This window comes from Puma concolor, chromosome B1 (genome assembly GCF_028749965.1).
Source record: "Puma concolor isolate L17-30 chromosome B1, mPumCon1.1.hap2, whole genome shotgun sequence".
Lineage (NCBI taxonomy): Eukaryota > Metazoa > Chordata > Mammalia > Carnivora > Felidae > Puma > Puma concolor.
This window is the reverse complement of record NC_141670.1, coordinates 82,273,324-82,345,412: the sequence shown is the minus strand read 5'-3', so window position 1 is coordinate 82,345,412 and position 72,089 is coordinate 82,273,324. Positions and strand designations below refer to the sequence as shown.

Here is a 72,089-nt window from a genome sequence, read left to right as displayed (position 1 = left end):
GCATGTTGCATTAGCACTTAGCCCCTGTTGAAACCCAGGATGGCAGGTTGTATATGGCTTGCCGTCCCCTCTATTACAGCTTCCTGTTTTGCTTTTTGCCCATTGCTGGCTTTGCAGTCTGGCATGATTAATAACCACCTCTTTATTTTCCTGTGTTTTTTTTGTGTGCTTAGGGTTTTTATGAAATTTGTTCAAGCTTCAGGGAATGTTTGATTGGTTTTAAATGTTTTCCTCTTAACTGTGAACAAAATTAACCTGATTAACATTCAGATGATTGGCACACAAACTATTTATAGCATTTATTTGTATTCAGACACTGAGGAGTTTTGTCAAATTGTGCAGGCTGAGATGTTGATCTCTATTTGGGGAAAGGCTCCTTTAAGAAGGTGCATCCTCACTGTGGGCTTCTGCCTGTTGTGGCATCCATATTAATCAATTCAGCAAGCAGTTCATACCCTCCTGCTGCCTGTCCACTGTGTTTGGGGAGGGAATGTGGACTGTATAAGTCAGTTTCTGACTTGAAGGAGCAGTCTTATTAGTAAGAGACTACAAAAATAAGAAAGTTAAATAACAAGTCATCATTGTTAGTGTTGTGTATTTTTAATTTGAAAGTATTTCTCTTACAATTGGGATAACCTTTCAAAATCAAGAGATTGAGAAAGAAAGCTGAAGACGCAGTTGATAGAGCTCTTGCATCCTGCCCTTCAGTAGTTTTTGTGTCTGTATTTATACTTCATAGGGTATGCCCTACACAGTTGATAAAATTGGAGTCGGTGGTCATAAATGTTAGGCTTGCACTAAAAATCTTGTAACTTTGAGGAAAAGTACAAGCCAGCTTGTCTAGTCTAGCTTTTGTTTTAATAGCTTTTATTACAGTTCTCTATTAACTCTTTAGACTGAGTTACTTGGAGGTACACAGGCAGTGTCTTTATGATCTTTGTGTTAGCACAATTGTTCTCACCTTGTCTGCACATCAGAATCACTTCAGCAACCACCACAGAAATGCATGGACCTGCCTCTAGGGGATTCTATTCAAGGGTTATGGCGGGGAGTTTTTATAAAAGTGTTACAGGTAAGTTTAATGTACACCAGCATTAAGAACTATTGGCCTGACACACAGTAGGTACTTGATGAATTTTTTCATTTTGATGTAAGTTCATTGTGGGTATGAACTAAGTCTTTTATACCCAGCAGCACTTGACCCTGGGTGATACCTGTTGTAATCGCTCAAGACATACCAGTTAATTCTGAGGAATGGTTGTTTTGTTCCTGCTTTTCTTGTTTGAGGAGAAAAAGAGGAAGAAAGAATGTGTATGTTTAACTTCTTTCTCTTTTCCCTTCTTGAAAAGATCAGCAATTCCTTGTGTCCTAGTGTCTAGAAGTAGAGTCATATAAAAAACTGTTGAAGCCCGAGGCACTTAGATAACAAGGAGGAAAGGAGAGAAAAGCATAGCTGAGTACAGCAGTGGTTCCTCTGCCAGGAGCTGGAGAAATTTTGGGTTGTCACAACTGGGGGAGGCAGGGCATGAGTGATTCAACAGCATCAAGTGGGTAGAGGGCAGGGATGCTGCTTAATGTCCCATAATGCTAAGAAACCCTGCAGTAGAGCATGAAAAGGCAGGGATTAGGAGGCACGTAAGAATTGAAGTGTTAGTGCCACCAGCCGATGTTTCTGCCATACCAGAGACACGGTTTGCTTTATCTTCCCGTCTGCTGCTCCTTCCTTCCCCCACACCCGCCAGAGCGTAGGGTAGTATTTTTTGCCAATATCTATAGATAGCATTGTGATTGTCAGCTGTGTGCTAGCCATTAAGATGAATATTTTAATATTTTACCTATACTTAAATTTTCTCCATCTCTACATTTGCTTGAATGGAAAAGTATTACCTTTAAAAAAATGAGCCAGTAGTTTTGATTTGTTTTGTTTTCCATGAAGGACTCTTAAGAATAACCAATGGAAATGTAAAGAAAATGCATTTCGTAAAAGGAGTTTAATTTTAATGTTCCACAGACTTACCATAAGAAAAGAATATTAAAGGGGCACCTGGGTGGCTCAGTTGGTTGAGTGTCCAACTTTGGCTCAGGTCATGATCTCACAGCTCGTGAATTCAAGCCCTACATCGGGCTGTGTGCTGATAGCTCAGAGCCTGGAGCCTGCTTCGGATTTTGTGTTTCCCTCTCTCTCTGCCCCTAACCCACTCGCATTCTGTCTCTGTCTCTCTCAAAAATAAACAAACATTTAAAAAAATAATAAAAAAAAAAAGAATATTAAGAGTTGAACACATATATGGTCTGTTGGTGTGAGGCCCTCGTGCAGGTTCCTTATGTCTTGTTGAGTTACAGCTTATGATTTCTTATGCCTATTTTGGACTCTTTAGATTAAAATGAACTTCATTTTGTCATTGCTGCCCTGATAAAACTCTTGGTTTTTCCTGTGTTCTAGGAAAATGTATCAAGTATCAAGAAGGAAAGAACAATGAAAACAAATAAGTTGGGAAGGGAAGGAATTAGAGAGACTAAAATAAAACCATAAGCAAATCCTTGATTACCAGGCTTCTGCTTTATGCATGAGACACAGGAGGAGGTTATTTAAGAGGAGCAGGTTGCCTTGGCAAGCTCCTGAACATTTCTGTACCTGTTTCATCATCTCTAAAATAGTCCTTATAGGATTCCTGTAAGGATTACGGGAGTTAATAGGTATAAAGTGTCCAAACAGTGCTTGGTGCTTCATTGTGGGGTGGTAGTGGTGGTGGTGATAAGAGGATAATTTTTGATTCTTTTTGAATACTTGAGCCGTGCTGAAAATTGATGGAGACTATGGATGCACTCTTGTATAATGTCACCCCTCGAACCATGTGCATGACCGCTCCCTCCCTTTGCAGTTGGTAGTGATGGTAATGAGAGTTTGTTGAATCTTCAAATTGGTGTGTTTCAGATGTTCTGTTAAGGCTGTTTCTTGCCTACAGTCAGAACTTCAAGAGGAGGGTGGGGAGATTTATATGATAAAATATGTTTTGCCTTGGTAAATTTTATAATATAGATATATATTTCATATATAATTTATAATATATAATATAGAATAAAACCATTCTGGTTAACTGTGTCATCCACTTAGAGATTTTCCACAGCAATATTTGAGTCTTGCACAAGCCTTTCTTTAGAATTTACTGTGTTCTAAAGGGTACTTGGGTGGCTCAGTTGGCTAAGCGTCCGACTGGCTCAGGTCATGATCTCACGGCTTGTGGGTTCAGGCCCCACGTCGGGGTCTGTGCTGACGGTTGAGAGCCTGGAACCTGCTTCAGATTCTGTGTCTCCCTCTCTCTACCCCTCCCCCACTCATGCTCTATTTCTCTCTCAAAAATAAATAAATGTAAAAAAAATTATTTTTAGAATTTACTGTATTCTCAGGGTATATATAATAGCTTTATTATTAGTGTAAACAACATGTGGAAAGGAGTTAAAACCTTTCTTGATAAAGCATAATACATTCCAAAAACTGGTTAATTTTTTTTTTAATTCATTGAGGTGTAATTGATATACAGTATATTATTTTCAGGTGTATAACATAGTGATTGGACATTTATTTACATTGTGAAATGGTCACCACAATAAGTCTAGATATCATCTGTCACCTTACAATGTTAGTACAATATTATTGACTGTATCTCTCATGCTGTATATTACATCCTCATGGTTTATTTATTTTTTAAGTGGAAGTTTGTACTTCTTACTCTCTTCCACATATTTTGCCCCTCTCTCCCAACTTTTCTCACCTTTGGCAACTACCAGTCTGTTCTCTGTGTTGTGAGTCTGGGTTTTTTGTGGTTTTGTTTTGTTTGTTTGTTGTTTAGATTATGCATATAAGTCACATCTTGTAGTATTTGTCTTTCTCCATCTGGCTTATTTCACTTAGGATAATACTGTCAAGGTCCATCCATGTTGTCACACATGGCAAGATTTCATTCTTTTCTTATGGCTGAATAGTATCTGTGTGTGTGTGTGTGTATGTGTGTGTGTGTGTGTGTGTGTGTGTGTGTGTGTGTGTGTGTGTGTGTATCACATCCTTCTTATCCATTCATCCATAGTTGGACACAGGTTGCTTCCTTATCTTGGGTATTGTAAATTACAATGTAAATAATGAACATAGGGATGCATATATCTTTTTGAATTAGCATTTTCATTTTCTTCAGGTAGATACTCAGTAGTAGAATTGCTGGATCATATGGAATTTTTTTTTAGGTGCCTCCATACTGTTTTCCACAGTGGCTGCACCAATTAACATTCTCACCAACAATGCACAAGGGTTTCTCTTTCTCCATATCCTTACCAACACTTGTTATTTCTTGTCTTTTTGACAATTTTTTGATAAAAACCATTCTAACTGGTGTTAGGTGACATCTCATTGTGGTTTGACTTGCATTTCCCTGATGCTTAGTGATGTTGAGCATCTTTTTATGTGCCTGTTGACTATCTGTACGTCTTCTTTGGAAAAATGCCTACAATGGTTAATATTTATTTATTTATTTATTTATTTATTTATTTATTTATTTAGAGAGCACACGTGTGCTGGGGAGAGGGCAGAGAGAGAGGGAGAGAGAGAATCCCAAAGCAGGCTCCGTTTTGTCAGCATAGAGCCCAATGCGAGTTTCAATCCCATGAAAGGTGAGATCGTGATGTGATCCGAAATCAGGAGTTGGATGTGTAACCGACTGAGCCACCCAGGCGCCCCTACAATGGTTACTTTTTATTAAGGCTGCTTTGGATTATCCATTTATTGTTCATACTGATGTGACTGGTTGACAGTCAGTTGAACTCAATTTGTATTTTTATTGCATGGTAAGTAACAAAGCCCAGGATGCATGTAACATGTAGTTGTGGCAAGAAAACAGCATAGATTGTTGGTTGTTCACCCTGTGTTCTCCTTAGATAAACAGCCTGAACATATTGTGTGGCTCTGACCACCGTCATCATTCTCCCATCTCTCACTGACACACTTCATAACTCTAAGCTTGGTCGTGGTGGGAACTGTATCATGCCCATGTTCTTTCTACTGTACTTTTATGTTGGTGGTAAGGGATTAAGGAATTTGTTCAGTTAAGTTGTGAATTAATGAAGACTAACATTCTCTTAGTAGTTGGATGTATAAAGGAGCAGATTTTGGGTTCTGAAACCTTCTGAGAACTCTACTAGGTGTTTGCATTCTGACTGGTAAGTAAGTCACTGTGGAAAAGTTAATAGATAGGACTGGACTGAACAAGTCCGGACTTAAAGTACATCACCTAATTTTGTAGGTTATGCTTGCCTTTATCCAAAGCATTTTTTCCATGACCTAGTGAGAGATATTGCATTTGTTTCTTTTAGCTGTTAACTGGAGGGAGCTGTTACTGTTCTGGAAGGGGGCTGCTCTTGTTTTATTCAGTTTCTTCTCTGAGGTAGCCAGGCAAACATGTAAGTCCAGTCCTGTTTTTGGCAGATGGATAACAGGCTGCTGTCATTGATTGTCATGTGGAAGAGAGTCAGTGTTTCAGGGATTGTGTAAACTTTGATTTTTAGAAATCATTTCATTCTCCCAAGTAACAGATTTATATGCTGGAAAAGTGACAGGACCAAATTGCTTTTGAAGATACTTGAGTAATACAGAACTTTTTTTGGTAAGAAATTTATGCGTTGAAAGGTTTGAAGGATATTTGAATTGCTAATGGAAAGAGGATTCAAGGACTAGAATGAGAAGGTAAATAATTTTTTTTATAATACGTGTTTTGTAAAATTGAACTTTTTGATCATGTGGCTGAATTGCTTAATAAAAAAATCATATTCCCACCAGAGGTAAGTCATCTATTCCAACACTGTACACAGGAATAGATTTCTCTTGAAATCCCACATCAGTGATATTTCCACTCCTTGCAGAAACACTTTTTTTTTTTTTTTTAACATTCATTCATTTTTGAGAGACAGAGAGAGACAGAGCATAAGCGGGGAAGGGGCAGAGAGAGGGAGACACAGAATCTGAAACAGGCTCCAGGCTCTGAGCTGTCAGCACAGAGCCCGACGCGGGGCTTGAACTCACAAACTGCGAGATCCTGACCTGAGCCGAAGTCGGATGCTCAACCGACTGAGCCACCCAGGCACCCCTGTGCAGAAACACTTTCAGTTATTTTTTTCTTTATAAAAAGATAAATCTTGCCACCTCTTGTTCATGATACTGTCTTATAGAGCCATGTGGAATAAATGTTACCCTCTTCAGTTTTTACTTATCTTTATTATTGGGGTTTTAAAATTGAAAACAGTAGTTGGTTATAAGTAAAAATGTTCTGAACTCCTCTCCTTCCAGCTCACTCCTAGAGGGAACCACTTGTTCTGTTTTGTTTCTTCCTTCCAGGCCTTTAAAAATGCACATATGTTGTACCTGTACAGTTTTTGTTTTTATTTGTGTTTTTAAAATGGAACCATACTGTGTATATTGTTCTGCAACTTTTTTCAAACTGAACGGTTACAGTATGGCTTTATTCCCCTGTTAGACATGAAAGTCTGTCTTTTTTTTTTTTCTTTTTTAACAGTTACATCATTGTCGGATGTACCATAATTTATTTAATCATTCCATTATTGTTAGACATCTGGGTTATTTAGAACATGAATGTCTTTGTGTATGTTCATCTGAGGATGTTGCTTCCTTTGTAACGGTCTCAAGGCGTGGCTGTTTTCTCTCATAACCCTCATATCGCAGTGCCTGGAAGTGGGTGCCCTGTTCATTGCCGTCAGACCATTCTTCCACCATCCTCCATAGAGACACCCAGCTTTGACTATCATGTCAGATTATACCTCTCCCTTCCCTTCCTTGTTAGCGATTTACTCCCAGTCCCCATCATTCCCCCTAATTCCGAAAAGAGTTCAGCTTCTAGTCGTTATTCCCTCCCTACTGCTTCTGTGATCATTCCTGGACTACTTCTCCAGTAACCTTGGACTCCACCTCAGAGACTCAGTCTCATAGTTCTATAATGTGGGATTTTGCATGTCTAAAAATTAAACTGATTTCTCCAACCTTAAGGTTATTTCCTTTACTTTAGCAATAAAACGTGTTTGTTCATGGCCATACCTTTAGAATATATCCAGGATCTGACTCTTCCGCTACACTGATCCAAACCTTTGTCCCTCTCAAAACCACAACAATTGCTATGGTGTCCCAATCTGTCTCCTAAGTTCTTACTGCTGCCACTACCACTATGTCGCTGCTCCTGCTTCCTACTTCCATTCTTTCAGTGGGCCAGCCCATGGTGATCCTTTCAAACTCTGGTCACATCCGTCCCTCCCCCCTCCCCTCCCCCGACCTCAGGCTTCCTGGCTCAGTTCAGAGTGAAGGCTATGAAGTCCCTATGGATTGGCTCCCTTACCTGTCCCATCTTCTCTCTCACTGCTGTCCCTTACCTGGTGGCCTTTGCACTTGCTCTTTCCTGTACTTGCAGTGTGCTTCCCCACTTACCCACAGGGCTCAGCCTCCCACCTTTTTAGGCTTCTGTTCAAATATCATGGGGTGCCTTGGCGGCTCAGTCAGTTGAACATCCAGCTCTTAGATTCAGCTCAGGTTGTGATCTCCTGGTTCCTCAGTTCGAGCCCTGTGTCGGGCTCTGCACTGATGGCACAGAGCCTGCTTGGGATTCTCTATCTGTCTCTCCCTGCCCCTCCCACATGCTCTAAATAAATAAATAAATAAATAAATAAACAAACAAACAAACAAACAAACTTAAAAAAATAAATATTACCTTCTCAGGGAGGCCTTACCTGACCACTGAAATGCAGGTCTCATAAAGGCATGAGTTTTTAAAAAATCTATTTTTTGTCTCGTTCAGTGCTGTGTTCTGAGTGCAGTTATATAGCCTTCTCTCTCTTTCTTTATCCCCCTTTCTCTCTCTCTCTTTACACAGTTAGAACTTCATAGAACTGACACAGCTAGGACAGAAACTCTTTTTTTGTATATACAAGGTGTTAAATTAGGTTCCTTGTTTGTGAAACTTGTGTTAATAAAATATATTACATTTTTCAGCATGTTGTGATTTTCAGAGCAGTTTTATGTATTCATACTTAACCCAGCGGGATAGGTGGTAGAATCAAAGTTTTGTGGAAAAGCAAATGGAAGCTCAGAGAGGTGTTTTGTTCAGAGGGCACCTCCTGAGTGGGTGCTACCATTCAAGCCTAGCTCTTTTCTTTCCAAGTGAAGGGCTCTTGTTTTCTCATTTAGAAGCAGCTTAAGACGACAGAAAAATTGTAGAGGCTTTATTTGAAAGTGTGGGATATGTGCCCTGATTTCTTATTTTGGATTTGGTCTGCCTTTTGTTTCTATTTTAAAAGTACACAGAATAAATAGTTAACTTTAAAATTCCTGACAATGACAGATCAACAAGTTTTATTTCTCTCACCTGTGGAGGAAGTGGCCTCCACCCAGTTTTACTGAATTAGGGGGGAAGTGATTTTTTCAAGTGATAAAAAGAAATAAAATTCCATGCTCTTCCCAGAGGAGGAGTTCAACAATTGAGAGAATGGCGTGAGACCATATGTTGGTTTGTAAAAGGATATAACTTGTAAAGATGTTTCCTTTGATGCCTGTGATGAATATGGATATGTTTCCCTTTTAGAGGGTCCTGATTAAATTATTCAATTAAGAGCTGAGCAGAAGGTTCTAAATATAGGGAAGAGGGTTCAGGCTGTCCTGCCTTGTGTGTGTCAGCTCACCCCTACAGATGTGTGTTTGTTGTCATAAACCGCACCTGTGAGATCAGTGGGGAAGGAGAAATATGTTCCAAAAAAATGAAATACAGCAGGATTTTTTTTTTTTTAATAAAAGGGCAGTGTTTTTCCTCCTCTGGCCTATTCCATTTTCATCTGAATTTGACTTGTGAATTACTTTTTTTTTTTTAAACCCGATTAATGGACTTTAACACACCTATTCTGTTTTAGTTATCTGCTTAAAATGTAGATCTACCACTTATTAGAATATGAGAAAGTTACTTGACCTCTGATTCTTGGGTTTCTTAGTAAAATTGAGATACTGATACATACCTTGAAGAATTGCTGCAGGAATCAATAAGAATGTTTGTAAACACAACCAATACAATGCTTGCATAAGGTAATAATGCAGTTAGAATAATTTTGTTCATTTGTTGGTGGTGAATCATTCATAACTGACCACTTGTGGGAATTTACCACGATTGGCATTTTTTGCAATCCGTGAAACTGCTCTTCTCTGTTAACGGTGACTCAGAATATTTTTTTTTCTAAGAGACAACTGTGTAGAGTTTTTCTTCTTGTCAATGAAATGAAAGTTTAAAATGCCTCCAGTCTTCAGTCTCCTGTGTTCAAGGAGTGAGCACTTGCAGGCCAGATGACTCTGGTTTTTGAGTTGAGGTGAATACAGATGAAATTTATCAGTGTGAGGTCATTAAGACCTGGATGTCTTGAAAAGTTACTATGAACCGAAGGACAGTTTTCCATTACAAGCACAAATTGGAGAACAGGGATTCAGTGGGATTAAAGAAAGCGGTACAACTTCTGGAGGAAGTGGCAAGGAGATGTACAAATAAGACAGATTTGTTTGTGGAAGTTGAGGCTGGTAAGAAAACTCCTAAGTGCCTTCAGTCTACTTAACAAGTAATCATCTAATGAAACAAAACAGAGCTGACACTTGCTATTCTCTAGGGAGTGTCTGTGACTAAGAATAATTGACCGCTTGTCTTATAAGCAGCCTAGGTTTGTCAGGATGGAAGGACTTGTGCATGCAGAGCAGAACCAGAAAGCGTTCTTGTCTTAAAGAATTTTCCAACACAGTGGAGATGTATCGGACAGTGTATTTGGCACACCTAAATATGTAAACCAGAGTGCTGTCCTCTTTAGAGTCTCATGTAATTGTGACATCTATAAATTCCTTGCTTCACTTTCATCCAAGGGATGCTACTTTTGAAATTATCTGGCCGCGGTGTCACAGCTTGCAATGAACTTACGAGTGGTTAAGTGGTAAGCTGCTCTTCAGTCTGTGTGTTACTCCTGTCCTTTTAGATTCCAGAGTTTCCCACTCGGTTAACACTGGTGACAGACCACATGGCAGCTCTTGCTTGCATGTCTCCTAAGTCGCACCTGAGAGACTGGGCTGTTAGCATCTGTGTTTTAAGGTAGTCGTAATTGCATTACTACTAAAAATAGGTTTTTGAGAGCTCATCCTCCCTCCCACTGTCACACACCGGTTGCCCGGATTTGGAAAATTAATCTCTGAAAAAAGATTTTTAATGAAAAAATGGCAGCCGTAACTATTCAGAGTCATTAATTAACATGCTTAGAAAGTTGCGAAGTGTTTGGAAGTAACCAAAACAAGGCTTAATAATAAGAGGCTCACTAAGGTGAAATTTGACTTCTGGATGTTTGTAATGGCAGGACTTTGATGCTTTGATCTAAGACCAGCAGAATTCTTCTGTGGTCTCCAGTGGATCTTCATGTCACTTTCTTGTGTAGGAATTTGTTTAAATACGTTTTCTGAGGATTCAGTTGAAGTAGAGTTCCTGGCAGCAGAGTAGGTAGTTTAAAAAGTGTTTTCAAACCTGCAAAAGTTGGAGAGAGATTTTGTTCATCCTCACTTTCTTTTTGTTCTAGGATTATTTTGGTTAGTGTGAGTTTTATTTAGCTACATTTGACCCATTTGAAACTGAACATCGAGGGCTAACTGCTATTTTAAAACAGGAAAAATAAATCCAGGGGCACCTCACCTGTTTTTTTCTACAGGTCTAATATCTCAAAACGAAGTTAGTTCCTAATGAAGTAGCTGGGGAAAAGAAATCTTTGTTTGGAACCAGATCACAGAGCTTTATAACTTTGAGGTATTTGTCTGAGACCAAAATAGATGGAGAAAACCCATCTCTGTTTTTATATTCATTGTAATGACATTATACTTGTATAGCAAATTTTAACTTGTTTTTTTCCTGGTCTGCCTTAACAGTGGATAAGGATGTATCATTTTCCTTAATGAGCAGTATAATAGTCTTTGTGCTTTTGTTAGGCACTGTTTAGAGTTGATGTTGCTTATGGTTGTATTTTACTTGTTCCAGAGCACTGTCTCTACCTGCGTTCATAACTTTTTCACAGGTACTGTTCATAGGATTGTTTTTCCACCTGGAAATGTGAGTGTATGTCCTTCTTCTCCTTCAGTGCTAAGCCAGTATGCAGATTGTCTGCTGTTCTACTTTCTTGGGTAACAGGTAGTTTAGTTTTACCAAAAGTTAGAAGTTCTCTATTCCTCAGGACTTTTGACTCTGTAGCCTAATTTTACTTAGGTCTGATGAATATGGTTGTGATCCCCTTCTATTCACCGCACCACCCCCCCCCCCCGCCCTTGTGCCATTTTGTGAATTTTCTGTCTTACTCTTCCATCAACAAAGCTCATTGCAATTCTTGGCTTAATGATGAATTGCTCTTTATGGTTTAAAATATTTACTGGCATTGAATCTCTGGAGTATTTTTCTTTGCAGCCTTCATGTTTTTTAAGTATTTTTAACCGTAATCTGTTGTGTCTACTCTTCTGTGATTCTGTGGTTTCTTTGAGTGTCAGGAATTTTTAGGGTATCTGTTTTATCCTTCTTGAGAGTCATGATCTGTTTTGCCAATACTGCCTTTGGTAGGAGTATGCAGTTGACTTGGGTACCCAAATGAAATCAGGTAGACTAGAAAAAAATGGAGTAGTGAAAGTTACATTACAGATCCTCTGGCATGTTCACTTTTTAGCCCTTTATGATGTCTTAATTTAGTCAAGCACCTCAGAGGAGGCAAGAATTCTTACTAGGCCTTAAATCCTATTTAAAGTTGGATGCAAGGATAGATGACACGTACCTTTCCATAGTACTTGTACAACACATCTCTGAGGTATTTTACATCTCCATGGCATTCTAATGAGGTATATAGTGAAACATCTTAGGTATAAAAACTAGTGCACTACAAAAATCATACAGTTGGCTTATGATTTCTCTGAAGCCCCATTGTGGCTCTTCTTTGGGAGCTCAAGTCTTAACTTTTTCTGCGTATTCACAAGATCATCTGCTTAAGAAGAAAGCTTAGTGGTGTAAGTCAGGAAATAATGCACACAGTTTGTTACTTGGAAATATTGGTTTCCTAAAAAAATGGTTCAAGCATTTTTATAGAAAGGTAATTTTTGTAAAGTTGTCTTTTTTTCCTAAATAACTTACCCAACTGTTAAACAGTTTCAAAGTGAAGTTAATCAATACCCTGTGCTTTTAGTTCCTTAATTCCTTTGATCTTTATGCCATGCTGTTTTACCATTAGAGTTAAGACAAAGTAATGAACCAGAGAATGAGAAGTGAAAAAAAAAAGTTGCTTGCTTCATTGACAATAGACCATTTATCTTTCTTTAGTTCCTTTTTTTTTTTTTTAAGGTACTAGGATAGGAGTCTTTGTTTTTTTTCCCCAGTCACTTTTTGCAGCCTATATTTTATATTTATTTTATTGTATAATTTAATTATCCCCTCAATATTTAATGGGGCCATTTATTTTGTCTACTTCATTGAATTCCATGCAAGTGCAAGAATTATAAACCACACTAGTCTGAAGCTACAGAGGGATTTAATTTGGTCATGATCTGTCTCCTCCCTCCTCCATCCTTTTATAAAGGTACTTGTTTTGTACCACTTGGCAGCTACTCTCCCTCTTCCCTTTTTTAATTGTATTTTCAGATACAAATTAGAATAATTATTTTAAGACTTTGTGTGGGAATCTGGGATCTGAAAGGTATTGTATGGTAGATAATGTATTTTGTTTATATTCACACAGTTGGATAATTACATGCTTCTTTACTAGATGAGGCCAAGATAAAGAAAATGTCCATTGTGCAATTGGCTAATTAGGTTTCCTTTAAATAGAAAGCAAGTTACACAGCAGTTAAAGGTGTTTTAATTTTTTTTGCTTTTTTCCTTTTAACATTAAGGAATAGTACATGGGTTGCAAAATTAAATAGCCAAGTCAAAAGGAGTATGAGAAGAGTATTTTTCTCTTTTGACTTCTGGCAGTGCTAATAGAAATCCTTCTCATGGGCAACACTCCATAGGGAAAAAATCTGAATTTAGAACCCTGTTTCAAACAGGGTTTAAAAAAACGTATTTTTATTATTTCCAAAATCAGATCATAGTCTAAGTCCAGCCTGGCTTTAAAAGCAGTTTGTATGTGGCTTGACCTCATAAAATTGATTTTTTTTTTGTAATTTGCAAATATTTGCATATGGAGGCTTTTTTTTTAATTCAGAAGTTAAAGTTTTTCATTAAATGTTTGAAAAGTTTAGAAAAGTAGGAGAGACATATTACTAACCTTCCAAATCCAGCCACTGTTAATATTTTGATGTATTTACATAGTTGTTCATGCTACATAACCCATTTTATTTTGTGCTTAAGGTTTTTTCCAAGTTATTACATAGCTTTTATGAACATAATTTTTAAGGGCTATGTAATATTCTGTTGAGTGGATTGTACCATAGCTTACTTACCTGTTTTCTAGTTATTAGCTTTTCTCTTTTTCCTCTAAAAAAGATAATGCTTTGATGAAAATCTTTGTGCAAAAACATTTTACCTTTCTAGTTCAGAATATTTCCTTAGAGTAAGTTTCGAAAAGTGAAGTTGCTGGAACAAAAGATAGTATTTTTAAGACTTTTAGAGGTTCTTTACTAAGTGAGTGAATGATTTTTTTTTTTTTTTTTTTTTTTTGGTCAGTGTGAAATGTTTGTATTTGGAGAAGAGGGAAGGAAATCTCTGTTTGCTGACTCATGTTTTTATTTTGCACTTTAAACTGATAAGGCCACTTAGCTTTTGACATAAACTAAAGCAGGAAGTACAAAAACGGGCAGAAAAAAAATGAGCTGTCTTGCCAAGGCCACAGTATCATGGACTCATTGGTAGGTGACTTGTTTGACTTGTATATTAAAAAAATACTTAACTCAAGTAGACAGATATTAGTCATCGGCTGGCATTTTGTTTCATCTACGCACATTTATATGTAAAGGTTTGTGATCTTGCCACTTTTAATTTTTGTGAAGTGGCATTGGGACAGTCCCTCCAGTTGGCTCCTGCAGTGTTTAGAGGTAGCGGTTTGTTTTTTGTTCTCTGTATGGAGAAGTCTTCCTGTATTAAGGCTATCACCTTGGCTGTCTCTGTGAAACACAGATTAGATCTGTAGGTCTAATCCCAGCATTGCTGTGATAGAAAACCTTCCACTTGTCTACGGGATAAGATGTATCACAGGCCCTTCATAGTCTTGCCCCTGCCCTTCTTATCAGCCCTGTGTCATCACCAGCCACCTTGAGCCCTGCATTTCTATTTTGTGTCTGTTAGAACTAGCAGTTTCTTTGTTTTATTTTTTTAATATAATTTATTGTCAAATTGGCTTCCATGCAACACCTAGTGCTCATCCCAACAAGTGCCCACCTCAGTGCCCATCACCCACTTTCCCCTCTCCTGCAACCCCCATCAACACTCAGTTTGTTCTCTGTATTTAAGAGTCTCTTATGGGTTGCCTCCCTCTCTCTCTATTTGTAACTTTTTTTTTTTCTCCCCTCAAACCAGCAGTTTAGACAAGTGGCTAAAATATTGAGGCTCTAAAGAGCACAGATTCAGACCCTGGCTCTGGCATACAGCTGTGTCTGTAAACTTTGGGCAACTTATTTCACTTTTCTGTATTTCACTTCCCTTACCTGTAAAAAGAGGGAAACGATAGTGTTCACTCAGAGGGTTTGTTGTAAAGGTTACACTAGTTAGTAGATCCAAACTGTCGGAACAGTGTCTGTCAGGTAGCGATAGCTCAAAATGTTAGCTCTGTTGTTTCATAAAATTCTACTCATCCTTTAAGACCTCTTTGGGAAAACTTCCTGAAATCCTTGGAATTAATTGTTTTCTTCTCTTATATATTATTGTTTACACTCATTTTAGAGCTTTTCTCGGACAGTGTTCTAGTTAGTTCCTGGTGGGCAAATGCACAGTACATGGGCCTCCGCTTCTACTCCTGTGCTCATGTTCTACCTTGGTATATAGTCACAGTGTGATCCTTCTGGATGACTCCCAGGAGATGGCCTAACACTTCTCAACCCAATCCTTTAGCGTTAGCATGGACACCAACTTGCCGCAGAGAGCGTTGTTGACTTCCTGGCTCTTTTCTCAACTTGTGAGCCCCTTTAGGATGCAGACATTTTTGCCCCTGTCCCTGTATATCTATAGCACAGTGCCAAACACTTAGCAGGTACTCAGTATAGCTTTGTTGAATGAGTGTCAGTTTGAATAGTTAAAACAAAGGTCTTAAATGGTGGTTCTTAATCTCACCCCTCAACATACTTGCCTTGTATAACCCATCACTGACAGTGTTTGAAATAGCCCTGGGGCGCCTGGGTGGCTCAGTCGATTAAGCATCCGACTTCAGCTCAGGTCACGATCTCGCAGTCCGTGAGTTCGAGCCCTGCGTCGGGCTCTGGGCTGATGGCTTGGAGCCTGGAGCCTGCTTCCGATTCTGTGTCTCCCTCTCTCTCTGCCCCTCCCCCGTTCATGCTCTGTCTCTCTCTGTCCCAAAAATAAATAAACGTTAAAAAAAAAAAATTTGAAATAGCCCCTGGTGATTTTGATATAAACTCACCCCGTTCTATTTGAAAATCATTGGCTAAAATATAAAAAAGCGGTTATTGGAGTAGAAGGAAAGGCAATATAAAATAAGAAGAAATACATTCCCTTCGTAATTTGTTATGAGAAGACTAGAAAGAAGTTGTCCTTGTTCTTTTGCAAAGCTAATCTAAAAGTAAATGATTATTTCAGTAGGTACACTCTGACCAAGTGTGACTTTTGATAGCAGCATGGCTTTGTTTTCTCTTTCCTTTTCTGTTAAATGAAATTAATACCAACTTCAATAGAACTGGCAAATTTGGGTAAAACTCTTTACTTTGAAAAAGGAAATAACTGATTCTCTACAGCCCATTGAGTAATATTTTTATTTAGTAATATTTACTCATAGTTTATTGAGTAAAGTTGGAGTTCCACGCTTGGCCTTCTGATTTGTTCAGGGAGCTAAATTATTTATTAAACATTTATTGAGAATCTGCTGGGTGCCAGGTACAGTGCTGGGCTCTGAAGATAGGAAGATACTAAGATTGAATTCCTCAGTCACTTTGCTGTAGTGAGGAACGCATGTAGACTCCCACAAAGTAGCTCTAGATGTGCAGATTGCTGTGACAGCAATTAGTAATCCGTATCCTTTTAACTTCCGAGGATCAGTAATGATTTCCCCTTTTATTCCTATTGTTACTAATTTGTGCCTTCACTTTTACTGACCAGTTTTGCTAGAGGTTTGTCCAATTTTATTAGTATTTCTGGAGAAGCAACTTTGATTTTGTAAGTTTTCTGTTATGCTTTTTTTTTTCCAATTTCTTATCATTTCTACTTTCTTTGAGTTTAATTTACTGTTCCTTTCCTTTTTCTTGTGGTAGATACATAGACCATTAGTTTTCATCTTTTTTTTTCTAATATATGCATTTCAGACTATAAATTTTCCTTTAAGCATGGCTTGAGCCACATCCTGCAAGTTTTGATATGTCATATTTTTATAATCATTAAGTTAAATATGTTTTTCAGTTTTCACTGTAGTTTCTTCTTTGACCCATGAGTTATTTAAGTGTAATTATTTTAGAGAACGATATTTTTGTTACTGATTTCTTATACTGTGCTCAAAGGCATATTGTTTGGTTTTGATATGTGTAGAGATTTGCTTTATAGCTCTTTATATGGTCAATTTGGGTAAGTATTCTATGTATATTTGAAAGTATATTCTACAGTCATTGGGTACAGTGATCTATGTACATGAATTGGATCAAGTTTTTTTACAAATGTTCTTAATCTTCAATGTCTGTTGATTCTTGTTGACTTGTTATATCAGTTATCATTTTAATCTTCCACTAAGATTATGGGTTTGTCTGTTTGTCATTTTAATTCTGTCAGCTTATGCTTAATGTATTTTGACACTTTTTACATGAAAATTTGAGGTTATGCTATATTCATGGTAGATCAACTCTTTTTTATTTCTTTTTTAATGTTTATTCATTTTTGGGAGACAGATAGTACAGGTGGGGGTGGGACAGAGAGAGAGGGAGACACAGAATCAGAAGCAGGCTCCAGGCTCTGAGCTGTCAGCACAGAGCCTGACGTGGGGCTTGAACTCACAAACTGTGATATCATGACCTGAGCTGAAGTTGGAGGCTTAACCACCTGAGCCACCCAGGTACCCCTAGATCAACTCTTTTAATGTTATGAAATATCCCTTTTTTAAATATCTGGTGATGCTTCTTATTTTTGAAGTCTGTTCTTTCTTATTGGATAGTTACAGCAGCTTTTTTGGTTAAAATATGCATAGTATATCTTTTTCCATCCTTTTTCTTTCAACCTTTCTCTGTCCTTTATATTTAATGTGTGCCTCTTGTAAGTACATAGTAGAGTTAGGTATGATCCCCATCCATCCCTACCCATCTTTTACTTGCATATTTAGTCTGTTGATATTTAAATAATTAATGATACTTTTGGAATTAGATCTAAACCTATTGTTTTCTGTTTGTCCCACATATTTGCTCTGTTTTTTTCTCTTAAATTCTTTGCACTAATATTTTTTTTAAAATCCGTATTTTTTAACTTCTCTGGATGAATCATATTTTTAAAAAGAATTCTATATTGTATAAGTTCTCTATTACCTTTTTATAGTTTTTTAAATTATCCTATCATTAGTTTTTTAAATTATTATTATGACAAGACTTATCAATAATAATTCAGTGCTTTATCACAGCCTGGGTAATACAGGGACCATAGAACACTAACTTCATTTACTCCTTTCTATTTTGTTTTGTTTTTTCCATGCATTTTAATTCTATTTTTTAAATACCACAAGAGATTCCTATTATTGTTTTGTAAAGTTAGTACTCATTTAGACTTACCTTTATTTATCCTTCTGGAGCTCTTCATTCTTTCCTCCATTCCTTGCTTCTTTCTGGGATCTTTTTCCTTCTGTTTCACAAATTCCTGTCAGAAGTCAGTTCTCTCAGATTTTGTATGTTGTAAAACACATTTATTTTACAATCACTATTGCATGATTTTTCCACTAAGTATAGAATTCTAAGTTACTAGTTGTTTGTTTACATTTGCACGCTAATGATTGCCTTCTTGTTTCCATTGTTTCTGTTGGAATGTCAGCTGTCAGCCTTATTGTACTTACTGTAGAATAATAAGGTGTCTTTTTAAAGTTTTTTTGTTACAGGTTTTCAGCAATTTTACTGTGATATGATCCATCAAAACTTGTGGATTTCTTTATATTTATCCTTGTTGGGATTTGTAGGGCTTCATGGATCTGTGTCTAGATGTCTGTTGTCAGTTTTGGAAAATCCTTGGCCAGTATCTACAAATATTGCCTCTGCAACAGTTTTCTCTCCTCTATTCCCACCAATTAAGATGATTAAAAAAAAAAAAAAAAAAGATGAATTCAGGCCATGTTTCAGTATAAAAACTGGTCCATTTCATTTTTTGCCCTTACACTAGAGCATGCCCCTTTGGGGTCTCCCCCTATGAGGCCACTGAAATCTCTGCTTCATTCTTGAGCCCCCTTCAGCTTCAGGCTACCAGGCCTCTTGCTACTTACAGTGCAGGCATTGGTAAGGGCCCTGAGAAGAGGAGCAGAAGAGAATGTTCTGCTCACTTCATTGCTTTTCTGTTCTAAGCATCTTGGCCCTCTAGTCCTGAGGACCTTGGTTGCTCTTTGATGTATTTAAAATTAAAGTGGGGCGTTTTTGTTTGTTTATATTTTATTAGCTTTTAGAGTGATTCTTGGGGGGAGGTTGGTGTGATACATGCTCTACTATATCTTAGCTGGAATTTGTGCAAAGTTTCCCTCTTTAAGCTTTCTCACCTTTTCTGTTTTTGTCTGGTGAGGAGTAACTGGAAGGCTTGATTGAGACAGCTGGACTAAAGAATTTGGTACAGTATGTGTTCATGTGCTCCATTCCTTTCCTATCAATAAAAACCAAATTTCCTACTTTACTTGCCCTATGGCCCATAGGCACAGGCTTGTTTACTGAATAAATACCCTAAAATCTTATAATGTTTACATAGTAGAAATAGAACTACTTTTTCTTTTAGCATAAAGATACTTGAAGAATAAACCAAAAACAGATGTTAAGACCACTGTATGTTTTTCTGTCACTTTCAGTTTTTGTTGCTTGAGGTCTGTTTTGAAATACATGTTTAGAGCTTCTCAATGAATCTGAATGTAAAGCATTACAATATTGTTGATAACTTGGACTTTTTTGCACGAAGGTGTCTACTGCTTCTATCTCAGAACAGTAACTTACTACTTTTTAAACTGTGTCTCTGTAAAATGGCAACGACCGTATTACCTCACTGTGAAGACTGTTTAAAAAAACTAAGTGTTAGTCTGCTTGGGCCGCTGCAACAGAATACCTCAGACTGGGTGGCTTAAACAGTAGAAATTTATTCTCACAGTTCTGGAGGCTGGGAATACCAAGATCAAGGGTCCAGTCAGTTTGATTTCTGGTGAGAGCTCTGCCACAGGCTTGTAGACGGCTGTCTTCTCTCTGAGTCTTCACATAGCCTCTCCTCAGTGTGTGTGCAAAGTGGGGGAGCCCTTCCTCTTGTAGAGCCACCAGTCTTACCAGATCATAGCCCCTGTCTTATGACCTCATTTAACCTTAGTTACTTCCTTAGAGGCTCCATCTCCAAATACAGTTGCAGTGGGGGTTATGGCTTCAACATGAATTTTAGGGAGGACATGATTCAGTCCATAACATATTGTAATACATAAAAGTACTTAAAATAGTACCTGGCCTATAGTAATTGTGCAGTGAATTGTGGTTTTGTAGTAGCAAGTATTTTAAACATTTTTTTCCCCTTTTTTCTTTTCTAGGTGCTGACTTTGGATTACTTTTTAAAGCACTAGGCATGGTAATTTCTACTTTTTGGGACCTCAAAACCAAGAAGCTACAGAGAATCCTATGTCAATAAAGTGAAATCTCTTCTGTTGTGCTTTTTCATTTGGAGACTCCTGTATTTCCCCATACACAAGGAGTGTAGAACTAGTGTGGTCATTATGAACGTGACAAGTTTATTTTCCTTCACAAGTCCAGCTGTGAAGAGACTTCTTGGGTGGAAACAGGGTGATGAAGAAGAAAAATGGGCAGAGAAAGCTGTTGATGCTTTGGTGAAAAAACTGAAGAAAAAGAAAGGTGCCATGGAGGAACTGGAAAAGGCCTTGAGCTGCCCAGGGCAGCCAAGTAACTGTGTCACCATCCCCCGCTCTCTGGACGGCAGGCTGCAAGTTTCCCACCGGAAGGGACTGCCTCATGTCATTTACTGCCGAGTGTGGCGTTGGCCTGATCTTCAGAGCCACCATGAACTAAAACCACTGGAATGCTGTGAGTTTCCTTTTGGTTCCAAGCAGAAGGAAGTGTGCATCAATCCCTACCACTATAAGCGAGTAGAAAGTCCTGGTAAGTGAGTCCTTTTATATTGATGTATTTAGCAGATTCGTGTTGTTTAAAATACGAAGATAATCCCTTTCCATGTTTTTAGTTGTGATTTTTATTACTTTTTTTACAAAAGTTTATGTATTTATTTTGAGAGGGAGAGAGCGCATGTGGGAGGGGCAGAGAGAGAATCCCAAGCAGGCTCCGCGCTGCCAGCGCAGAGCCCGATACAGGGCTCGAATGAACCGTGAGATCATGACCCGAGCTGAAACCAAGAGTGGGATGCTTAACTGACTGAGCCCCCCAGGCGCCCCTAGTTGTGATTTTTAAATATTAGGGGAAAATGTGCCAGCCCTTGAAGATTTTGTACTTTCTAACGACTTAGTCCTCTCTAGTTAATTTTGTGTCTTAGGAGCGAGGCAAAATTGTCATAGCAGTACTGACAACTCTAATTATGAATGAATGAATGGTTTTCTTTCTAAATTTATTTTTTATGTTTCTCATTGGTCCTCTGAATTTCTCTAGATAAACTTAGCTGTGATTTTATTACAGAGGAATAAAATTCAGAAAGAGAAGAAACATGGGGTTGCCGTCTGTGTACTTGAGGGAAATACATCTTTAGTGCAATTGCTAATGACTTGTACCACTTTATTTTTAAAGATAGCATCTTTTGGGGGACCTGGGTGGCTCAGTCGGTTGGGCGTCCGACTTCATCTCAGGTCATGATCTTGCAGTTCGTGGGTTTGAGCCCCACATCGGGCTCTGTGCTGACAGCTCAGAGCCTGGAGCCTGCTTCGGATTCTGTGTCTCCCTCTCTCTCTGACCCTCCCCTGTTCATGCTCTGTCTCTCTCTGTCTCAAAAATAAATAAACGTTAAAAAAAAAAAATTAAAAAAAAGATAGCATCTTTTATCATCTCTGGTGGAATTTTGCTCCCTGTGGAGGATATGAGGGAATTCTATCTGCTGTGGAATCATTAGATGCTATTACTTTAGAGGATATTCCTAGTTTTTACGTGTATGACCTTTTTTGAGGGTATAATATGCGTTAAAATTTGTATGGTTTTGCCCTCAAATTAGAATCCCATTCTAGACAGTTTGCATCAATTGGAAAGTAATTAGGCAGTCTTAAGCACTTAAATATCTCATTGTCAGATTGGAACCCGTTTTGTTGATGGATTAGTTATTAATGATTTGTGGTTACCAAGGGTTCCTGAATGAAGCTGTGCATTAGAATCACATGGCTCCCCTCCCAGACATTCTGATTCTGGCACAGCCTTGTAATCCATGTTTTTAACAAATATTTCAGATGGTGTCGAGTAGCTATTGGACTGGTGTTGGAAACTACTATGCTAGATCATGTAGTAACATTCTCAAATAAAAGGCATTCTGTTTTTGTGGGTTTTTAAAAAAAAGTTTTTGGTTTTTCATGGAATATTTAAGACCTACAAAAAGAGTTTAAAGACTAGGGAATAGTATAATAATAAACACCTCTGTATCCACTTAGCCTAAGAAATAAAAGATTACAAATAAAACCCAAACTCTAGGTTTGGCCTCTCTGATTCAGTTTTTTTCCCTTCAGTAACTATTCTGAATTTTTTGCTTAAAATTTGATGTCATCATTCCCATGTGTATTTTTATACTGTTATTATGTATGTCTGAATCCATGACAACACATAATATTATTTTATATGTTTAGAAGAGTTACCGATATTGGAACATCCTTCCACAACTTGTTATGTTCATTCAACATTATATTTTTGTGGTTTCTGTGTTATATTCTTTTGGATTACCTTGTCAAGTTCTGTGAAAAATCCTCTGGAAATTTTTTTGGAATTCCATTGGTTTCATTTGCAAAGGATTGACTTAATTTTGCATTTTCTACATTTATTTAGGTCTTTTTCTTTAAGTTTCCTCCATATAATTCTTGTACATCTTTCTTTAGATTTATGTCTAGATAACTAGTTGGTTTTTATTGTATCCATTTAAAAGTTACATTTTGTTAGACTTGATCTTTGCTAAGACTGCATTTGCTTTTTTCCACCAACTTTGCTGAATTCTTATTCTAAATTTTTTTTTTTAACATTTATTTATTATTGAGAGACAGAGACAGATGGTTAGCATGGGAAGGGCAGAGAGAGAGGGAGACACAGAATCTGAAGCAGGCTCCAGGCTCTGAGCTGTCAGCACAGAGCTCAACGCGGGGCTCGAACCCACAAACTGAAAGATCGTGACCTGAGACGAAGTCAGATGCTCAACCAACTGAGCCACCCAGGCGCCCCTGCTGAATTCTTATTCTAATGCAGATATTCTTTAGTAACTATTATATGTGCTGTGAGGTAAATTAAAAAGCAGAAAGTCAACACAGAGATACATGGGCTTTTAGCCAGAAATTGAGATGGAGTTAAGAGTTTTGGAGAAGAAATAAACAGTGTATACAAGTAATATGTACAAACAAGATTATTTAGGTGTGGGATTTTTTTTGATTCACCAGAGTAACTTTAAGGAGGTATACAGGGAAGATTCTAATCCTACTTCATTAATGATGAAACTGAGGTCCCTATAAATTTAAGTAACCTATGTGTCAGACAATTAAGGTTCACTGTGTCTTCTCCATCCACATTCCTGCCACTCTTCTCCACCCTTTCAGCAATTCATCTTGTGCCTCCTGACCCGTCACTCGCTTCAGGCCAATATCTGCACTACAGAGAGAGTTCTTTAAGATGAATGTTATGATCCTGTGATCTTCCTGTTTCCCATTGCTAGTACACAGAGCTCTGCACGTTCTGGTCCTGCCTGCCTGCTATTCTAGCTTCTTTGCCCGTTCTTCCATATTTTGTGTGTTTGAGTCATATGGGAACGCTCTGTTCTTTTCCTCTGTCTGTAACTTGTTTCTCCTCCCTCTTTGTCTAGCTCACTCTTATTTATCCTTCAGTTCTAAGCTTAATGGGTTTCAGCTTTGCTGAGAAGTCTCTCTTGATTCCTCTTTTGCTACCCTCCTGATAGGGTAGTCTCTGTTTCCTGTAGCAATCTGAATTTCTTCATAATGTTCCTCACACTTAGACTTGTCTTTTTGTTAGTCTTCCTGGCAAGATAGCAAATAAATAAAACTGTGAGGGTAGGGCCCATATGTATTATTAGCATTTCTACTTTAAGCAGCTAGCACAGTTCAATAAATTTTTTTGGTTGTAATATCTTTGTATGGTCATTTGTCCATTTTTTGGAAATGAGTTTTCAGCTTGCCTATGCCCTCTGAACATCATCTTCCCTTGTTCGTTTATTTCACTACTTACAATGAAATAACACTATTACTAACACCTCTGACACGACGAAAAGTTTTTCTTTAGGTTCATGCGAAAAGTTTTTCTTTAGGTTAAAAATTAATACTGAGATGATTTTGTTGCTCTTAGTAACTTACTTATAGAAGGTTTGTTGGGCAGGGGTGGGATGGGTGGAAAACCAGCTAAAATAAGGCATTTGAGACTACAGGTGACATTTTGTCGTCCCCCCCCCCCCCCCCCGCAACTGTTAGCCAAAAATCTTGTGAGGCATGCATAGAATAGTTCCAGAAAACTTTGAGGCTGAGGCCAAGATCTGTTGAATTTGAACACATCAGGATTTAGCTTATATTTTTCATATTATAAAGTGACTAATGTGGGAATAAGAACAAATGGCCTTTTTCCAGAGACCGCTATGAAGCAGCCCCTGCACCTTGTGGGGGGAGGAGCAGAGAGAGAGAGAGAGAGAGAGAGGGAGACAGAGGATCTGAAGCAGGCTTTGTGATGACAGCAGTGAGCCCAATGTGGGGCTTGAACTCAAGATAAGTAAGATCATGACCTGAGCTGAAGTAGAACATTCAACTGAGCCACCCAGGCACCTCAAGGGGTCTGGAATTCTAAGCTGCAGATACACAACTCTACACAGAATTACTTTGAACTATGTAACAACTTAGCTCAGATAAATTATTTCAAAGAGCAATTTAGCAGTTTAAGCATTAGTTAGGTCTCCCAGACTCGGTATTTTCTGCAGAGATTCCTGTTGAGATCTCTGGAGAAAAATTCAACAAAAACTGGGTGTCTCTAGTTTAAAGGAGTGGTTTTCAAAGTATGTGTTCCCCAGACCAGCAGCATCAGCATCACTCGGGACCTTTTTAGAAATGCAAAGTTTTAGACCCTTGCACAGACCTACTGAACTGAACTCTGGGGATGGGGCCAGGAATCCGTGTTTTGACAAGCTCTGTGAGTGATTCTGATGCAGGCTACAGTTTGAGAACCACTGGTTTAAGGTACCTAGACAAGTCAAGTCCAGTTGACTAGATGAAGTTGTCTTTTATCGAAAAGAGATGGTAATGGGTTTGTCTTTGAAGTTGTTCGTTCATCATTTTGAACTTTGCATGTTTTGTTACAGATATAAAATTGACCCGATCTTCCAGGACTTCCCTTCTCTCTGATATTCATTAAGATCAGCACTCTGATAAAATGTCATAAGGTGTATTTAAGGAGGTGGAGGAGTCGAGGAGAAAGGAATGCTTTGTTTTTGGCCCAATGCAGGTTTTAGAATTGTGAATGCTTTGTTTTTGGCCCAGTGCAGGTTTTAGAATTGTCCTTTTAATGTTTCTTTGACCAAAAATACTTTCTTTAATTTTTTTGAATGTTTATTTATTTTTGAAAGAGAGAGACACAGAGCAGGAGCAGGGGAGGGGCAGAGACAGAGGGAGACACAGAGCCTGACGCAGGGCTCGAACCCGCGAACCAGGAGATCATGACCCAAGCCGAAGTTGGGCACTTAACTGACTGAGCCACCCAGGCGCCCCCAAAAATACTTTCATGGATTTAAGGAATTGTGTTTTTTTAACCTATGTCATTTATTTTGTTATAAATAAAGAAGTCTAAAAATTACAGTGGGGGGAAAACCAGAAGTTACACAAGCACTGTGCAGTAACTTGTATTCATCATAGTTAACAATGGTAAAGAGTGTGAAATGGGGAAGAACCTTTCTGTTGGTGAAAGGTACTACCTTGACCATCACTGAAAAATTTATCTTGGGAAAGTAAAAAAATATTAAGGATTTCTTTTTCTACAATGTGTGAACAGTTACAGGAAAGAAAGTTCATGCAGTTTCTGACCATGACCTTCTTGATGATGTAACAGGTGACTGTTTATTTGGACTTTTAGTAGCCTTTAGAATTAAGGCTAGTTATTAGTGGTTGGGTTAAATATAGGTTTTCCTTTTCTTTACCCAACTAAATGCTGACAGTCGTAAAGTAAGTCATCTAACTGTGGTATTAAGAAGACCATTCAATTGCTATCTATGGATATTAACATGCCTTTATGGAGACTTCCTGTCATTAGCCTTATTTGTTTATGTTTTTCACATCATTCTTGAAAACTGTTTTCTGTACTTTAAACTTAATCAACTTGAAAGGCTGTATTAAACCTGAATTTGAAATTCTGAGATTTCTATTTCAGTCTTTAACACCCTGGAGTCAACCTTCTGGTTCTTCCATTTTTGGTAAAATGGCTCCCAGCTGTTAAAATATACTTGGCTGAATGAGAGTTTTGACTCTTTATCTGCCTCAGTCACCATGTAATTCGTGGCTTGGTAAATTTTATCTCAGAAAGTCTTAAAATTCTAGGAATGAGAATGAATTTAGTGTTTGCCAGGGACTGAGAAGGGGGTGGGCAGGAGGGAAGTGGGTGTCACTGTAAAAGGGTGAAAACATGAGGGATCCTTGGGTTGATGGAAATTTTCTGCGTCTTAATGGTATTGATGTCTATATTGAAATTGTTTTATTATTCTATAGTTTTGCAAGATGTTACCATTGGATGAAATTGGATAAAGGTTAGGATTTCTCTGAATTATTTCTTACAACTGCATGTAAATGAGTCTACAGTTACTTCAGTGTAACTGGGTTACAATCGGTTAAGCTGAGTCGGTTAAGCGTCTGACTTCGGCTCAGGTCATTATCTCATGGTTCCTGAGTTTGAGCCCCGCTTCGGGCCCTGTGCTGACAGCGCAGAGCCTGGAGCTTGCCTCACATTTTGTGTCTCCCTCTCTGCCCATTCCCCGCTCGCGTGCGTGCGCTCGCTCTCTCTCAAAAATAAATAAACATTTAAAAAAATAAAATAAAATAAAAAATAGTGAACTGTGAAAAAGCCCCTAATTCACCTCAGGACTCAATCACACTACTGGTTTTCCTCAAGAAAACCATTGTACTTTGGTAAATGCAGCAAAGATGTTTATGTGTACTTGTTATTTTACACACAGATTATTAAAAAGACATATACTTAAGGATTGAGATTTAATAAAATTAATATTTTAAAAAACCAAAATGAAAAATTTTTTTTAATTGTGTCTCTTCACACTGCAAATGTGGTTTTACTTGAGCCAATGATGACAAAAACTTACATACAATTAAAAATTTTTCCTTTTTAGGGTTGTGTTAGTATATTCATTTGGAAGATTGGAGTGGAGGAGAAGTATTGACTTTTCCTTCAAGTTTATCTGAATGTTGATACATAGGAGTCTGATAACTGAAGTTGTAAGCCAGATATCAAGATATAATCATTGATCCTGAAGATTTTGGATTAATTAACAAAATCAAGTCTAAAAATTAAAATAAAGCATTATGACATGTGTATTAAGGTTCTCCAGAGTAATGGAATCACTAGGATATATATAGATACATGCATATAAGAAGTGATTTATTATAGGAATTGACTTACACAAGTATAGAGGCCATAAAGTCCCGTGATCTGCTCTCTATAAGCTGAAGAGCCAGGAAGTGGGTGGTAGAAGTCTCAATCCTAGTCCAAAGGTCTGAGAACCGGAAGCATTGATTGTTTGAGGGCAGAAGATGGGTGTCCCAGCTTACGCTAAAACACACACACACACACACACACACACACACACACACACACACACACACTTGCCTTTCCCCTGCCTTTTTGTTCTATTCAGGCACTAAACAGATTGGGGGATGTCCCCCTTGCATTAGTGAGAGCAACCATCTTTACCCAGTCTACTGATTGAAATGCTAATCTCCTCTGGGGACACACTCACATACGCAGCCAGAAAAATGTTTTACAGCTATCTGGGCATCCTGTAGCCCAGGCACACTGACACCTAAAATTAACCATCTTCCCCTATAATTATCTGCATCTAAATTTCTCTTCATTTAAACATTTATGGCACATATACAACTCCTCACGAATCGTGTTTGCCCAAGAAAGGCTGGTATGTGATGATAGCACAGGTTGCTAAATCAAATAGTATAAGTCGGGCAGGGGGGTGCAGTTAACTCTTAAAAGGCTGAGAGTGGTCATAAAAAAGCTCATTCATCTCTAACACATCTTGACATTGTGTTCCAGACCATGTGGTAGTGCAGATATATACGTATATTTCATTGTACCCAGGATTTAAATCAGTTTATAAGAAGACATACACTAAAGTAGAAAGTATTAGACCAGTGAAAACAAAATAAAATGGAAGGTCAAGACTAAGAGGAAAATAAGCACATATGCATTCCGTAAGAGTTGCTATGATTGATATACAGCTCTATATAGCTTCTATATGTTTGTGTCTTAGTCTGGGTGGTTCTGTAATACTTTTGGTGTAGGAGAGAGATGTATATAATACTTAGGTGAAAGAAGAATGCTTTGAAAGCTGTAAGAGGAACATATCAAAGCATTTGTACCTGTGAAGGGGGGTGGTGGGGAAGAGACTTTGAGGCCCTTAGGATACCTTGGGGCAAGGAAAATGTCTACCTTGGGGCAAGGAGAATGTCCCTGGCCTTTGCAGTTGCTCTTTCAGAGTCTACTCAGGGTTCCATTCTTTTGTCCATGTGGAAGTTCTCGTTTGAAAATTCTGTTTCTGTACAAGCTCAGTACACAACCAAGGGGGCATGAAGTTTAGATGATGAATTTTTCTCCAAGATATTATCATTGGCCTTTGACTTGTGTTTGATAATTTTATCATTGGCATCTACCATCTTACTAGAAACAGATGAAGTAGTATAATTATGCATAGGATTTTATACCCAAATCTTTTAGCAGATTCCATATTCTTAAAGGCAAAATGTGAAGTTTAATATAATTCTTTTTTTTTCCTGAGCAACTGTTTTTAGTGCATTATTTGGGGGCATTGGTATTGTGCTATTTATTAATTGATGAACATAAGAAAGAGCAGTTACAATAGGTTACTTTTACAAAAATTTTTAAAACTACATAAATTGAGGTAGATAACTGGACAATTATGTGATTTGTTTCTAGATGGGATTTTCTGTTGACAAATACACTTCAATTGGAAATAATTACGACTATACAGATTATACAAAGTATCTTCCTCATCCTTTTGCTTTCCTGACCATTATCTTCCACTTCATCCTTTTTCTGTCTCTGCAACATTAGGTGGGCAAGAGAAGGTATTTTCACATCTTTCTGATTCATTCAGATTCTGGCACTCTCCCATCCGCCATTGCTAGTTTATAGGGCCAAAGGAACACTCGCCCACTAGCAGTTGTTAAAAACAAAACACAAAAAGCATGGCTGATGAAGAAAAAACAGTTTTGAAAGCCATAAAAAGTTTGTCATAATAAGTGAAAGATGTAGTTATACAGTAATTGCAATTGTGTGAAAATAATATTTTAAATTAAAAGGAAAACCTTGGCTTCCAAGGAAGGCTAGCTAGCTTTGGGTGAAATAAAATGAGACCTGTGAGTTGTGCTTTTTGGCTTCTTATCCCCACATGTGGAACATCTTCAAACGGTGATTTTTTTTTTTTTTTTTTTTGTAGGATTGTGAATGTTTTATGTGGTTGGGTACAGGAGTGACAGGTGATTTGCCCCATGTTGGAGTGCCCTGTGCTCTTGCTCTTGATGGATACTTGCAAACATGAGAGAATCAGAAGGGAAGATTGGCTTATTTAATGCCTAGGCTGATTATCTCAGTGTTAACTTCTAGCCTCCTTGGTATTAGATATCCAGAGGCTCAAAGAAGACTGGAGATTTCTTTCCCCAAAATGTATGTCTCATCACTTTATCTTTTTCTACTTCAAAATGGAAATATTCTCCTGAAAAACTCAACATCATGCCTAATAATCTTGAATTAGCCAAATGATTAGACCTCTGTCCTAGTAGTTAGAAAAGCGAGTTTCTTTGGGGAAGAGATTGGGAAGGAAAGAGAAGATGTTTATTTTATTTTTTTTTTTTTTTTAAATTTTTTTTTACATTTTTATTTATTTTTGAGACAAAGAGAGACAGAGCATGCGCATGGGAGGGGCAGAGAGAGAGGGAGACACAGAATCGGAAACAGGCTCCAGGCTCTGAGCCATCAGCCCAGAGCCTGATGCGGGGCTCGAACTCACGGACCGCGAGATCGTGACCTGGCTGAAGTCGGACGCTTAACCGACTGCGCCACCCAGGCGCCCCGAGAAGATGTTTATTTTAAAGAGCAGAGCTGGGGTACTTTGGGCAACCATAGTCTCGAGCACAGTGTGAAAAATCTAAGAGGGTCTAGAGGCGCCTGGGTGGTTTAGTCAGTTAAGCGTCTGACTTTGGCTCAGGTCATGATCTCGCTGTTCGTGGGTTAGAGCCCTGCATCAGGCTCTGTGCTGATGGCTCAGAGCCTGGAGCCTGCTTCAGATTCTGTGTCTTCCTCTCTCTCTGCCCCTCCCCTGCTCATGCTTTGTCTCTCTCTCACTCAAAAATAAATAAACGTTTTTTTAAAAAAAAAAAATCTCAGAGGGTCTGAAGAATAGGAAAGAAAAAAAACACAAAAAATGAAAAACCAACACCCAATGTTGTTAATTTGCCAGCTTGGCAGGGGATTAGTGTAGTTCTTAGATACGGTGTTAGGACTGGTTTGAAAGGCTGCAGACTTCTGTTTCCCCTGAGTTTAGTCTGGTCTGGGCTTCCACTGTGTCAATAGTGATTCTTCCCCATGTGTGGGAGGTGGGCAGATAAACATTTCACTTGCTGCTCACCCTTTCCACATTCCTAATTATCAGTGCCCTCAACAGGATTTCTCCATTCCTGTGACCTTAGCGCCGAATCCTGCCTGTAATACTCTAATGTGAGTCTGCTCTTCATAAAACTGTTGTAAGTGACGTGGGTTGTATAACTAGAAGTAATTGTAACTTCCATGATAAAAGATCTAGAGTCTGGAAACACAGGCCATGTTTAACTAAAAAGATTTAGGGCAACAAAGGACTGTTTGTCAGATTTTCCTCCAAGTTCTTTGTATTGTTTTGGTTTTTAATTTTTATTTATTTATTATGAGAGAGAGAGAGAGAGGGAGAAAGAGACAGAGGGAGAGAGAGAATCCCAAGCAGGCTCTGTGCTCAGCATAGAGCCTGACGTGGGGCTTGAACTCACTAGTCTTGAGATCATGACCTGATCTGAAATCAAGAGTTGGAGCTTAACTGACTGAGCCACCCAGGTGTCCATTTCCCCCAGTTCTTTGTATCATCAATTTTATGCCCTGGAATCTTAGGAGACCTTACAATGGAAGAAGGTCAGGTTTACGTTCTGCCTCACCACCTCAGTTCTAACATCCCTCTCAAAGAGATGTCTTCATAGTTCTTAACCCTTCCACACGAAGGAGGCATTTCTTATCCAAGTAGTGGTCTGGTTTATAGAGTCACATGTCACTTTTCCCTGACCACCTCCTGCCTGCTTGTCTGTCTGGGATCTTCACTTACAGTAAGGCAAAAGGAGAGCCTGTGATTGTTGTAAATGGTTTGGGGGCAGCTTTTAGTACAGTAAAAGTAAACCTATGTAAGACAACAGAGTGGGGTTGCCTTGTATGTTTTCTCCGTTATGTTTCCCTGTCATTTCACTGACAGTTATGTCTAGCTAGCCCTGTAACAGATTCAGCAGTATTTTTTCTGTGACACTTTCTTGGAGTGTCTAAGAAGTTTATCCAGGGTATGGTGGTGTGCCAGACAGATATTTAAGTATGATGGTCAAGTTAGGGAACAGTTTTGGGTAAATGCTTTTGAAACAGTATCACCTGCAACTTTTAAATTGGAAAAGGAAGTGCTAATTTTAAAATGAGCTATGTAAAACAAAAAAACCCCAACAACCTGATGGGAGCATGTCATAAGGACACAGGGGTCAGTCTGAAGGGGCTGCCCCCTGGCTCAATCAGAGATAAATTGATTAACAAAATAATTATGGACTGAAAATAATTATAAACCATTTAGGGATAAAAACAGGAATCCACGCTGATGATAAATAAATCGAGGGGAAAGGGAGGGGCTCTTATTCATGGTAGAATGCCAATTGCTGACTGGTAAATGTGGAGTGGAGTTCCTTAGGATATTCAGGACAAATAAGACCATTTAAAGCAGATATTTATTTCTCTTTAGTTATAAAGTTAAAATATGGTCAGGAGGAGTCTTGGGTCACAAGGCCTGGACTAAAATTTTGACACTTGATATCTTTGACCTTGGGCCAGTTAGTTGTCCTCTTTGAATTGGTGTTTGCTCACCTGTGAGATAGGGTGTGATTGTATCTACTTTCCAGGGTTGTGGCAAGGATTGAATTAAATAATGAATGTGGAAAGGCTGTATGCATTCTTGAAACATAACATTGGCTGAAGTAAGGAACATAATTTTCGTGTACATTTTGAGAATAAAAATGAAATTTGTAATGTAAGTACATTTTCATTAAACACATCTTTGGAAAATTAATGCTTGTAGTTACAGTAATAATAATAGTAACAGTGAAAATTAAATTAGTAACTTTTTATGTTTGCTCTGTGCCAGACTCGTGCTGGCACATCACATGTATTCTCATTTAATACTGACCACAGCTGTAAGCTGTGGAGGTGCCACCTGGGCTACCGAGATGCCTTTTTTTTTTTTTTTTAATTTTTTTTTTCAACGTTTTTTATTTATTTTTGGGACAGAGAGAGACAGAGCATGAACGGGGGAGGGGCAGAGAGAGAGGGAGACACAGAATCGGAAACAGGCTCCAGGCTCCGAGCCATCAGCCCAGAGCCTGACGCGGGGCTCGAACTCACGGACCGCGAGATCGTGACCTGGCTGAAGTGGGACGCTTAACCGACTGCGCCACCCAGGCGCCCCCTGAGATGCCTTTTAAGTAAGTTGTCACACAACTTGTAACAGGCCATCTGGGGATTCACACTGAAGTCTAACTCCAAGATCCATGGTCGAACCACTACACTACACTGCACTGCTTTCCAAAGAAGTAGCTTTTTCCCCTTTAACCAATATAACGAAGGTGAGGGGTATCTAATGTTTTTAATAGTAGAGTATGTAATCTCAGCTGTTTACCAGCTGCATGAAGTTGGGGTCCATAATGGTAAAGTGAGAGTCCACACCTGTGTTTCAGGTGTGTATAGAGGCTTTATTTATGTTTATCTCCCATTGGTCAGTAATCATCATTAGATAACAAGTATCTGTTTCATGGAGTATATTTAATGGAATCAAATTTGAACTCATAATGAGAACTAATTACATTCAGCTGCAATTACAAATTAAACCACACAGCCTGGTGTGACCCCTAGGGATGGTCATTTACATATCAATAGTGTCTAATCGATGACCCACCAGCTGCTTGTGTAATTGTAACTGCCCTTCACTGAATGCCTTCCATAGCCCAGGAACTTGCTTGTGCCACACAGACGCTATGGCACAGTGGTTAGGAGCCTAGATTCTGGAGCCAGATGCCTAGGTCTGTATCCTGTCTCCATTGTGGCTGGTTATATTCTCGTAGGCAAATTAATCTCCATACCTGTGTATCCATCTGTATAAAGTGGAGGTAATGACTATGTAGGTCAGAGTTAGGAGGATCAAATGAGTTTTCTTACATCACTTGGCCTAGATAAGCACCATATAAATGTTAAAGAGAAAATCTGTGAGAAGTACTACTATTCCCATTTTCTTGTAAGAAGTGAAGTTCTGATAATTGGATAGTAAATAGCTGAGCAGGGGTTCCAGTTTCCGAAGTCTAAAACTAAAACCCACCTCTAATTGTTGTTCTCCTCCGATTACACCTTATGAAGGATTTTTTTTTTCTCCTGTTATTTTTAGTTTACATTCTGAAGTTTTTCTTCCTCTAACAAGCTCTGAAGCTCTAATAACATAGCACCTTCCTTCTGTGGTAGTTAAATAAACATTCAGCAGCAGAATGGTACCTGGGGTAAGGGTGGGAAGAGAGGAGACAGGGAGAGAGCCAGCATTTGAGAGCCTGCCCTGTGCTGCAGCACCAGAGCCCCACAGAGCTGTTGGGGGGCTTGTTTTGTTATCCCTACAGACACTGGTGAGAACTTACACTGTCTACTTCAACACCCAGCACTCTTGGCAGTCTTGATCCAAAGCCAACACTTGTTCTGTCATACCATGCCACCTGGCCAAAACTTTGGACGCTTCATAAATTTTCCTGTCAGCTTAGTGTAATGCCCTGCTGGTCTCTTCTATATCATTGTCATTTTAATCTGTATAGCTGAGCATTAGAACTGATACTATATAGAGTTTTTAGGGGTATGAGGAATAATCTCTAGAAATTTGATATAAAACGAGAAAACTGAAGTTCAAGTTTCACAGCTACTTAGAGACATAGGGAGTCTGCACCCAAACTCCAGACTTTCTGACTTTATGTATGTGGGATGAGGCACAAGAATCTGCCTTTTTAAATAAGTGTCTTGTGGGGCGCCTGGGTGGCGCAGTCGGTTAAGCGTCCGACTTCAGCCAGGTCACGATCTCGCGGTCCGGGAGTTCGAGCCCCGCGTCAGGCTCTGGGCTGATGGCTCGGAGCCTGGAGCCTGTTTCCGATTCTGTGTCTCCCTCTCTCTCTCCCCTCCCCCGTTCATGCTCTGTCTCTCTCTGTCCCAAAAATAAATAAAAAACGTTGAAAAAAAAAATTTAAAAAAAAAAAAAATAAATAAATAAGTGTCTTGCTAATTCAAGATGCAGGTAGTCTGAGGACTTGGAGAAAGGTCGGTCTGTATTAATCAACTCATAATAAACAGTCCAAGAATAGTAATTCATAAACACATTAATTATTAAGAATCTATTACATGCTGTGCACTGAATAATACAGAAGGAAAAGAAAACTTAGTTCTATCCTCTAGGGTTTTAGGGTCTGAGTGAGGTAAAGTCAAATTAGCAATACAGTGTTACAGATGCTTATGATGGAAGTCTGCATAGGCAGCAGTGGGGCACAAAGAAAAGAGGAATTCATTTTTATTGGGGGTGAGTAGAAAAACCAAGAAGGGCCCCATAAAGGAGAGGACACTGAGAACTGAAACTTGGAAATATGGTCAAGTGAGCCAAGGTGCAGAGGTATGGGGGCGCCCGGGTGGCTCAGTCAGTTAAGCATCCACTCTTGTTTTTGGCTCAGGTCATCATCTCACAGCTCCATGATCTCATGCCTCCACTCTGGCAGCACCTGTTTGGGACTCTCTCTTCCTCTCTCTGCCCCTCCTCTACTTGTGCACACGCACGCCCTCTCAAAATAAATGAACTTAAAAAAACAAAAGGTACAGAAGTATGAAACTAGCAGATGGAAACGGCAAGAAGTATGAGGCAGCTAGGCGAAGAGAGTGTGGGAGGACACCTACCCCCAAAGACAGGTTGGAACGGGAATCTGGACTAGGTCATGGGGTTACTGGAGATATATTCTGGGTGCATAATCTCACAGAGAAGATGTCTTTCAAGGAAAGCAGCTGTAGTGTACGAAAGGAATCACTGGCCTGGAATTACCTGGGAAATTTCATTCTCAGAAGTTGAGTTAGATTTAGGCTACTTTTAAGTAAATTTAATCTTACGCAGGTTCTCCACGCTCAGTGTGGAGCCTGACACAGGGCTCCATCTCACAATCCCTGGATCATGACCTGAGCTGAAATCAAGAGTCAGATGCTCAACCACCTGAGCCTGTTTTTTTGTTTTGTTTTGTTTTAAGCTTGAGGATACTGTTATTGAAGGCAATTCATTTCTCTGCTTATATTCAAATTGTGTTCACCTACTTGTTTTCTGTTAATGTATTTGTACTTTAGGGTAATTGATATATTCCTGGAAAATAAATACTGTCAAGTTACTACTTTTAGGTAAAAGTATAGTAACTTTAGAAAAACATGTTCTCCCAAAAAACTAAACAGAAGAACGGAAACAACTTCCAGGATCTCTTTCCAGCTTTATGGGACTGAGCAATGCAGTCTGGTAGTGATGAGTAGGCCTTGATTCAAAGCCTGGCCCTCCATTTAGCAGCTGGTGTGACCTTGTATGTATTACTGAACTAGGCTGAGCCTGCTCCCTCATCAGTTGTGAAGACTCGGTGAGCTCTCATGAGGTCCACATGCGCAGGGACAGTGGCTGTCCTGTTGACTTCTGCACCCACAGTACCGTGCGCAGGGCCTTGCTTGTATGCTTGCTTGTATTGAGTATATATGTAGTGCTAGGTGAACATTAATATTATTTCAGACCCTCCTTCCTGTTGCCTGTCTACCACTGAGCAAAGATAAAATGTCAGCACTCAGGGATTTGGAGCTATATTTTCATTAAAATTCAACCTCGATTAAAGATTCTCAGAATCTTTTCTTCAGTGTAGAGTTTCCCTGACGCATCCTAAAGTAAGGAATTCTATTTCATAAATGCATACACTATTAACTTTTAAGTGGTCTTACCCTCTCTGCCACTGTCTACTTGAAATGTTTCTGTTTAGAAGGTCACTGAACACACACTGTATCTAGGGACATCTGTCTAGTATAGATATTATAGCGGGCACAGCTGCTTCAGCAGCCTGGCTGTCCCTCGTTTTCACAGGAGAGCCGCAGCCACTGAACTTGCTCTTGGGCCATTCTTCCATTAGCTCTGGGCCACCTTCCTGCCCTTAGGTGACCTCACTGAGGCGTCCTGAGACCCAACTGAGATGGGGTCTGGCACTGAATTTTATACATGTGAAGCTCCAGATATATAAAAAGCAGCATTATCTTCAGTCAGAAGACTTGCAGAATTTAGGGCCAGAAGATCCCTTGGAATTCAAATCCCTTGCACCTTTGAAATGAGGAAATTGAGACTCTGAAAAGTTTAAGTGATTTGCTCAAAGTCACAAAAGTAGTTATTATCATAGCCAGGGCTGAACTCGGATGTCTTGACTATTACCTGAATGCCTTTTCCAAGTCCTCAGAACTAAAAAAACATTTATATACCACTGGGTAGCATCTAGCTTATTAGCCGTTATGTGTATGTGAACAGATGTAGGCAAGGGCCTGGCAGCTTTGTTACCAGAACTTGTGTGTTTTTAAAAAAAACTCACCACCAGCATTTAGTGGGTCACAACTTTGGTAGTGATTTGTCAGCCTTAGTCTCATTACTAGGCTACCACTGATTTGATGATAGAATTTCAAACAGTACTTCAAAATCTTGAAAAAGCTCACAAATCTAGAGGGTGTGCATGAATGCTTAGCAGAGCTCAGCTCCTCTTTTCCAATTTTAGTGTTTCTTTCTCATTCCTTTTCCTTGTGTCTTGGCAACACAGAAAAGCTGAGTCCAGTAGCAGAATCACAATTGTCTCCCGAAACGAAAATATCTCCTGAAACTTTCTTAGTTTGGTTTCCCTGTTGACTGAGAAAGGGATTTTATGGTTTTAACTGAAGGAGAGATCTAAAAATTTGAAGAGCGGAGGTACATCTCTAAGAAAAGGCAGCAATCTGACTTTTCTCTGCCTTGATTAGTCAGGAAAAGAAGGGAAGAGAGCTTCCTTCTTTTAAAGATCTACAGCAATTAGAGATTTTCAAGTGGGTGGAAGGAGGCATTGTGAAATTGCCTAGGCATCTCCCCCCACCCCTACTCCCCACCCCGAATGCACCTGAGGAGGTGGTGTGGAGCCAGGCAGGGTTTTTACAAGGGTTATAGGAATGACACAACACAGTCTGATTTTTAAATTATTCAAATCAAAAATTAGTGTGTGTAAGGAAGGGTGTTTTACCATTGGGCTCCTCTTTCCAAGGAGATTCTTGAAATTCAAATTAGCCAAAGGAGCAGCTCTTGATGGGAAGCCGCAAACGTGAGTCATTGTTTGAAGATGCCAAGTAGGAGTAACCTTTTTGGTACACCGAAGAGAACTTTGGTTCCCCAGAAGAGTCAGAGCTCGCATATTTGTTTCCCATAAAATAGAAGTAGCCTGAAACATGGAAAGAAATATTAAAAGGAAGACCCTCCTCATTGTCTCCCTTCCTATTCCTGACCTGAGTCAGGCCTAGAGTTTGCAAATCCTAGTTCTTTCAGCTAGTTGATCAGCCTTCACCTAAGAAATAGAAATTGTACATAGAAGGGGCCTTTACACATGGATAATTCACCTGCATGTTCATTCTTTCCTTTTTCTCCCAATAGAAAACAGAGATCACATAGCACCTGGGCGGCTCAGTCGGTTGAGCGTTCGACTTCAGCTCAGGTCATGATCTCATAGTTCATGGGTTCCAGCCCTACACTGGGCTCCCTTCTGTCAGCGAGGAGTCTGCTTAGCATTCTCTGTCCCCCCTCTGTCTGCCCCTCCCTGCTCATTCCCTCTCTCTCTCTCTCCCTCCCCCCTCACAAAAATAAACACTAAAAAAAAAAAAAAGAAGAAGAAAACTGATATCTTAATCATTCCTTACCTGAAATATTACTGACTGAAGGCAAGAAGGACTGGGGGTGGCGGAGTGAAGAGACATCAGAGAGAAGAGCAGCAACATTATCCTTTTAGGGCCCACCCAGGCCACAGAGGCTTGGGCCTGGTTATCCTAGAGGAGCTTGTGCATGTAGACGTGACCCTGCCTCACTAGCCCCCACGTGTCTCTTCCCCATTAACACTTCTTCCTAGGGGTAGCACCTGTTCAGATCCCAGACCCAGCTCTTTCTCCTCCTGCATTTCAGTAGTTACTGTTTATACTTTGGATGCCCATAGAATTTGTTGTCCAAAGCAGGACACTTTTGAGAGTGACATGGGTCACCTATTATAATTCCACTGGAAAGCCCATACAAATCAGGATTTGTCCCAGGCAAGCCAGGACATATAGACATCCTACTTCTAAGTCTTCAAACTCTACAAATCAGGTTTGATAATCATCTATTATGCACCATCAGGGAGTTAGAAGTCTCCCATAACTGAACTTGTTAAATTAGACTAGAGTTTTCCCCTTTAAATTGACCTTAATTTGTCCAGAAACACTTCTGAAATTTATTCTACTTATCCATCTCTTAAACTATATAGAACATAATTTAACATTCTTGGAGACTTAAGGTCACTGAGGCAGTAGAATATCATAGTTGAGGGTGCTCTGTGCCTTCCTAATTCTTGATACTTCTTGTGTGACCTTAGGTAAGTTACCCCTCTAAGCACTCTTATTTCCAAAGTGGATAGAACATGCTCAGCATTGGTCCAAGCTTAGAACAAATATTTGTGGTGATAGTGGTGTGTTAATGTAAATTCTGTGGTATATGGTGATCACCTAAAATTGATTTGAGGAGTGTCTCTTTGTTTCTACATAAATGCTCTTAGTTCTGGAATCTATTTTGTACATTATTTGTCTCCCTTCTTGCTGTTACCAGTCACTTTTTGGCTGAAGTTTTCTGAGAAGTTAATAACTTGTTAGAATTGTCACACTGAGTAAAGAGGAAATCTATACGTTCAAAGTAAGGTACTACAACCTACCCCAGCACAGTGTGCCATTCCAGGTACTCTGAGCCAGAGGTTAAACTGCACATCTTCATGCAGTATCAGTTTTACTTGATTCCAAATTACTTAAAATATCACCTTTATGTTTGGTAAGTATTAAGGAGTAGAGCATAAAATATGTTTGAATTTGGTAAGATAAAATTTTCAGTGAAATTTCACAATTCCAGTGAAGCTGCCGGGACCCCTGATGAATTCATTGTTTGTCACTGCTGTTTACTTTGGTGAAAGGTAATAAGAAACACTGGGAAAATGTCTCTCAGAGATTCTGAGGGTAATGTGAGAGAGTCTGGAACACTGGTGGCAGCCATTAGTTAGAGAGTTAAATGGAACTTTAGATAAATTTGATAGAAAAGTTATCTTTCAAGAGTACATAGGATATCCATTTACTTTTTACCTTGCAGTTCTTACTAACTTCTAACAGACCATACAAGACATTGAATGTCTTAAATGTTATCACCGCTTTAACATGGAACTTCCTTGCAGCTCCTTACCTTTGATATCTTCAGTTGGTTTTCACTGTAAGAGCTGGTATGTCTGTGATAACCGACTGGAATCCCTTTCCTGGATGAGGATTCTGCATTGGGAGATACACATTATATAGTCTCAAGAAATAAAGATATTAGGGTAAAGCCATTTTAGTTGGGTATTAATATACTATTGAGAGCTCAGATTAATAGTTCCCAAACTTTGAAGATGGGATTGGAAAAGGAATAGATAATGGAACATTTTAGCCATGTTTAAAAATTGGTAAAAGACAATTTAAAATTGCCTCTTCATATTTACTTTTTTGAACAGTTTTATTGCAGAATAATTCACATAGAATAAACTGTACATGTTTAAAAAGTACGATATAATTAGTTTTGACATATACCTATGAGAGTATCACGACAGTCAAGGAACATACACATCACCTCCAAAAATTTACTCCTGCACCTTTGCAATCTCTCCCGTCAGCCGTGACTGTGATCCCATTCTGTCACCATACATTGGCTTGCGTATTCTAGATTTTATATGCATGGAATTATATGGTATGCACTCTTTTTCTGTCTGCTCTCTCTCAGCATATTTGGAGATTCATCCATGTTGTATGAATCAGTATTTCATACCTTCTTATTGCTGAGTAGTATTCTGTGTTGATATACCATAATTTGTTTTTTCATTTGTTTGTCAGTGGACATTTGTTGCCAGTTTTTGGCTATCACAAATAAAACACACACATATGTATTTCATTTTTCTTGGGTAAAAACCAAGAAGGAAAATGGCTGGGTCATATGGTAGGTGTGTTTCACTTTATAAGAAACTGCCAAAATATTAACGAAAGTGGTTATACCACTTTACGTTCCAGCTAGCAATGTGTGAGAATCCCTATTGCCAACACTTGGTATGTCGATCCTATTTAAAAAAAAAAAACTGTATTGTGGTAAGTCGTGTATAACACAGTACTTACTACTTTAACCATTCGTAAATGTACAATTCCATGGCATTAAATAAAGTCACAGTGTTGTATAACTGTTACCACTATCCATACCCAAAACTTTCTCATCCTAACAAAAACTCTATACTCATTAAGCAATAACTCCTTTTTCCTTCTTTCTCCATGCCCCTGGTAATCCTCTGTTCTACTTTTTGTATCTATGAATTTGCCTATGTTAAGTCCCTCATATAAATAGAATCAAAATATTTGCCCTTTTGTGTCTGGCCTGTTTCACTAAACATGATGATTTTAAGGTCATCTTCTTTGGTGTAGAGTCTTTTCACATCTTTTGCCTAATTTTTAATTGGATTATTTGGTTTTTTATTAATGAGTTTTGAGGTTCTTTATATATTCAGGACAAAATCTTTTATCACCTATGTGACTTGCAGATATTTTCTTTCAGTCTGTGGCTTGAATGTGTAAGACAACACTTCAAAATAAATATCCTCCAACAAGCATTTGGGGGAAAAATCAGAAATTTGGGAACTACAGAAATGGACAAAAATTAGAAGAAAGTCAATGACAGTTGCTAGAACTCAGAAAATAAATTTTAAAACAAAAACATTTCATAAGTAAAGAATAAATTATAGTGTGCCAAAGGGAGAATAGATTCTTATTAAAATGTAATAAGGGGTGCCTGGGTGGCACAGTTAATCAGTTTGGGTTCAGGTCGTGATCTCATGGTTCTTGAGATCGAGCCCTATGTTGGACTCTGCCCCGACGTCACAGAACCTGCTTGGGATTTTCTCTCTCTCCCTCTCTGTCTCTACCTCTCTCCCACTCATACTTGCTCTCTCAAAAAAAAAACAAAAATTTTAAAAATGTAATAAGACTCACTGAAGAAAGCAGGAAAATAATGAATGGGAGATTTGAAAAGAGGTAAAAAAGGTCTGAGAGAAAGCGATTGGAATGGAAAACAAAGAAGATCCAATATATGTATAATTGGATCTCCTAAGTTCCCAGAGACCATGGAACAGAAATTAGAGAAAACCTAAATTTATATATAGAAAGGACCCACCAACTACTTGGAAAAATTCACCTAGAATGATGAACTTTTGAGACATACCTTAGTAAAACTATATTAGACTTTCAAAACAAAAGTCCCCTGGGCTTCTAGATAAGAAGAGCACATAGCTTGTAAAGGCAAGAATGTCCTGAACTCAGACTTCTCAAAAACATCATACAGAAATTGGCAACAGTGGAAAAAGTTCAGAAAACTTAAGGAATTCCAGGGTAAGCCAAGCTTTCCTTCAGGTATCAAGACTACAGAAAGTTTTGGGGTGCCTAGGTGGCTCAGTAGGTTAAGCGTCTGACCGGCTCAGGTCATGATCTTGCAGTTTGTGAATTCAACCCTCACATTGAGCTCTGTGGTGACAACTCAGAGCCTAGAGCCTGCTTCAGATTCTGTGTCTCCTTCTCTTTCAGCTTCTCCCCTGCTCACATTCTTTCTCTCTCTCAAAAAATAAACATTAAAAAAAAAAAAACACAGAAAGTTTTAAATGTGCAAGAGGGAATACTGTTACAGTGAGCTTTTCCTGAGAAATCTAATGGAGTAACCTTATTCAACTAAGAGATGACTGGGAAAATAATTGTCAATGAAATTGTAGAGATAAGGGAAAAGTAAGAATGGTGATAGTATGTAAACCTAAGATGTTCTGATGAAGTAGAAAGAGTGCAAATTTAAAAACGGAATAGAAGATGGGGCACCTGGGTGGCTCAGTCAGTTAAGCATGTGACTCTTGGTTTTGACTCTGGTCATGATCTCATGGTTTGTGGGTTCGAGCCAACATGGGGCTCTGTGCTGACAGCATGGAGACTGCTTGGGATTCTCTCTCTCTGCCCCTTCCCTGCGTCCTCACTTGCTCTCAAAATACATAAATAAGCATTTTTTAAAAAATGGAATAGAAGAATAGAAAAAGGGGAAAGTAGAATAAGATCATTGATTGTATAGATAATAGATGAGAACCAAAAGATAACCATTTAAAACTGACCAACTAGAAAATACATGGTTAAGTAAGGAAAGAACAAAGGTTGAAGACACGAGAAATACAAATACAAAAATAATCCTACGACAGAAATACAAGGCCATCTTTAGAACTTTCTTTAAAAATATAGAAGACAGGGGTACCTGGGTGGCTCAGGTTCAGGCCCTGCATCAGGCTCTGCCAGCAGCTCATAGCCTGGAACCTGCTTCAGATTCTGTGTCTCCTTCTATCTCTCTCAAAAATAAACAAAATTTAAAAAATAAAAATCTAGAAGACAAAGGATTAGATCACATAGAGAAATATGGTAAATATACGATGATAACTATTGTATACAATAACATGACAAGAGTTGAGACCAAGCATATCAGTCATATCAATAAATGGGCTTAACTCAACAATTAAAGAGATTTTCAACTTGGTTCACAAAGCAGAAGTCAGTGCTGTATTCAAGAGACCCATCTCTTCAAAAGATAAGAAAAGTGATTAAAAAGTCTAAAAATAAAGGATTGGCAAAGGTATATCAGGCAGATTGAAACAAGAAGTAGGAGTTGTGAGTCTGATATCAGAAAAAATAGAATTCAGACCAGAAAGTATTGACACAAAGAACACTTCATAATGAACATACATGTACCAAACAACATAGCAACCTCCTGTATAAAGCAGAAACTATAGGATATGGCAGCAAAAACAAATAGAAGCACACTAATAATAGGAAGTTTAACATACCAGTCTAAATACAAGACTGGTCATGAAGAAAAAAACATAAGTAATGATATCAGAAGAGGTATGCAGACTCTGCCCACAGGCCAAATCCCTTCTCCCTGTTTCTGTGAAGAAACCAAAAATGTGAAGCTTTCTAACTCAGCTACATCCAGTTTTGGTTTTTTTTTTACATATTATCTATGGCTTTCTTGTTGCAACAGTGGAGTCGAATAGCTGTGACAGAGGCCATATGGCCCACAAAACCTAAAATATTTACTTTCTAATCCTTTGTAGAGGAAGGTTGCTGACCTTTTACAGGAGACCTAAACAGCATTATTAATAACCTAGCTCTTAAAGATACTTTTTAACAGTGTACATTGATAGAAAATATATCTTCTTTTCTAGTGCAAAGAACATTCACAAAAATGTATTCTGTTGTAGGTTGCAAAGAAAATATCAAGTTACATAAGTTAGAAATAGTGTAATCAACAGTCTTATCACAAAACCATAAACCTAGAAATTGAAAGCAAATAAGCTCTTTTACCTGGGAACTTTAAAACTATTCTATTGGGGCGCCTGGGTGGCGCAGTCGGTTAAGCGTCCCGACTTCAGCCAGGTCACGATCTCACGGTCCGTGAGTTCGAGCCCCGCGTCGGGCTCTGGGCTGATGGCTCAGAGCCTGGAGCCTGTTTCCGATTCTGTGTCTCCCTCTCTCTCTGCCCCTCCCCCGTTCATGCTCTGTCTCTCTGTCCCAAAAATAAATAAACGTTGAAAAAAAAAATTAAAAAAAAAAAAAAACTATTCTATTAAGTGACTCATAGGTGAGGAGCACCTGGTGGCTCAGTAGGTTGAACATCCGACTCTTGGTTTTTGCTCAGGTCATGATTTCACAGTTCACTCATGAGTTTGAGCCCCATGAGCGCTGACAGCGCACAGAGCTTGCCTGGGATTTCTGTGTCTTTCTTTCTCTCAAAAGGTGGATAAATAAACTTAAAAAAAAAAAATTACCCATAAGTGGATGGGCAAATATAAACAAAAATCACATGACTTTTGGAAAATAACGATCACAATCTACATATCAGAATCTATGGGATATATTTAAACCAGTGACCAGAGGAAAATTCATAGCCTTGAACACTTATATCAGTAAAAATGAAAGAATAAAAACATTAATTTTAAACTTCCTGTCAAAAAGGCTAGGAAAAGAACAACAAAGTAAATCAAAGGAAGAATGAGGAAGGAGATAATAAAGATGAAGCAAAAAATAATGAAGTAAAAAAAAAAAAAGATGAACAAATCTTTCCTGGTTTGGAGGGGGGAAAAAAGGCCAAGGATCAGGTAATTGAATAAAGAAAAAAAAGTCAGCTGGGGAGAAAGCACAAATATAAAAAAATAAGAAATAAGAGGGATATACTTATTGATACAGAGGATATGAAACTTAACTGTAAGATTATTTTGCATACTTTATGCAAGTAAATTTGAAAACCACATACAATGGATATTTTCGAGGGAGAGTATAATTTACCAGAATTAACCTCAATAGGCATAGAAAGCTTAAATTTATTTCTATGCAATGAATAGAGAAAGTAAGGAACTGCTCCACAAGAAAGCACCAAGCCCAGATAATTTTAATGGGAAGTCTACCTAACATTTAGAGACTAGTTAGCAACATAAACTCTTCTGAGCACAGAAACAGTTATGAAACAAGTACAACATTGACATCGAAACCTGATAAAAATAACATACCAAGAAACTTAGATCACGATCACTTATGAATATTGGCCTCAAATTCCTAACTATTACTATAAACACCCCTCGTTAAGAAAATAATATATCATGACCAAGCAGGCTTTATGCCAGGAATGCAAGAATAATAATCATATTAATTAGGTCTAAGAAGAAAAGTCAATACTATCTTAAGAAATGCTATAAAATCCTCTAATGAAAATTTAACACCTGTTCCTAATAACAACACTGAACTACAGGAATGGATGAATACGTCCTTAACTTAATTAATATATATATGTATCAGAGTTTTAAAGTCAGCATCTTAATGGGGAAACAAACACTAGAGGCATTTCCACTAAGGTCAAGAATAAGTCAAGAAAGTTCACAGTCTCTAGTACTTTTTAACATTATATTAGCACTATTAGCCAATGCAATTAGACAAGAGAAAACAATTGGAAAGGAAAATTGTGTTTTAACTGTTCAGTGACATGATCATTTACCTGGAGAACTCTGTAAGGATCAATGATAAAACTAACTCAGACAACAAAAGAATCCAGCCAGGTAGCAGTATATAAAAGCATGGCAATATCAATAACCTTCATATATAAAAACAGTTACCAGCTAGAAGATATAATGGAAGAGAAAACTTTCATTTAAAATAGGAACAGAAAAAATAAAATACTTATAAATGTAATGTATAAAACCAAGTGCAGTGTTTTAGATTGAATTGTTCACCACCTCCACCCCAAATTTGTATGTCAAAGCCCTAATCATAAGTCCTTCAGAATATGACTGAATTTGGAGATAGGCCTTTAAGTGAGGCCATTGAGGAGGGCCCTAATCCAGTCTGACTGGTGTCCTTATAAGAAGGGATAAGGACATACAGAGAGACACCAGGGAAATAAGTGATGTTAGAAAACACAAGAAAATAGCCATCTGCAAGGTAAGAAGAGAAGCTTCAGGAGACATGAGCCCGCCAACACCTTGAGCTCAGACTTCCAGCCACCAGAGCTTTGAGTAAATAAATGTCTGTTGTTGAAGCCACCCAGTCTGTGATATTTTTTTATGGCTGTCTGAGCTAATACAAGAACTATGGAACACTCCGAAAAGATACAAAAGTAGCCTTGAAGAAACTTTCCTGGGTTTTAAATAGGACATCTGACATCATCAAGATTTTCTTACTAAGTTAATTTATAAATATAATGTGACCCTCAGTAAAGGTACCAAATCTCTTTATTCTGGAGGTAGACAAGATAATAACTAAAGTTCATAGGGAGGAGTAAGCATGCAAGCAGAACACTGAAAAAGAACAACTGTGAGAGGGGACTAGCCCTATCAGATATTAAAACATAAAGCCTCTATAATTAAAACAGTGGTAGCAGGGCACAGACTAGAATAGAATCGGATGGAATGTCTAAAAATAGACTCTAACATATATGGAACTTTATGAGAAAGGTGGTATATCCAATCACTAGAACAAAGAAGAGCTTTTTAATAAATGGTGTTGGGGCAACTGGCCAACCATTTGGAAAAAGATAAAATTAGATCTATTCCTTGTAGTATAAATAAAACTGAGCTACAAACATATCAGAGATCTAAATAAAATAGGAAACTTCATATGTACTAGAAGAATGCATGGATGAATTCCTCCTTATGGGTGTAGGAGAAGCCTTTTTATGATCAAACTGCATACGCAATAAAGGAAAATATTGGTAAATTTGACTACCAAACATAAAAAAATAAGCTTTACATAAGGAAAGTCAAAAGAGAAATGACACATTGCAATAAAATATTTGTAACATATAAAATGTCACACAGGCTAATATCTCTAATATATATATTTTTTCTTTTTAATGTTATTTTAAATATTTTTTAAAATATTTATTTTGAGAGAGAGACATTACAAGCAGTGGAGGGGCAGAGAGAGAGCGATAGAGAGAATCCCAAGCAGGCTCCCCGCTGTCAGCACAGAGCCTGACGCAGGGTTCAATCCCAGGAACTGTGAGATCATGACCTGAGCAGAAACCAAGAGTCGGATGCTCAACCGACTAAGCCACCCAGGAGTCCCTATATATAATGAAAAGACAAAAAAATGGGCAAAAGGCACACGAAGACCATTTACAGAAAAATATATTAAAATGTCCCCTGAAGTACATGAAAAAATGATGGACTTTCACCGTAATAAGAGAAATATAAATTGAAATTGCACCAGAAGGATGCCTGGATGGCTCAGTCGGTTAAGCGTCCGACTTTGGCTCAAGTCATGATCTGGCGGTCTGTGAGTTCAGGCCCCTGGTAGGGCTCTGTGCTCACAGCTGGGAGCCTGGAGCCTGCTTCAGATTCTGTGTCTCACGCTGTCTCTTCCCCTCCCCTGCTCGCTTGCATGTCCACGTTCTCACTCTCTCTCAAATAAACATTAAAAAAAAATTGCACCAAAATATCATTTCTCACCCATCCAGTTGTCCAAAAAATCAAAACTTTGACAAAATAGTTGTGGGGTTGTGGGGGGAAAATCGCTCTCTTACATGATGGGTACTTGACAATAACAAAGTTGTATCTGCATTTTCAAAACCCAGTATCTCTACTTCTAAGAATTTACCCTGAAGATAATCCTTTAACAATACTGCAGTGTATATACATGGAGTTATTCATTGCAGTATTATATGTGATGGTAAAATAGTGTAAACTACTCAGACATAAGAGATTGGTTGAATAAACTATGGTGCTGTACAAAGTGCAAGAGAGTCTATAGAGTGGGCTACTTTCCTTTTTAGTAATAAAGACAAAGTAAGAAAGCACATATTTATCAGCTTAATTTTTTCAAGAAGAAATACAAGGATAAACCAGAGGAACAAAAGAAATTGATTATCCTCTGAGGAGGTTAGGTGGGGGGACTGAGTAAACATCTTACTATATATGTATATATATATGGTATACATAACATTGGATGAATCCTACACACATAGTGTTGAACTAAAGAAACCAGGCACAAGAGTACATATTATATTATTTATATGAAGACTTGTGCATTTTATTATAGATGTGTGATACTCAATACAATTTTTTAAGTTTATTAAAAGATACTTGTGCGTATGTCAGCAGTGGCAGAATTCATCTTATCTTGATAATCAGAGGTGAGGAAAAAGTTATTTTTCTTTTTAATGATTATTTTTGAGAGAGAGAGAGAGAGCAGGAGCAGAGAAGGGGCAGAGAGAGAAGGAGACACAGAATCCAAAGCAGGTTCCAGGCTCTGAGCTGTCAGCACAGAGCCTGATGTGGGGTTCAGACCCACGAACCATGAGACAATGATGTGAGCCGAAGTTGGAGGCTTAACTGACTGAGCCACCCAGGCGCCCCACAAATTCTGTTATAAAATTATAGACAATGAGAGCTGCTGAAACAGGGACTCGGTTAAGGAGAGTGTGGGAGGGGCAGGGCAGGGGGTGGGTCCTCCGTTAAGGAGGGGGGGGGCAGGGCAGGAGGTGGGTCCTCCGAAGGGTTGAGACAGAGGATTGATTCAAGGTGCTGTGTCTGGTGCTGCATTTTGAGGACAGGGTTTAGAGGCCAGTATTTGCCCCCCTTTTAAGGCACCAGTCAGAAATGAGGCTATCGCTAGATGACCATGAGAGGCAAGTTGGGAAGTAGTAACTCAAGCCGCAGCAGCTAAAAGAAAAAGAATGATTGCATAGGTAATTCAAAGGTATTGTGCTATTTCAGAGCCTTTGTTTATTTTGCAATATAGATTTCTGTTGACGTTGGAGGAGCCTTATGACAACTGGCAATTTTTTCTTTAGCAAAATAATTTACATTTCAGATGACTATTGAAAGGTAGAAGGAGGAATTATGCTTTTGGGGACTTAATTTGGGCAGATTCCATCACTGTGCAGAAAAGGAAATACGTTTATTATGCTAAAAAGACTTGTTTCTAAGGATCAGCTTAGAGAAACTAGTAGATCTTATTTCTACAGATTAGCAATTTAAGATAATAGCATAAGAGACCATTTAAGACCTTCAGAAACCTATTTTTAAACAGTTTTTAGCTTATGAATAAGTAAGTGATAATGCAAGTGTTCATGGCACATTTTCCTGCAAAAATGGTATATATTATAGATAGAGTCCCTGGAAAGTCCTCAAAAATCTACTTAATTCCTAATACCACTAAATATTGTTTCTTTGGGAGAATATATTTTGAGTTCTAACTCCCAACAACAATAGAAGACTTTAAATCTCCTCCTCTCTCCTCCAAGCAGATTTCCAAATGGGTGGTTTTTCTAGCCAAGGCTGTGAGCATAGTAAGGGTTCCAAGGGCCCGTGTTACCGGAGAGGAGGTGTCTGGGGACTATGGTGGGAAGTTGAGGATCTAACCCTGTTAGGGTTTACTACCCAGTCCTTCACTTTGATTAGCAACATAATTTATAGTGGCTTTGCCTCTAGAGTTTTCTGGAGGTTGCAGACCATGCTAATTATTAACTCCTTAGGTACCTAATGGAGCTTTCAGGCATGACTTGAGCTGTTTTCTTTCGTTCTCTAGTGGTGTGTATGTTTTTGGCTTTTAAACCTTGAGTATCCAATCAGCAAAATGTGGTTTATATGACCTGTTTCCTCCTTTGCCTGTCAGGCAAAATATGGATTACTGAAAAGTGGGTTAAATGCATGAAGATGATCAGCGAACAGAGTTTTGTGAAGTAGGACGACTTGGACACAACATAAAGTCTGTCCCACAAAACATCATATTTTGTCTAATTAACTACTTTTAATGGCATTTGGATTTTATGCTGCTCACCGTATTTATCCTCTGAATGTTATTTACTGTGCCTTCTTTTGTTTCACAGTGAGTTAATGTGTCCATTTAAAACGTTTATGGTGAATAATTCATACCATTCAATAAGTATTAACTCTTAAATGGAACATCTTATCAACCAGGGCTGGAAAAGTGGAATTGTCAGTGGTGGTACATGTTCATAATTGTGCTTTGGTTTTTAGTGAATGAAAACATTAAGAATGGGGAAACCTTGTGGACATTTTTAACATAAAAGGTGTTTCACAGACTTTCCTTGGGCAGTATGTCAATGCTACAGGTCTGGGGCATAAGTCACGGCAGATTCTAAAGAGACCACTTGTTACTGCATTTATTCCTCAGTGAAAAATGGCTCTTCATTTGCTTGATGCTTTTGGGTTGGCAGCGGGGCAGGGTTCAGATAATTTGTTGTTACTTACAGATTATGTTTCTACTTCATTGTGATGTGATTACAGATTTTCATCATTTTCATTTTCGTCTCTCTCTTTTCTTCCCCCTTTTCTAGTTCTTCCTCCAGTGCTGGTTCCAAGACACAGTGAATATAATCCTCAGCACAGCCTATTAGCTCAGTTCCGTAACTTAGGACAAAATGAGCCTCACATGCCACTCAACGCAACTTTTCCGGATTCTTTCCAGCAACCCAATAGCCATCCGTTCCCTCACTCCCCCAGCAGCAGCTACCCCAACTCTCCTGGAAGCAGCAGTGGCACCTACCCGCACTCCCCCACCAGCTCAGACCCAGGAAGCCCTTTCCAGATGCCAGGTAGGTCGGAAAGTTCAGTGATGTTCCGGCAAGTGGCCCTGCTGCTGCGGAGTCGGGGGAACTCTGAGCGGACCTGTGCTCAGAGAGCTCTTCGGCTCTGGTACCTGGCACTTGGCTCTCAGACGGGGGTACCGCCCTGGGCGAAGGGAGACCTCGCAGTCAAGGAAGCAAATGTCCTGTTTGTCAGGCGCAGATGCTTGAATAAGTTTTATTTCTGATTTTGAAGGGTTTTTGAAACAGCTGCATCCTTCTGGGAGTGGCATAATTGTTACAGTCTTCGCTCTTGATAAAAGAGAGGAAGAGAAAAATAATGTGCTGCGCACATTTGCTGTATGTGAAAAAGAAACTCCTGTTATAAGTGCAGCCTCAGAAAAGATATTTCCTGAGGGATCACACCCCCCCCACACACTTAATTAAATTCATTTAAGTGGTGATGTAATCCCAAGAAACATATACTTTAGCAACAAAGGAAATGCAACAGAAGTACTGGAGACCATCTGCTTGTTTAACTTAGCAAAGACAAAAACAATTATCCTCCTTTTTTAGACTTAACTGATGGTGTAATGTTTATCAAAATAAATGATTAATTAGGACATTATATTTTTCAAATTATAGGTTAGGAAGCAAGCATCTCACAAAAAATGATGAGTGCCAAATTCCTTGCCAGTAGACCTCAAGGAGGATACTGTAAACAAAGATGTACTTAACATCGATTAACATTTCAAGAAAGGAAAATGGGTGGGCAAGCAAGTTTATTAGGCAACTTGAAATGGGTTTAAGTGAATGGGAATTTGACAACAGGCTGGTTATGTCCTCAAAAATTGAAAAGCGTCCACATTTGATAGTGCTGTCTTTTGTTACTTTTTTTGTTTTCAGCCTTTTATTTTTTTTGCAATCCAAAACTGCTTAGAACAGGGCAGTGTGGGTGTGTGGGAAGGGCAGGGGAGGGGGAAATATAGATTAGTTTAGAAATCAAACTAAGTATCATCTGGTTATTTCCTATTGCCCCCTCCCTCACCCGGAACTGTTGGGTTTGATAAAGAGGTTAGTGGTGAAGAGATGGTTTCAGAAGCTCGGGAGCAGCAGCAAACCCAGGGTGGGCCCCTGGAGTGAAAAACGGGAAGATTATTGCTTGAGTTTACACTTTGTTCCCGGCTGTCAGGGATTAAGACGCAGGCCAAGCAAAGGTGATGTGGAAAAAAGCCACCAAGGGTGGGAGGAAGCACTTGTGGGCATAGTAGAGCATCACCCATAGGTAGCTGGGAGCACTTTCTCAGTGCTGCTGGTGCCACAGGCTGCTGAGGACATTTTCACCAGCTCGTTTGTGGAAATTTATCGGATTTGGTCTCAGAGGATGCTCTAGGTCTTCATTCCTGGCTGGAAGCAAAGCGGAGTCAGTGTTACAGCTGCACGGAAGAAGCTGAATTAAAATAAGCTGGAGGAAAGGGTGAAAAAGGCATCCAGATAAGGTCCCCATAGTCCTTTCTTTGTGTCGTGAGTCCTTGCTTGTTAGCTGCTGGATGGTGGAAGTTACTGGGTTGCAATTCAGCTGGAGAGTCAGTCTTTGGAAATCTCTGAAAAGCTGTGAAGGAGCAGCAGTATTAGCTATTTGTGTTCAGCAGTTGCCCTGAGTAATCTGGGCTACTTCTCCAAGTTATTCATGGTTCCCTAAGGTAAAACTTTGTTCCCTGCTCTGTCTGGTGTGCTAGATGGGCTCACAATAGCCAGTGAGGAACTTGTTTTTTGATCACAAAGGATTATTTGTGGGGAACCCATACCCCTTATTTTATTTAAGAAAACACAAAAGACCTATATTAGTGTTGTTTCAAGTCATGTTGTTTGCCTCTTATTGCCAGCTGACTTTGAGCTTTTAGAAGAAACATATGTAAATTCTGAAATAGAAGATGGCTGTGATAAACTGATTTATTTCCTGTTATTCTGCTACTAGGGGTTTTAAAACTAGTGATTATTTAAGCAGGTAGGGGTAAGGTAGTCCTAACAGATTGCTTGAAGTCATGGGAAATTAACAGTTTAAATCCGTAAACTAATTGGCGATAATGAAACTCAGTTGGTAAATTCCTAAAAGCCTGTGGGTTTAAAGTAAGAAACCCTGAAGCTCTTTTTCTTAAGAGATCCTACGTAGCTTTCAAAGGTTTTCCATCCACCAGTGAAACTATGAAATGCAGAGGTCCTCTTAAAGTGGACTGTATGAAAACATGTTTAAATGCTCTCCTGATTGTTTTAAGACAGCATGATCCTGGAAAGGCAGACGACTTCTGGAACTGACATATAGTGCTTTTCCTCCCCCTGAATCTTCTCTACGGTTGTACAAAATCACGAGATGCCGGTCATTTTCAGGAAGTGGACACCGAGTTCAGTGTCTAGCGTCCATTTTCTGATGAGGTTGAAATGGCAGTTTAATCTCAGGAATTTCACAGAATTTATGTTTTAAGTGTGTGTGGTTATTCAAAGATAAAGAAATCTTTTCTTTTTCTTAAACTTTGTAGCTGATACGCCCCCGCCTGCTTACCTGCCTCCTGAGGACCCCATGACCCAGGATGGCTCCCAGCCAATGGACACAAATATGATGGCACCTTCACTGCCCTCAGAAATCAACAGAGGAGGTAAAATGAATTGCTGTTTATCCCTTTTTAGTGTCTAAAGTTTATCTGTCCAAATGTTACTTTCTCTCACAAGTGTTTATTAGTCTGTAAAAAGATAGCTATTGGAGAAAGCACAATAAGAGAAGCTGGATAGAGAGAATTTTTTGGATTACAAGTAAGTCTTTTATATGAAGAACAAACACACTGATTTGACTAATGAAGGCCAGTGTATAATTGTGTGGTCATCTGTTTTGAACACAATACTTAATAATTTTAAATTGGCCATAAAAGAATATTTTTAAGTGAAGGACAAAGGTAGGTATTGAGAAACAGTGAGCATAACTTTACTGAAGTGGGGCTGTCACTGGTGATGTCCAAAATTAGAAGTTCATATAACAAGGCTTCCCAAAGGTTCCTTTGTTGGTAGAGTCTTAGCCCTCATCCATACACAGCTGCAACTGGAAAGAACTACTAACATTTTTTTCTTGCTATATTTACTTGTTTCTAACCTTGTTACAGAAAGGGGTTGAGGCATGTGTTTTTCCTGTTCTCACCTGGAAGAACTTAGAAGCAGAACCTATAAGCAGGTCGGGTCATTCCTTTCCCTTTCTGGTGGAGGATGGGTGTGTTTCGAGGTCTGCGGTGGCTAGCAGGGTAGGCCTAACGGAGCAGAGAACTGAGAGCAGTGAGTGTCAGGAGAATCCCTGAGCACCTGTAGGAAGTCATGACCAAATGGTGGAAGGAAACTGTTCCCAGACAACCTCTCATGGAGGAAGATGCTTCACTGGTGCACTCAACACGTGGCATGAAACTTCACTGTGTAAATTTTATGCAAATTGAAGTTTTAAGGCAATCTAGTTACTAGGTGTAGGTCTCATTTCATTCTGACTTTATTAAAATTGGAGATATCTCAGACTTTGTCAGAGTTGCTTACATCTTTTAAGTTCTTAAAATCTGATGATGAAAGAACCTTTTTTAGATGTGCAGTGTAATAAATTGGAATGTACACCTTCCTATTTTATTTGTTTATTGTTAAAGTTTATTTATTTTGGGGAGGGGAGGAGGAGTAGAGAGAGAGAAGGAGACAGAGGATCTGAATCAGGCTCTGTGCTGTCAGCGTGGAGCCCGATGCGAGGCTCAAACCCACAAACCATGAGATCACGACCTGAGCCAAGGTCTGACGCTCAACTGATTGAGCCACCCAGGTGTCCCTGAATGTACACCTTTTTCATCTGTAAAATATTTTTACATCTTTATTGGCTCTGTATCTGATGGTTCCTGATAATCTCTAGAACATCTTCCCAAACATAATTATGAACCAACAGATAAAGCTTCTGGTTGGGGAAAGTGACTTGTGTCTCACACATCTTTGGAATAGGTATTTGGGGAACAAGGATCGCAGGAGAGAATGGACACAGGACTGCTCTACAGCTATGAGCGTGTGGACCCTGTAGCTATTGTTGTTAAGCCTAAAATGTCTGATTTCAGGAAACAGGCCTTTAAATTGCTTTAAAATTTTTCCTTTAAATAGCTTTTAAAAATTTCCCCATTAGAAATAAGTTCACAGTTAATATCTTCATGAGGAAAGAATGTTGGCCTTTCTGTTACTGTTTTACCTTTGGTGGTTTTCCTAAAGCAGGAGTCAGCACACTACAGCCCACAGGCCAATTCAGCCTGCTGCCTGTTTTTTGTAAATAAATTTTTATGGGAACACAGCTATGTCCATTACATATTATCTGTGGCAGTTTTAGCACTACGAGGGCACAGTTGAATAGTTACAGTAGAGACCATATGCCCCACAAAATCTTTCTGGTCTTTTATAGAAAAATGTTGTCATCTTCTGACCTAAATGAGTAGTATTTTGAACAATCCTGATAGCTGATAAAAAGCCTTCTATAATGATGTTACAGTCTTCTTTTAAGATTTAGCATAATGTAAATCACTAAAATTTCATTCTTTGAAATACAGTAAATTGACGTGGGATAGTTGCTTAGCAGGGAAGATAGTGTATGCTTGTTTTTGGCTCACCTGATCCAGTATATAGAGCAGCTAATGTGTGTGTGGATTTTTTAAAGGATTGTTCTGTTTTCCTTACCGAATTCTAAAATAAAGTGCATTATGATATTTGTGGAGGTTGTTGTTAAACGAACACAGAAGTACTTTTTCCTAAACAGTCCAGTTTATGCTTCTAATGTGGATATTCTTTCTCTTTGTACATTTGTATGCTCAGGACCTCATAAACCTCAGATCATTACATATTGGCACAGTGGGCATACGTGGTTTATATTCCTGGAATCTCTAAAGCAGTGGTAAAAGAGGTTTTACTACAGAAGGAACTTATCTTTAGAACCTTTTAGTTGCAAATGTTTAGAAGCATGTTCTGTTTGGAGATTTGTTAGTCTTAAGAGATTTGACTTAACAAGCTGCATCCTGTCAGTAAAGTTGGGTAATTTCCATTGTTGGCCCATTCTGGGAATGGAGAGACAAAACACACCTGCTCTGCATGACTTAAAGCAAATATAAGGAAGTTAGCATGAAATCTGGATGAGAGAGATATGATTCATTCTGTAAAAATGGCCAGCTGGCAAGATTTCTTCCTGAGTTTAAGGACTGGAGCAAAGCTGTGGCTGTGATAGTTATTGGCAGCTTAATGTGAAGTAAGGGAACTTCTTATCAATAATTAGAAACCGATTTTCATTGCTTTGAAAAAGTATAGGCCTACTAAGGCTTTGTTGAAAGTCACCCTTTTTCTGCCAGCACCTTTGGCACATTTCCTGTCCTCGATTGTTCTCTTTCCATTTGTTTTTCACTTGCCACTTGTGTTTCTTTAGATGGTGAGCCAGCATCTGTGGTGGGGGTAATTTCCATTTTGGCATATTACGGAGCAAGTAGCATATTGTGAGTGTGCAGCAAATGCTGTTGGTATGCTTGCTTAGCTGGCGTTTTGGTTATCTGATAGTAATTGGAGAAAATTATTTTCCAGTTGAAGGAGGACGTCACACTTTGTGAGGTGAGGAGTACCTGTTTCAGATAGCCTAGAGAAACCGTATACATTCTAATAGCAGTTGCCGTCCCGTACCTGCATTCCAGGGTCCTGAGCCAGTTTGACAACACAGCTTCAGTGTTTGAGAGCCCGAGGCACTCGCTGAGGTTGACTGTAAGGTTTTCTTTCTTACAGATGTTCAGGCGGTTGCTTATGAGGAACCAAAACACTGGTGCTCTATTGTCTACTATGAGCTCAATAATCGTGTGGGTGAAGCGTTCCATGCCTCCTCCACAAGTGTGTTGGTGGATGGTTTCACCGATCCTTCCAACAATAAGAACCGTTTCTGCCTTGGGCTGCTCTCCAACGTTAACCGGAATTCCACTATTGAAAACACCAGGCGGCATATTGGAAAAGGTGAGTTTTCACTTGAACCTCTTTCACATGTGTGTCTGTTGTGCCCCTGTTCCCCTAGAACTGACGCAGTTGTTCCTGGAGCAGCCTACCAGGGCAAACACCAGGTAATAAACACTGGCTCCGGTTTGTAAATAGCTTTTCAGTTTGTATTATCAGGACGCTACTCACTTTTCAGTCAGCAGTGTTTGTGTCCTGCCACCTCATAGGAATTGATATTAACCAGCTGAAATATTGATCTGGGGGGGGGGCACTCTTCCATCTTGTGTTTTGCTGCAGAATAAAATAGCTGTTAAAGAGAGACTTACAACCTAAAACTAAATGCAAGTTAAAACAAGTAAACCTAATATGTTTCAAATGAGTACCATAACTCACTGGGAAAAATAAAGAAAGAACCAGTCCAGAATGACTTAGGAATATAGTATTTGGCTGTGTTTCTTCAGTCTGGGCCAGGTAGGGTAGAGTGCTTGTAAACAAATCCCGAGCTCATTTTAGTAGGCTTTGATTGCTTAGTAGCAGTATGAATAAAAGTTATGGAACTTTTAGTTATAAGATTAAGCAAATGACTGAATGTGGATGTTTCCGGGAGCCTGGATTTTCACTGTGGAGTAAGAAACATACAAGTATGGAGGAGGGCAAAAAATTCACCCTGTGGAGGTATCAAGGTGAAATCATGACTTAATACATGTACGTATGTGTGTACACGTGGATGTGTGTGTGTATGCGTATGCATATTTAGATGTGCTCATACGTGCATGTAGTTTCTGATCTGTCTGCTGAAAGGGCCAGCAGGCAAAGATGCCCAGGAGCCATAAACACGTCTGGTTCTCAGCGCATCGTCTCTAACACCATTTCCCACTGAGAGGAGTCAGGACTCCTCAGGGAAAAGGCTGACTCCCAAGTCCAGACCAGGTAGACAGAGTTGAGCCTGGAACATTTTGTTATATCAGAAAGTGAAGAGATGCCAATGAAAGTGATGGGGGCGTGTCACAGGAGCCATCTTGGAGGTGCTTCCCCTGGCCACTTCTGGGACAGTTTGAGTAACAAAATAATGAAGTATGGTCATGGATTTTAAGCCACTGAAAAACCATAGTAATTTATAAGTTCGTGCCAATAATACATAGATAAGGATAAAGAATGAATGGGGAAAGCTGGTTCACAAATGTGCAGTGAGTGCTAGAGTTTGAAAGTCATCATTTTGCAGCCATCAGGCAAGAATCCTCAGTGAATACTAAAGAGAGAATTTTTTGCAAGAATCAGGATATTTGCATGGTCTTACAGTGTCTCCTCACAGACTGCCTATTAGTAACAAGGGAGAATAGAAATGAGTAGTTATACAGTGGAGACATTGGACAGCATCTTGACTGGGAGATCAAAATTATCGTCACCAGTGAGAGACAGATGGATCCCATATACCACCAGATGTGATGCCCTGAGAAAGAAGTAACATCACCTGTGCAGAATTCCAGTTGAGAATGCAAATATGAATCTAATCATGGGGAAACTTCAGACAAATCCAAAATGAGGAATATTCTATTAAAAAGGGTGAAGAGGAACTGTATTCTTCTAAAATATCAATGTCAAGAGACAAAGGTGTGAAATGTTCCAAATTAAAAGAGATTAAAGTGATATGACAGCTAGGTAATAAGCTGACCCTGGGCATGATCTGTGCCAGACAGGAAAAATACCACAGAGGACCTTATTGGGATCAGCAGGCAAAGATAAAATATGAGTGGTAGATTGGATGAGAGTATTATATCAATGTTACATATACTGGCATTGCTAACTATATTGTCACTATGTAAGAGAGTATGCCTGTTCTTAGGAAATACACACATATATGCATATATACAAATGTCTATCCATCTAAAATCTGTGTCAGAATATATATATGGATGTATATGTGTGTATATGTTTATGTATACATATACGCATATGTATGTATATACATATACACATATATGCATATTGAGAGTGTGTGTGAAAAAAATAGAGGGGAAGGAGGTGTGAATGATAAAAAATATAGAATAAATTGTCACAATAAATGAATCAGGATAGTGGTTACGTGGGTCTTCTTTTGTTTTTCTTGGCTGTTTGTTCTGTTTCTGTACATTTGAAATTGTTTCCAGAGTAAACTTTTTTTTTTTAAATGACCTACTATAAAATTTAGAACAGTGGACCAAATTAAGAGGTCATTTAGTAAATGCTTAAAAGGCATTTGAGGTAAAGTTCAATACTCAATCCTGGAAAAAACAAACAAACAAAGAAACAAAAAAAAACCTCCTAAAACAGGACTTGATAGTTCCTTAATATGATTAAGGGGGAAAAAACCAAATCCTAAACTCCGCATTTAATGATGAAATGCTTGAACCTAGGTTCATAACATATAGATCTCTTTCCATGATCTGTAAACCCTGAAAGTTGTACATAAACACAATATTGCATATATTTGGGATCAAGGGAGAAATTTTTCATTAAGTTCTAAAGTTGACCGTTACCCCAAAGTAGTAAAAAGCCATTGCATTCTAGAATATTTCTATTAAAAATTAGGAAGAAAATACAGATTCTGGGAATGCTGATACTTAACAGTGTTCCAGATATCTTGACTAGCGTATTCAAATGTAGAATTATTGATAATGGAAATAAGCCAAAATTGTAATTTTTGCAGATGATATGATTAATTGATAATATTTTTGGGAGAGATTCTTGAACTGAAGTTAGTAGGTCAAGGGTCTTGATATATTATGCCAATTACTTTCCAGAAAGCTTTTATTAATTTCCACTTATACCATAAGTCTATGGATGAGTGCCTTTCTTCTTTCACTGATGTAGGTATTACTGACATAGTAATACTCATGGTCGTTGTGTTTATTCAGAAGTCATGGTTGTTTATCTAGAAACCTTTAAAGAATTTAGTTTTAGAGATTTTATGTCAGTTTTCTTTAATCTGGCAATAACCAGTTAGAAAATATAATGTAGAGGAAAATCATGCTTCTAATATCAACAGAAAACGTAAAATTTTGGAAATAATATGAATGAGCAATACATGAGAATTAGGTAAAGAAAACCAAATTTTACTGAGAGAGAAAATTTAGATATGTAAATAAGCAGTCTGTGTTCCTTAAAGAAAAGGCTTAATATTGTGAGAATATTTTAAGGATATCCTTTCTTCCTAATTCAATTTATGGTTTAAAATAATCCATGCCAGAATCACAATGTGTTATTTTTTGAAAGTCGGAAAATATGATCTGAATATTACCTGGCAGGTTAAACAAGTGAAAATAGCTATTTTTTTTAATGGAAGAGTAAAGAAAAAATTCTTGATGTTAGGTTAATTATGAAACTACAATTAAGTCAGGGTATAGACAAAATGGTAGAATAAATTAAACTCAGACTATGTTGTATTTCAAAATTAATGTATGTTAAGTGAAGCATAACAAATCAGTAGTCTTCTAATGGTCCTGCAGTAACAAAGTTAGTTTTTAGTTGAGGCTGTAGGGAGGAACCCTGACCTCATTTCACATATGCAAATAGATTAGTGAATTGAGGGGTTTTTTTTTAATGGCAAGCTGGTAAAAAGCAAGAAGAAAAATACATTTTATCGGAGACAGAAATATTCTAAGCATAAAAAGCAATAGAAAAGATCACAAGAGAATTTGACTACTCAAAGCTTTCAAACTTCTGTAGGTTAAAAAAAAAAACCAAACACCAAGAACAAAATTAAAAGACAAAGACTGATAGGGAAACAAATAGGAAATAAATTATTTATATCTTACTTGCAGCTCATAAAAAAATAATAAAAATATTAGAACCCCAGTAGGATACATAGGTAAGAAATATGAACAGTAAGTTCGTAAGAGAAACACAGATGGCTAATAAACATATGAGAGCATATCCAGTCTCACATGTAAATGAAAACAATACTGTTTTTCAGCGAAAATTTATTTTAATTTATTTGTTTTTGTCTTAAACTCACTCAATACTGGCATGGGCAAAATGATAAAGGCACTCATATACTGCCGGTAGGGTGTAAATTGATATAAGCATTCTGGAAAGTCGTTTGGCAAAGTGAATCAAGAGCTTTCGATCCAGTGATTTAACTTCCAGGAATCTCTCCTAAGGATATTATCAAAAATTATCCAGAGACATTTATCCTGGCATTGTTACAACAGAAGAAAATTAGTGTCAACACTATGGTCCAGTTACGGGAGAATTGCTAAAGTAAATTGTTGTATCCATATAATCGTGTAGATAACTTTAAATGTTTACTGAGAAAGTTTAGTAATAGAACCAAATACAGCACATCAAACTGTTAACTTTTGCCTCTACATCACTAAACAAGTGATGATATTTTCTTATTCTTTATATTGTGTTTTTCTAAATTTTTGAAAATGAAAATTCCTCATTTTTATAATCAGGAGAAAAAGTAAACACGTGTGTGTGTACGCACACACACACACAGTTTCTCGTGCGTGCGCTCTCTCTCTCTCTCAACTTGTTTTCTCCACATCAAGCAGGAAAATGGACTTCTGCTCCAGCAGCTATTTAATTGCCACAGAAGTCATAGACGTTGTGTGTACATGTAAACACAACACATAATATTTTGGATTGGATTGGAGACCGTAGTTTTAGCATTGGCTGAGCCATGCTGGAGTTGCCTGCAAGGTGAATTGTTTAAAGCCACATGGCATGGGACTCTGTTTGCTGCGTGGCCTATAATAATCTCCCTTAATGGTGTAGGGCTTTGTCAGAACGTCTCCTCCCCCCCCCCCCCCACGTTTCCTTTTTTTAAAGGCTGGGTAGGATCAATTTCCTACACTCCTGGCACTCTAAGATGTCACAGGAAGAAGTTTGGAGCAGATGGCAGTTCAGGGAGATCAGATTCCACACAGTATGAATTATTTTTATAGTTCCCCCTCACCCCCAGACCTTCGTCTTCTAGCTCTCAGCACTACTTCCTCCATGTGGTTTTCTAGCCCTTTTACTTATGATTCTCCCTTCTCCTACCCTAACATTTTCAAAGAGCTGAGCTACAAAATAAATGCAAGAAAGAGAGCTCATATGATGAGTATATGTAGAATCCAATAATAAAGTCCGGCTTTATTATGCTGTATTTTTAGAGTGAGAATATGCTTTCAATCCATGGCCAAATAGGGCATTAGACTCTTATCAAAATGAACTTGCTGTATCTCGCTACTAATTTTTACGAGACTGTGTTGTTATATTATTTCTCAGAAACCTCTTAGACATACACGTTAACAAAAGGACATTGTATTAGCTAATATGGTTAACTAAGATTTTATCAGCTGTACAAGATTTAGAGACAAACCAAAGTTTAAATCCATGCGAATTCATATATTGAAGAGACACAGATGCCTTTCAGCTGTGAGAAATAATGAATATGATCCGTCCCTTGTCTTCCTACAGGAGTGCATCTTTACTATGTGGGAGGGGAAGTGTATGCCGAATGCCTCAGCGACAGCAGCATCTTTGTGCAAAGTCGGAACTGCAACTACCATCATGGATTTCACCCCACTACTGTTTGCAAGATCCCTAGTGGGTGTAGTTTGAAAATTTTTAATAACCAAGAATTTGCTCAGTTATTGGCACAGTCTGTGAACCATGGCTTCGAGACAGTCTATGAGCTCACTAAAATGTGTACTATCCGCATGAGCTTTGTAAAAGTAAGTAAGTCCTCTGCTTAGGCTTTAACATGTTTGCTGTGCTTTCTCGCAGTATATAAATCTATATCCTCTTGATATATGTCCATAGAAGCCAACATTATTACCTAGGCATTTTTTAAACTTTAGTGAGGATGTCGGTTATTAGGATACAATTAGAATATAGGAGTGTTTGTATTCAAATGTCAACAGTGTAGCAGGCTTTAATAACTTTTTCCTCTTCAAATAAGCACGATTTTAGCTACTGTAATACCATAAGAATATGTTTTGTTGTATATTTAACATATATAATTTAAATGCACGATTTTCTTAAAAGATTAATTCAGTAAACAAACCCCCCTTCCTTTTCATTCTGCGTTTTTAGTACCTTTATGATGATAACATTTGTTGCTTTTGTTTCAGCAATAAATGAGTGATCTTTTTTAAATAAAAGTTCACCATGCTGGGGTTTATTTGTGATAGGTCAGGTTTTTTTAATGGTTCCAGTAAAACCTCATGATTTTCCTATAATTCAGAAGTTAATAAGACCCTTGCCCAAAGATCAGTAGATACCTTCGTTCTAAGACTGTTGTTAGGGTTGAGGATGGAGAAGGTTAAAGACATTGCTCACAATAATTAATCTCTTTCTCCCTTCTCTTCCACCTCCAAGAAATAAAAAAAATTTTAGGATGTCAAAATTAAATATCAAATATCTGACTAGATTTCATGAGTTGTAACTTATTCTAGTAACTGACTTGTCTCTAAATACTCAAAGATAAATTTTCATCCTCTGTTACCTTGAGAAACAAAACTAATTATATATTTGGGTGAGGCAATCACCTTTTATGTCCTCTCTTCAGAAGCTCACCCAACTTGTTGTGAAACCTGTTTTGTAATGTATGTATTACAGAGGGTAATTTTGGAACCTTACTTTGTTAATCATCCTTTAGATCAAAGATGCCTTTCCCTGAATATCATTTTTTTCTTACTTCTTGAATCATATTAGCAGATTCTGAGTTTTTTCTCCTGGTGTTGGTTTTCTTGAAACATAATTCACCAGTTTTGTGATGTGTGTGTGTGGCTGAGTATGGTACCTTGTTAGTATTAAAGGAGGGTTTTTACCTTTTAAAGAAGTTTACCAATATGCTGTGTACCTATGGGACTGGAAAGATCTTTCTCATGCACTATTAACATTCATGGTTTAATTTTTGACTTTGCATTTGGCTAAAATGAATTTTAAAATGAAGACTCTGACTTGCCAGCGATGGTTTTTGTTTGTTGGGTTTTGTTTTTTTTTTTTTTTTTTACAGTTGATTTATTTTGAGGGAGAGAGGGTGCGTGCTCGCACAAGCAGGGAAGAGGTAGAGAGAGAATCCCGAACAGGCTTTGCGCTGTCACCACAGAGCCCAGCTCAGGGCTCTGTCTCACAAACCATGAGATCGTGCCCTGAGCTGAGATCAAGAGTTGGACCCTTAACTGACTGAGCCACCGAGGTGCCCCTTATTTGTTGTTTTATTGGTATTGAGGAAAGAATACCTATTTTTTTTTTAATGTTTATTTATTTTTGAAAGAGAGAGAGAGAGACAAAGTGTGAGCGAGGGAAGGGCAGAGAGAGGGAGACACAGAATCTGAAGCAGGCTCCAGGCTCTGAGCTGTCAGCACAGAGCCCGACACAGGCCACGAACCATGAGATCATGACCTCAGCTGAAGTCTGGCATTTAGCCAACTTAGCCACCCAGGTACCCAAGAATAACTATTAAGAGTCAAGAAACCCAGGTTCTAGTTTTATCTGCCATTTTATTTTATTTTATTTTATTTTATTTTATTTTATTTTATTTTATTTTATTTTATTTATTTTTTAACATTTATTTATTTTTGAGAGAGCCAGAAAGAGCATGAGTTGGGGGAGGGGCAGAGAGAGAGGAAGACCTAGAATCCAAAGCAGGCTCCAGGCTCTGAGCTGTCAGCATAGAGCCCCACTCGGGGCTCAAACTCCCAAACCGTGACATCATGACAGGAGCTGAAGTAGGACGTTTAACCAACTGAGCCACCCAGGCGCCCCTTAGCTGCCATTTTAACTGTGTGATTAAGGCACAGGGATCTTTTGCCCTTCCTCATGTTCATCTTTAAAATGGGTAGATAGAGTTGGGAACTGTGGTAATCATTACAGAGTTCCCTTGATGAGTCTATTATTCTTGAAGGGCCACTCAAGAAGAATCTATGACTCTACTGCTCCAGTTGGATTTCTCTTCAAACTCATTTCATATTGTTTACCTTGTCACTTTTAATGGTTTTACTTTTATAGATTTTTAATTATTTACACACAAGTAAAAACAAACTTTACACTAATAAAAAGTGTTTATGATACGAGGATATGCATTAAAAATGTATTGGATTTCATTCATTCAGCAAATATTTTTAGCACTATTCCAGAGCATTAATACAAAGATGAAAAAAAGCACCTTAAAGTTTCTAGCTTCACAAATGCTTACAGCCTAGTATATGCTTAATTATAAAATAACGTGATATATACTGGAATGGAGGGTAATATAAGATATAATAGACATAGCTGGGAAGCTGGATTTGGAAAGCTAAGGGTGAACAAATTTTGTTTTAAAACTCCTGCTGACATGATGAAGGGCAGCTGTTTATCATACATTTGCAACAACAAGTTTGCATAGTGTTTATATGGTCTTGTTCTTTATTAAAACCATAAGGGTTTTATACCTTGCCCTTGCACACTTAGCATCTTAGAGAAATTATATAGGTCATTTTGCTAATTTTAATAGCCAGTCATTTTGCCATTTTGAAGATGATCATCTTGGACTTTAAAACATACATTTTCTAAATTATTTGCACAGTAAATTCCCCATATATCTGAAAAATCCAAGTCCATTCAGCTGAACACGTATTTCTAGAGCTTCTGCTTTGTGCCAATCACTGTGCTAGATGTTTGAGATGGAGATAAATAAGATCTGATCCCTGCCTTCAAAGAACTTACTGTCTAATGGGGGAAACAGGCACACATACCTTTAAATTAAACATAGCAGTGTATTGATATTTGTACAAATGTATGAATGTATATACATATGCACTTCATATATCACACCTTCTTCCTGAGAGTTCTGATATTTATATGTACTTCTTGAAATTCCTGGAGTAGATAGGTATCAGATAAATAGAACCCAGCCTTCTCTGACATTCCTCATGAAACAAGGGTTTATGAGAGCTTTATATTCCATTGCCCACCACACTAGTGAGTTTTTGATCATTGCAGTTGCAAAATTACCTTTGTCTTTTGCAACTTTAGTGTCCCGATTCAGTCATACTGAAGATGTCTGGCAGACTACCTTCTTGTACAAATGTATAATGGAATCTATTGATTCAAAGCAATGCTTCGGTGTCCATAATAGCTTTCTGGATATGTATGTGCCTCTGCCCGTTTGCTTAGAGACTGAAAGATCAAGTGCTCTGTGTTGGTAGGAGGACCTTCAGTGGCTGAGGAGGGAAGAAGCAGAAAGTCAGTTTGGCTAACATGACTTTTTCTTTATTTTCTTGATGATAAAAAGTTAAAAGGTGCCTTTGTTAAATGAAACAGCCTTATAATATATTTGAAACTTTCATTCCCCAAGACCAGTGCTTCTTAACTTTGATTCTGTGGAGGAAACTTAGGGAGCCTAGAACACACCCATCACCTGAAACTGCCTGCCATACTGTATGTGTTTGTGCACACAAGCATCTGTCTTACGGAAGGCATCTGTGTCTTTAATCAAGAGTGTCTGATTACTTGAATTCTACTTACTTAAAAAGTTTAATCACGGAGTGAAGCAAGTTAAATGACCTCCACTGTGTCTTCTAGGGTTGGGGAGCAGAATATCACCGCCAGGATGTTACTAGCACCCCCTGCTGGATTGAGATCCACCTGCATGGCCCCCTCCAGTGGCTGGATAAAGTTCTTACTCAGATGGGTTCACCTCACAATCCTATTTCATCTGTGTCTTAAACAGCCTCAGGCTTCTGCCTCTTGAAAACTATTGAGCCTTGCATGTACTTGAAGGATGGATGAGTCAGACACGATCAAGAACTGACAAAGGAGCCTTGATAATACTTGACCTCTGTGACCAACTGTTGGATTCAGAAATTTAAAAAATAAAAAAAACAAAAACCTTGGTAACATACTGTCGATATCAAGAACCTGTTTAGTTTACATTGTAACATTCTATTGTAAAATCAACTAAAATGCATACTTTTAGCAGGACTTCGTGTATAGTTAAAGGAGAGATGGCCAAGCCAGGGACAAATTATCTATTTGGTCCTAAGAGAAATGGTCCTAAGAGATTCTTTTGTGTTTGGCACTTTAAGGTCATCGTTTGGCAGAAGTTTAGCATTAATAGTCTTTCTGAAGTGTGTTTTTATCAGGTTTAGAACCCATGTTGAGTCTTATTTTCATGGGTTTTCATAATGTTTTAAAACTATTTGTTTAGTAATGGGTTTTGTTTGTTTTTTTAAGTAAAGTTTAATCTGATGATATACATAGTAATCTTTCTAAAATTGTACGCTGACCATACTGCTGTCAGAATAATATTAGGTATATGCTCTTTGCTAAATATATATGTACAGAATATTTGGAAGTTAAGAATGGATTAGACTAGTGGACTTAGTATTTGAGGGGGTGGGGGAGAGGGAAATGACAACTGCAAATGTAGAATATACTGTAAAAAGTCAGTTTGTGACTTTCAGGAAACAAACTGATGCCTGAATTTTGCTGTGTTTCAATTTTTTAGACATTTTATCCTTTTCTTTTTTTTTTTTTTTTTTTGGGGGGGGGGCGCCTTCTATCCCATCCTCTCCAAAAAGCAGTTGTGCAGCTGGTTAATTCATGTAACTGTGAGAGCAAATGAGTAATTCCTGCTACTCTGAAATCGACTGCCTATATGTCTCAATACCAACCGTATGGAGTGCTTCAATTTAATAAGCAGTTTTTTATGGAGTTTACAGAAACTGGCTTTAATTTTCAAGTGAATTGTTCACCAACTGTTAAATATTTGGAGGATTTAAAGAACATCCCTGTTTAAATCTATTTCAAACTTTTAAGGATTTTTTTTGTACTGTGTTTGGTTTTATTTTTCTTCTGCTAATCTTTTATATTCACTTATGCTCTCGTACATTGAGTACTTTTATTCCAAAACTAGTGGGTTTTCTCTACTGGAAATTTTAAATAAACCTGTCATTATTGCTTACTTTGATTAAAAATTTGTCGTTTCCTTATTTCACTTGCTAGATTTTAGGATCAATCAGATTTACTTCTGAATCTTCGGAGCGATTTCTCTCAAATAATTCTTTGCCAAACGTAACAAACTAAGTTACTAATACAGAGACAGGGAAACTGAATCATGAAGAGGGCAGCATCCCTATAAATCAGAAAAGGACGTGTGGAACTTTGGAAATTAAGAAAAAAGGAGCAGAATTTGGAATTTTAGACCTAACCGTATAAACTTGTTTATGTGAGGAATTGCAGCACCAACAGTTCTAGATGGACAACACTCTACAGCATCTCAGCTTCACACAAAAATGCAAGTGTAACGTTGGCCCGGAAGGAGAGCTCAAAACTGCAGCCAGACGGTGTTCGCTTGCCCATCCACCTCCTACGGGAATCCTCTGTCCTCTCTCCCATCCCCCACCCCAACCCCAGACAGTTTGCCCATGAAGGACACAGACTTGAGAAGACTTAGATTCTTCCCTTGGCCACATCGATGCCACCCCTTCTTCTTTTGATACGTCCTTCCCACAGGTGTTTACCATAGCCCCATTTCTGCCCCAAACGGTGACCAAATAGAAACTTCTGCTGCATCTTGCTGTCTCCAAAAACATTGTGCCAGTAGAGAAAGCCCTGGATAGAATACCTATATTAGTGCACACGTTTATGGGCATCTGCTGGGTCACTTAACTTCAGTGAACCTCTGGTCCCTCACTTGTAAAAAGGAGACACTGTTTCCTTATCACAAAGTTGAGGTGAAGCTCTTTTGGAAGAAAAAGGTGTGAAAATGCCCTGGAAACATTACTGCATGTGAGTACGGGAGTCACTGTTAAACCCTCCCCTGTGTGCTATTTTCCCATTTCCCTAAGTCATTCCTCTCACGGGTGATCAGGAGTGATGATGGGGATTAGTGCGATACAATGAAGTTAGAGAAGATGAATAAATTAAAACTATTGAGCTTCAACAACGAAGTGTCGCTGAAAATTGTCCAACAATAAAGAGCCAGGGTCAGGATTTCTCACCCTCTTCCTAGCAGTTAGCTACTTTTTGCTTTCCCCCAGTTCCCATGGCTGCTTGCTGGTACAGTTATGCAAATTGTTAACTGGGTGTAGCACTCTAGTAGGCAGCTTGGAGATAGACTGGGTCAAACTCCAAAATAATCCAGAAGATTGAAACCTACTGGAAGGGGGGACCCTAGAAATTTGCGGCATGGTAAATGAGTCCTTCCTGCTCAAGTGCAATTATTTGTGTTTTTGGTAAAATCTTGATAGAGGTTATTGTCGTCATAGGAGACTATTGAGTCTCCTGGAAGTTTCGGATTAAGGGGGAAAAAAAAGAGCAACTGTTTGGATTACTTTAAATTCAACAAATTCAAACAAAAAGCAATGCGAGCTGTTTCATAGTAGACCTATTTCCTGCCACCAAGAAACCACGAACGGGGATGATTAGAAGTGGAGGGCCTAGAGCTCCTCACTCCCTCGTTTCCGACATCCAGTGAGTTCCTTAAGTTTCCTGCACCTGTTTAATCACCCATAAAATAGAAGCAACAAAGCCTATCTCATGGAGTTACCATGGAAATTAAGTCAATACACGCGAAGCACTTAGAACTTCTCAATAGATATTAATACGACCGATTCACACTGTCTGGGAAAGCAATCAGAAAAGAGTTCAAATCAACAAACATTTGATGAAGACTACATACCTTTAAAATATGTAAGAAGCACGGTGGGGAATCCTGACTGACCTCAGGGAGTATGTAGTCTAGTGATAAGAGAAACCCAACGGAGGAAAGCTAGCAGTTTGTGAAGGCTTCCCACGCCAAGCACTGTGAAGCAGTTTCCACACAAGAACATAAGAGAGAATACTTTATCCTCAACTCCTGTCATTTTTCTTATAAATGAGGAAACTAGCCCAGAAGCTAAATAACTTGCCCAAAGTCACCTAGCTAGTTAGTCTGGGAATCAGAATTTCAATTCGGGTAGGACTTAAAAATTTAGAGTTAATTCCATTATATATGTTTCTGTTGTTAGTTTGCAGACATAAACAGTATAAAATAGGGCAGAAGGAAAAGCACAAAGGAAAGAAGATACAGTTCAGACTTCAGTGAGTAAAGAGATCCATAAAGGTTTTACAGAGGAAGTGGTATTTAAGGTTGAGCTTTGAAGGTTGGAAGCATTTTCATAATTGGAGAAACTTCTGGGCAAGAGAACAGTCTGAGTAGAAGTATACGTGACAGATAACCTGTTGCTTGGTCCACCCCGGCATCTGCCCACCAGTTTCTGAAGACATTCCTCCAACCTACAGGATTACTGTGGGATTTATCAAACAGTCCCTCTGGCCACTATTAGGTGGTCTCCGTAGGGACCTGTTCTGTAGGAATGCTGAGACTAGAAGAGTTTTTCTGTGTCTGGCTGAAGCTAAGGTAAACCTTGGGATTGTCCCTACCATCTCTTTGGCTCTATGGGCTGGGGATGAGAACATAAGAGAGAGTTTTAAGGGCATCCAGACTGTAGGGTGTAGGACTTACCAAGCGCTGCCACATTCCTGTTAATGGTTATCCTGCGACACCAGAATCTTTATGGCTAATCCGCTCTTTTGCTTCATGTAGTTTGAGTTTTTGTCAGCCTGCAAGAATACGTGGTTTAAGCAATACGGTATGAACATACTTGAATTTTTATTTATTTTTTTATTTTTAAAATTTTATTTTTATATTTTTTAATGTTTATTTTTGACAGAGAGAGAGAGAGAGAGAGACCAAGCGTGAGCGGGGGAGGGACAGAGGGAGGGAGACACAGAATCCCAAGTAGGCTCCAGGCTCTGAGCTCTCAGCACAGAGCCGGATGCGGGGCTCGAGCCCACAGACCACGAGATCATGACCTGGGCTGAAGTCGGACGCTCAACCAACTGGGCCACCCAGGCACCCTGAACATACTTGACTTTTTAAAAAATGCTTGCTTATTTGAGAAAGAGAGTGCAAGTAAGCAGGAGTGGGGGAGGGGCAGAGAGGGAGAGAGAGAGAGAGAGAGAGAGAGAGAGAGAGAGAGACAATCCCAAGCAGGCTCCGCAGGACCATGAGATCATGACCTGAGCTGAAATCAAGAGTCAGACACTTAACCAACTGAGCTACCCAAGGAGCCCCATACCTGACTTTTTTAAAGATACACCATTTCTATAGGTAATTTTCTTTTAACCAAACAATACTGGTTCGCTAAAGATTTTTAAAGTCTAAGAAAAACAAAAGGAAGAAACTGAAAATCACCTATACTAACCGTTGGTGATTAAACTACTTTATCCTTGAACCAGGTGGTTATGACAACCCGGCATAGAGATATTCGGCATGCTATAGGAAATTCAGGTCTAAAGGTTAGTCACTAGCATCAAGGTGATTGGCTCCATTTGTTAAGCAGTTATCGGCACCAACGCTGTGCCAACCATTGTGCTGAGTGATAAAAGCGAATAAATCCCCCGCCCTACCTGCGCAGCTTGCACTCTAATGAGAAAGGAAGATAAGTGACACAATAACATTGTGCTGTGACAGCAGAGGGCACAGAAGGGAACATAAACTGGACCAGAAGACTCAGGGAAGACTTCTCAGAGGGGACGGTGCTAAATGCCCGGCACATTACCATACCAGATTTAGATCTCATAACTCAGGCTTCACCCAACGCAGAAGACGAGCTGTTTGGTCTCAGTGTGCATTGATTTCTTTGCTACATACACATTTCTTATTTTTCTGGGAAAATTAGGATTGTAGGCAGTTTACTGGAAACTCTTTTTTTTAATTGAGTCTGTTGACTGTAATTTTAAAATCCGCACAATTCCTAAGTGGTTTTTAAGGCAGTGGTCCCCAAGGATGGTGCTGGAGGGAATTCTCAGGCCTACAGTTTCCAAGCACTGGAACTGAAAATCTCTTCACGGAAGATCTGGAAGCTCAATGCTAACAACTGAAAAGCCATAATACATTCTCACCGAGATGCAATTCGCAGTTTAAAAGGCAGGGTCCTGTTATATTTAAAAGCTCAGGAATGGCTTTAAGGAAGACTTTGTGAAAAGCTGACAATGTGTAAATTACCCCCTCCCCTGCCTTGATCTCAAAGACAAGTAAATCAAAGTAAGATAGCCTTGGAGTAAGTTTTTAAAAGGTTAAAAAAAAATAAATTGAAATCAAGCTGCCGTTATTCCTTAAGACTAGATATTTTGTGAGAACATGAGAGAAAATTTTGTTTTTTCCTCTAGTCTTGGGTCAGATGGAGATGAAAGAATAAATTCACCTCCACCATATTTCCATTGCATGGATTTCCATTGCATGGATTTCCATTGCATGGATGTATAGTTATGTTGCAGATGTGATAAAGAGTCTGGGCACATGAATTATTATAGACATTTTTTTTTAATGCTGACTCCATCACCTTCCAGCTGTGTCATCTCAGCCAAGCGAATTAATGTATGAGCTTCAGTCTCATCATCTGTAAATGGAAGAATAATAGTCACACTCTCACAGGTTGTGTGATGCTGTGATGT

The 72,089-nt window shown here is 38.6% G+C and overlaps 1 protein-coding gene across 1 annotated transcript; it reads left to right on the top strand.

The window, feature by feature from the left end:
* The first annotated feature begins 19,965 nt into the window (after positions 1-19,965).
* Positions 19,966-67,551, top strand: SMAD1 (SMAD family member 1). The gene is made up of 6 exons (XM_025921510.2): positions 19,966-20,548; positions 50,394-50,651; positions 53,159-53,275; positions 56,433-56,654; positions 62,079-62,335; positions 66,171-67,551. The coding sequence occupies exons 1-6, from the start codon at positions 20,149-20,151 to the stop codon at positions 66,312-66,314; spliced, it is 1,398 nt and encodes a 465-aa protein (XP_025777295.1). The 5' UTR covers positions 19,966-20,148; the 3' UTR covers positions 66,315-67,551.
* The last annotated feature ends 4,538 nt before the right edge of the window (positions 67,552-72,089 follow it).

Excerpts from the sequence above, each read along its gene's own strand:
- SMAD1 (XM_025921510.2), top strand. The coding sequence starts at position 20,149 with ATGAACGTGACAAGTTTATTTTCCTTCACAAGTCCAGCTGTGAAGAGA. Across the intron at positions 20,549-50,393 it reads TAAGCGAGTAGAAAGTCCTG|TTCTTCCTCCAGTGCTGGTT; the intron begins GTAAGTGAGTCC and ends CCCCTTTTCTAG. Across the intron at positions 53,276-56,432 it reads CTCAGAAATCAACAGAGGAG|ATGTTCAGGCGGTTGCTTAT; the intron begins GTAAAATGAATT and ends TCTTTCTTACAG.